The sequence below is a fragment of the Epinephelus moara genome, chromosome 19 (genome assembly GCF_006386435.1).
Source record: "Epinephelus moara isolate mb chromosome 19, YSFRI_EMoa_1.0, whole genome shotgun sequence".
Classification (NCBI taxonomy): Eukaryota; Metazoa; Chordata; class Actinopteri; order Perciformes; family Serranidae; genus Epinephelus; species Epinephelus moara.
In genome coordinates, this window is record NC_065524.1 from 17,838,023 (window position 1) to 17,910,111 (window position 72,089).

The window sequence follows — 72,089 nt, forward strand, 5'->3', positions numbered from 1 at the left end:
TTTTTGTTTTAACATGCAATGTATAAAAAAAAAAATCATAAAACAAAAACAAGTAAGTGCCTCAAAGGATGAATTCAAAGTAAAACACAAAGAGAAGTATTGTCCTTACCACCTCTGAACCAATTTTAGCATTACGAGTTTAGAGGATGAACGAGGCCGTGGAGAACTGAATGTGAAAGGAGACAAAGGCATAAAGAACACATTCAGCACAAGACAAAGTGCCAATCACTCAAAAGTATGAAAATACTATGCATTACCTTACACAATTTATCAAGTAATCAAGAGTATCATGTTTTGTGTGCATTAGTATAGTTTGGAAAGAGGTGAGCAGGCAATCAGCCAAAGCAGCTTGCTGTCATCAGCTGTCATGTCAAAGTGATGCGCTTGCAAGGCATTTCAGTGATTACTACACAATGTTCCCATAGCACCATAAAAGAGCACCTCGCACTGCTTGCTACTTCATAGGGAATTTCTAAGGGTGTTGCACAAGGATAAACCAACAAATAAAGTTCCCTCCAAAACTGTGTACAAACGTCATAGTGGACATTGCTCCTTGTTTAAAAAAAAAAAAAGAAAAAAAGTACAGTTATGAAAGTTATGTGGCACACAAAATGCTCCTCTTGTTCCTCAAACAACTGGTCCATTTACACAAACGCTGTACGATGTTATTCAAACTACTGAGACGAATAATAGTAACAAAGGTTGGCTCAAGGTACTATTTCCCCTTAACTTACAAATATATCTATAGTATGTATCTAGAGTGACTGGAGAATTCTGTGTGTACATTTCATTACAGCTGAGTTGTCAAAGGACAGAATTAACACAACGAACAATGTACTACCTTGTTATTACATTAACTAGAGTCTCAAAATGTTATAGCAGCTATTCATTTCAATATTGTATCATTGGTGGTGGATATATTATCGGAAAACTTCATCATTTGAATTAAAAAGGCAGCAAAAATGATGTGCCTTTGTGTAATACTCTAAAAGCAATCTGGACAATTAGGAAATGGTCAGCAATGTATTGTTTAATAATGTTAACCCCTACAAGGAAGTAACTTCCTGTTTATGGTCTGTGCCAATACTAAAGGTCCAGTGTGTGGGACTTAGGGGGATATATTGGCAGAAATGGAATATAATGAATATGTTTTCTTTGGTGTATTATCACCTAATCGCCTTCAAAATAAGAACCCTTCTGTTTTTGTTACCTTAGAATAAGCCATTTATATCTACATAGGGAACGGGTCCTTGTCCATGTAGATCGCTATGTTACACAGCCATGTTTCTACGGTAGCCCAGAACGGACATACCAAACACTGGCTCTAGGTAGGACCATTCACATTTTTGCGTCAGCCCCTCCATCACAGGAGTGTCGGAAAGACCCTTTTTTTAAAAACATGAAACTACTTTATTCTGTGTTTTCACCGGGTTAAATCACAGGGTCGCTTTGTTTTTGAGAGGAAGAGACCTCTGTTGATAATTTGGCTTCTGGTAAAAAAAAACCTGAACAAAAAAAAAAAAAAAAAATCCCCTTAAATCTTACACACTGTTCCCTTAAATAAAACTTACCAACTAAGACATTTCAATTCAAGGGATTTCCTTCTTGCTTATATCAACATTAGCTTTTCTAGTCCACAGGAAGTCAGTCCCTTGATATGTTCTGTTTTCCACATAGGAAGGTATAGACATGCCAAAAGGATTGTTCGGTTATTACTACTTTGCTATCATCAAAATCCGAGTAATTTAATTTGCAGGACAAAAAAAGCACTGCAGAGGTTCTGCTGGAGCTCAATGACTGCTGACTACTCACATGGAGGTGAAGAAAATAAAAATTAAAATACTTCATTTTCAAGTGTGGCTTATAAACATTATCTGATGCACTACACAACCATCGAATGTGTACAATATGAATGGAGTGAACGTGCCTTCCTCACTGGATATGTCAATAGCGTTTCCACAATTCTATGATTAAGCAAGCTTCTAAAAAACTATTAATCTCAACTCCAGCCGTAAAGAACAGAGGCATACTTGGGAAACCAGTTGAGGCCCAGATGCTCCGTCTTGGAGAAAAGAATCCTGTCATGCAGCTCATACAGTGGTCTCCACCTCAACTCAAGGTCCTCCCTCGACAGTAGTTCTCTTTTCCTGTAAGATAAATCAGACATGCAGACAGGTGAGAATAAACATATAGAAATTAGCTCATCGCACAGCTTTACCCTATGAAAAAAATCTATAAGATCAGAAGTTATTATCAGTGGTGAAGTTGCAGCATTTGTTAAGCCTCTAATTTAACTCCTGGAGAAAACGAAAAACAATGTGTACAATTTTAAGTGTCACATAACTGCATGCTGAACATGTGTACAAGTTGTTGAGGAGAACCGATAGGGCCACTCTTACTTGAGGAGGTTGATAAGAAGCCGTGCAAGGCCCTGCATCATGCTGATCTCCAGTTTGGGGATCGTCACTAGCTCATAGAGCAACTTGATGAACAGCACATGGTCTTCTTTACTGAACTTCCGGCCGTACAGTCTCATGTACCTAGATAGGAAGTACAGATTTAGGGATAACTGCTCCAGTTTCAACCTGCATAACAAGTGGTCAGCGCCCCATTGAGCAGCACAAATATAAGCTGCTAATGTTCACTCATGGGAAAAAAGGGAACATTGTTATAAACTCAGACATCCAAATGTTAAAGCAAATGCAGGTTCATTTTTTAAAATAACATGACTAAAGCTGAATAAGCATTGTTGAGACCTTTAAAATTGACCATTACAAAATGTTTGCATCATTGTTAAAATGCCAAAATACCAGAATCTGGGTCAACCCCACAGCAGGCTAAACTTTCCATCTCTCTGAGCCGGCAGTGACTCACTCTTGGACAGAGCAGCGCGCCAACATTGGGGACTGAAACGGATTAAAGACAGCCCAGCAACCAAGTACAACAAAATGAAACAGCACTCTCAGTAAGCCGCTGTCATGTTGACAATATTTTCCCTGGCACAATGTGACACATAACCAAGTAGATAAAAGATAAATGCAAAGGGGGGGTAACATATGATTGTGTGATTTACTGTCTCCAATAAAGTTATTATAAACAAGTTTGCCTGGACTTCTTTGATGAGCAGGAAACATTCAACAGATGACCCATGATACTACTCTCAACAGAAATGACACTGCATATCAGCTGGGTGTTATCAGCTTCACAGGAAACTCATGAGTCCATTAAATCAGAATTTGTTATTGCTATTTTGAGATATTTGTTGTTGTCACCTGACTGGCTTATTCAAAGAGAAAACATCAGGTGGTGTTGTGGCCAGCTTTGACATTTTCAACTGCATATGTAATGGCTTATTATTGTGCTGGACTGCCTGGGTCAGGTTGTGTATTTGACTTCTATTGCCCCGATTATGAAACCCTGCCCGTCTCTAATCAGAAACACTGGGTAGTTTGTAGTTTCAAAGCATAAACAGCGAACACTTAGGTAACACTTCACCCATAAAAGATAACAAACCGACGTTAGGTAATAAAACAATACAGGCTTTTAGAGGAGTTTCCGAGTCTGCCATTGACTAGAGTGTAAAACATTACAGTTGTGACTACTTAGACTTGCAAACATCACACCTTCAATGGTGCCCTTCAGTCAAATACATAAAGTACACAGAGAAATGTTGCACAAGAAGTTATGTTACGCAAAAGTTTGGTTACTTCAAGAGACTAGGGATTGAAAACGTCACGAGGTTATCAACAACTGCTAACATCAATTTTACGTGAGGGTCCCAAAGATAAGCTAGTTACTTACGTGGAAAGTTTCCTTGTCCAAAAGAGCACGCCGGGCCATATTTCTCTGAGCTGAACAGCTCGGCACAAGTTTCCCTTTATTTTGCTCAAAATATCATTGGACTCATCATCTAGCCTATCTGCGTACGGCAGAAGTTTGTTGTATACGATGTCTTTTTGAGGAACAAACCCCAATTTGTCAGACTGCGCCTTTTTCATATTACAAAATCCAACCGGCTAGCCTCACTATGCTAGCAAATTTAAACGTTACTTTGTTTAACTTCTTTCTGTTTCACGCTGTTTCGCTACTTGGCTAATATATCGGCTAGCTATTCCCCAGCTAGCTACCCGCTCCGATCAATCGTTAAGGTTGTTATGGCCCACACAGTGACTAAGTTATGGGATTCACAAGTTGATGACACGCTAGCTAGCCATCTAGCTTAAGTTAAGTTAGCTTCCTTTACCAGAAAACATTAACGTTACCGGTGCCATCTTTTAAAAATATTAAGGCTAACGAAAAACGCGAGTTTGTCCCGAGAACGCGTTGGCACTCGAATTCGTCTCTTTCGGCTAACGTAATCCTACAAACCTGACGACCAGCTAACGGTCTAGCTAAAGTTAGCTCTCTACTACAAAAGCACAGTCATATCCCAAGGACTGTCAACGTCGACTGATTCATCCAACTACGGCAAAGCAGACGGCAGACGACACCCAGCTACAAGCTACACAACACCGCCGTCATATCCGCTAGCTGCAGGGAGAACTGCATTTCCCAGCATCCCCCTCTCCATTCATGCGTTTTATAACTGTTTATCCTTTAAACAGGATAACTTGAAATCCACTTAAGACGCAGGACCCCGTGTCCTCTGAAGCCCTTTATACTACTGTAACGTTCATTTGCTGTTTGTTTCGGCTGGAATAGCTGCTCAGGAAGTATTAATTATTTAAGAAAAACAATATTTCACCGGGCATTTTACTGGAGTTAGTTATTCTTGACTAACTGTTACTATGAACTGTGACTGCAAACAATAAGTTAATCACAAAACACATACATGCACACAAGCATGTAATGTAATTTAATCAGAATCAGACATGCTTTATTGACCCTGGGGGACATAACTCTCATGTAAAGCTTAGAGAATTTGAGAAGTAGAAATAAGAAGTATAAGCAAGAAGTATGTAAAAAATATAAAATAAGATATATGCAATGTACTGCAATATCAACACTGGTATGTAAAATAGATAAAATATAAAATATGTACAATGTGCTGATTATGTAAAGTGTGTAATATATATATATATATATATATATATATTACACACTTTACATAATCAGCACATTGTACATATTTTATATTGTACAATGTACAAAATATGTGCCTTATGCTACAATACACTGTATAAAACTAGTATGTAGAGTTTGAAATATAAATTATCTGTACAACACTACAAAATACAACTCAATATATCCATCAGTAGGAATAAGAATATATACAATATACAATGTATGCAATAAATGTTACATATACATTCAGGAGTGGTTAAACAGTCATGAGTGGGAAGAATATAGTACAGTTGAATAATTGCAGAGACAAGACAAGTACAAAAAACAAAATGGAAAGCTCCTCACATCTTGTCTTTTCAAAAATGGGTATCCTCAATATAGTGGACTTGGCTAGTATGGAGATGTCAGTGGCCCGTATGCATGGTGCATGCATGTGTGTGTATGCTTATATAAGTTTTTGTGGTTCTTGTGTTTTTTTTGTCATTGGTGTATCCTTATTGTTTTTGTGTCTTGTATTAATGTTCGTTTTCTTGTGTTTTTGTGTTTAAAAAAAAAAGAAAAAGGAAAACATGGCCAATAAAAAATTGATCACAAAAAGAATAATTGCAGAGTATTGCTGTATTGTCATTACTTATAAAGATGATAATAATACAATTAACACACTCCCCCACTCATCAGAGAGAAAGACATATTTTGCAGTACTTTCTTTTTTGTTCCATATATATTATGATTTTAATTTAATTACTGTAGTCTTTTTAATAAACCTTCTTTCGGTAACGAATTTTGACCTTTATAACACTGATAACAAAGTACAATCGGCACAAATTACAGTCTGATGATGGATCTCTAATGGAAAATAAACAGAAAATACATTCTCATTAGGCTACTGTAGTGATGTATGGTATAGAAGATAAAATGCCACTTTACAGGTACTACAGGTGAGCAGTGGGCGCCATCTTGTGGTCAAATGCAGAGATACAAGAAGCAAGAACACATTGATCTGATACAGAGTCTCACTCTGACCGTACTTCCAAGTACCAGTGAGGTCAAATAATTCACCGCTACTCAAAACAAATAAATGTACCCCCAGGCCTAGTAAAGTGTAATGCTGAAAACACTCAAAATAACTGAAGTGTTGATGATGCTTATCTTATCAAAGAAACAAGTTGAGAGGTAGCGCACATTTACCTTTACAAGGTTAGTTTTTTAACTTGTGTGTGAAATGTCGCTTTGTTATAGACGATCTGAGGTAACGGAAATTGATGTAGACGTCGGTGTCCTAGCAACCGGCGTCTGTCCATGTCCACCTGAAACTTGGGCGAAGAAGAAACTACCTCTCCTCGTAACTTTAGCCCTACTTATCTCTTATAAAACAGAAGTAAATGAAATACAGCATGTATTTAAAGATGACTCCGCGTTTTCGAAGTTAATTAACGCTATATTCGTTGGCGGCAACGCACTACACCGACGTTTTTTCTGGCAGGAGAAAAGATGGTGATTGAGAAGCTCAGTTTGACTTGTGATAGACTCCTGTCACACTGTCAGCTAGCATGTTGTCACTCTTATTGTGCTATACCAATGCATGGCAAGGAAATATTGATTTACAGTATCATGGACGTAGAGCAGCAGGTTTGTTTTTGTTACTTGTTTGCATAAAACCCTCTCTAAGTTTTATTTTTTTATTAGGAATGTCATTAGCTAACGTTAGCTAGCTATGGTAGCTACACTGCACTTGTAGTGAGGGATAACTAGGTTAGTATTAGTCCTCATGTGTATTGTGTATCTGAATATGCCTTTTTACATTATTTTTAACATTAGCTACAGCCTATTTGTTTTGTAAATATAGGCTGAATGTTATATGTCATATGACACATTATTTTAAAATTCTGACAAAAATAATACTTAATATTTACAAAATAGGCCACAATCTGGGAAAACAATAAAGTGTTTATCAATGTAGGCCTGGTGATTAAATTTATATTTCTTTTTTTTTTAAGATGGAGAAAATGACTTTCTTAATGACTTCAATCATCAATCATCTTGGAGCCACAGATACAATGAACTCATCATAATGTATTGTTAATGAGTCTGTTTTTCCCCAGCCTCTGCTGCTAACTGGCCACCATGGTGAGATCACTGCCATGACCTTTGGGAAACGAAGTGGACCTGTTCTCTGCTCTGCCTCTGCTGACTATATCATTGCCTGGGATATTGAACTGTGCCAGAAGAAAACACAGGCGGGTGAGGAAATAATTCTGTATGTCTGCAGTGCATTGAAATAAAGAGTCCAAATGTGGTCAGTTGTCTTCTCCGCTTAATTATGGAGCAACCATGTGGCACATGTCATATCATGTATGCTGCACCAAGCATGATTATTTCCCTGAGTGAAAATCTTAACAACCCTGCCATCTAGTGAAATATTACCAGATAGGTCACTTATGTTTACTGTGGTCATGAACTTCATCTGCTTTGAATATAAACAGACTAATTGATTTGTTTGCAGGTAAAGTTGCAGCGGGAAGAGTTATCGGGACTTTACTGGGTGAAGTCGTCCACCTTTCATTCTGCTTCTCTGATCAACGAGTGGCAGCATGCTCAGGAACAACTGTATATATTCTCAGCTCAAAGGTACAAGATATTGCACATTTTCACAGTTTTCCTTGGTGCACATAAACATTCACAGAATACATTTGGGCTCATGTGTTGGCTCAGTATGTTACTATCGATTACTTTCATGGATTGCAAATACTGTACCTAAATAACGTACTTTGTTGCATTTTCCTATGAGTTATTGGAAATGTGTCACAATGCATCCTTATTAAAAGATATGTGATATTGTGTGGTCATAATGGTTTTATAGCGATTACAGGCCACTCCACCTTATCCAGGTTTTATTGTTGTTTTCCACAATAGGAGCATGATGTGATCTCTACCTTGACCAGCCATCTTGGACCTTTAACATCCGCAGAGTTCTGTCCCTGGAATAAAGACATTCTTGTTACCACATCAGAGGACCGCACTTTTAAGGTACTGAATTATAATTCCTAAATGATACACTCAAAAATATTCACACTTATGATTTATACCAAATGCCAAATACTGCACGCCCTGTAACTGAGTTTAAATAACTAGAAAGTATTTTTCCATGTCTCTTTTCAGGTGTGGGATTTAAAAACCGAAGCTGTTTGCTACCAGTCTTTTGTGCTTTCCGGTATGGTATCACTGTTACAAATCTTGTTGGAGGAAATTAATTTCCCTGTCTACAACATTAATCATTCATTTGACATTCATGCACATAAAGGCATGAGTTCATTGACTTTGTATAGCAGAGATAGCAGAATTAGTGTGATCTCTTTGAAATTGGGATCTGTTAGTGTGTGATATAACTACAAGCATACATATTTATATCTTTAAGTAATGGTGCGGCCTGACTACAATCTGTTCAAACTTTAGGAGTAATAAATAAAATAATTTAGTGTCATGTTTTATATGGTGGCTGCTGCCTTGCAAAATGATTGAAAATATCCTATTCTCTCTCTCTTCAATTCTTTAGCCTTTCCACTGCTCAGTGTGTTGTTTTTGGAGGAGAACAAGCACCTTATCACTGGCTCAGTTGATGGACAGGTTAGTCACTGAGGCACACAGACCGATAGCTCATAATCACTATCAGAGAAGAAATTCCACACGCTGTGTAACACAACTCTACCTGTTTGGTTTAGCTGTGGTGCTTTTCTCTCCCTGATGACCACAAGTGTGACCTGGTGACCAAAATGGACCTCCAGAAGATGGAAAAAAGACATCAAATGCACAAAGGGACTGTGAGCCATCAAGCAGGTGACGTCACTGGTCTATTAAACAAACAGTGAGGCTCTGTGCGTTCCAGTTTTCCATACTGCCATACTGTTTACTACACTGCCCTACTATTTAATATGACAGAAAAGAATTCAGTATGTTCCAAAACATAGTATGTCAAATGCAGTATGCCAAAAATACAGAATGTCTTACTACATCCTGTTGCATTTTGCAGTGTGCAAGCCAGCATGCTCTTTTGGCTATTCTGACCCACAGTCCTTTGTGCAGTGGAAGAAACATCACATCGACTGAGCTGCAAATAGATCACAGCTTATTGACAGCTGACAGTAGCTACAATGACAGATGACAGCACATTCAAGTGACTAATGACCAGTTGAATAGACAGTAATATTAGGCATAGGAATTGTTTATATATGATGGGGTTTTTTTTGTGTGTGAATATAATACTGCATGCTAGAATTTACAAGGTATGCCGTTATTACTTAAAAGTTAAACTCAACTTGAACACTTTTGTATCTCCAAGGTAATGTTAAGTAATAATGTTAAGCAAGAGGGTCAAAGTTCGGAGGGTCAGTGTTAGGATGAAGTTGTATATCTCAATTGTAAAAGAAAAAGTATGCCATTGGGAATGCAGAGAGAGTATATCTACCATAGGCTTTGTGATTGATTTTGGTCAAATTCGATTTCATAAATCCTTTATCTCTTTTCAGCAACATGACTGAAGGAAAATATCAGTTAGAATTAATTATTTTTACACTTCTATTTTGATATTTTCTTCCAGAGTTGGCAGAACGATCAGCTGTAGATAACGTAGAGACTTCAAAACCTGTCCTCAGAATGGCTCTTTGTTGCTCATTCACTGGCACCAGTAGTGATCGTGAAAAGTAAGTGAATAATCTTTGTAGAATTCATAAATACTGAGAAACTTGTTTTTGTTTTCTGGGCCTGGTTACCACAGGATACTCCTCACCCAGCGATGGGCAATACCACATAGATTGTGTTTAGCTGTAGTAATTACAGAAGTGATAACCTGATGCTATTTGTTAATGTTGTCTGACGTCCAGGAACATTTCCTTTGAATTGGCAAGCCTAAAAAAGCAGTTACACAATGGATGGATGGATGGATTGATGGATGGATGCATGGATGGATGGATGGATGGATGGATGGATGGATGGATGGATGCATGGATGGATGCATGCATGCATGCATAGGGAAAAGTCACATGGTCCAAGGTGGACTTCAAAGTATCAGCATAGAGACCTCACTCTCAAGTGCTCAAATATGATTAATGGACCCTATCATGTGACTTAACCACGAGGAAGAACTGTTTTACCTCATTTGTGACAAGGAATCTTAATGTTGAAGCAAGACATGATACTGTCAACACTCTGGCCATTCTCAGGGGCTCAATTTTGTTCCTATTTCCACAAGGTAAAAAATTGTACGTGATCCAGGAAAGTATTACAAAAGCAATTCAAACACAGTTGTCATGAAAAAGCAATACATAGCTGCACATTTCTGCCATTAAAACTACATGTCATACTGTCACACAAGTCTGGAAATCATTCGTGAACTAAACGCCACATCTTTTATGGGCTACTCGCTGCACGTGTCCACACAGTGACAGAAAACGTCAGAGGAAACTTCACACATCACAGGAAACTTTGCAGGCTTGTAGGATAAACTGTTTCAGGCTGTTAAAACATTTGATGTTATGACAGGAAGCAGGCACTTAAAAAGCACAGACATAACTGTCTGTGTGTTTTGTGAACCACTGGAATGAAATGGACGTTGATTCCTTCTTGTTCTAAGGAAAGCATATGATCTCCGAGCAGTATTTACATCATCTACATCTTTACTTTGACCCAAACAAATATGTTATCCAGTCTAATTTATGAAATACATTTTCCTGGATTCTATTTGATTGGCTTTAACAATTAAAACAATTTTGCTCAGGTACATTAATGTAATAAATATGCAGCTGGAAGAGTTGGGTACACACCTCACAGAAGTCTGTTTACTGTTAAAATAAAGTACAAAAGATTACCAGTGTATGATATGCACAAGGACAAAAAATGGCCCTCCTGATACTTCAAATTGTTTTTAAAACAATAATTTCTTTGTAGACTAAAACTACACTTCACCATCAAATAACATGACTTTTTCACCTGAGTATGCAACATGCCATCTACTTTTGTGTGGGTCTTTGTCATCTGAAATTTCCAGTACATTTATTCAAAATACTAACAGCTTCATTGCTAATGTTAATGTTCCTACTTTGGCGCCCCCTAGTTGTAAAATGAAGAAAGACATTGTGGCTTACGGCAATGAATGCATAAGCACAACCAACAATTTCAACAGTGCAATAATCACATAAATTTCCACACACAATGGCTGTAATTGTCTCCATCCTGTACAGAAACACACGCTCAGCATGAAAATAATGATGCACTAAAGAGTAAAATTTGTGTAACAATATTATAGCCCCAGCATGCAGCTCAGTGCAGGAAGTGGATGAAAAGGATCCTTCAGACTCAGCTTTCTGCTCTGCCTGGCAGTAGTTTCCATCTTGCTGCGTGTTCATAGTTTAGACTACATGAAGTCAGAGGAAACTTGAATAAAAACCTATAGTCCTATGGTGACTGCGTGCCTCGCCACTCCATCACATCAGTATGTTTTTCTTTAGTATGTGATTACATTGTCTTTCCCCAAATGATCTGAAAAATCTGCTTTTAAGGGAAATCCTGTAACACTGTTTTTCCATACTTTTCTGTGCGGGCCTCTGCAGGGACAACAGCTGGTTATGTATTGGAAGCTCAGATGGCCTGTATGTGGTGGATCTGGCTTCCTCAGAGCTCCTAACAGCACTATATTTCAAAGGTAGGCTGCTGGTAGTGTGACTTCTCCGGTTGCTACTGTACTGCTGTAGTATGTTTAAGCATTTATGTGCACCATTACTCCGTTTTAGCAGAAATTCTATAAGAAACACTGATGTCTTATGGGAATTTACTGACACCAAACTCATGCCTGATGTTCATTCTTCTAGATTACCCCGGCTTGAGTATCGCAATGGCTGGGTCATGGTCAATTTCTCCAGGGTGGGATAACTCTGTGAGTAACTCCAATTATATTTTGATAAGTCACAAGAAGACAATGCACTGAATTGTCCTTTCAGCTTGACCTCTATCATTGAATTGGCCTGTGATATAGTTGTTGTGTGGACTAAGGATGCTTGTGATCGATCCCTAATTAGATTTGTTTCATGTTGGCGTGTTCCTTTGAGTCAGACCACTTGCTGACGATTGTCTAGGCCTGGCTGCTTTTGCCATTTGTGGTAAAACTTGCCAGTTTACAGTTACAAGAAAAGTTTACTGAATTTATTTAAAAAATAGTCATTTTTATATTAATAAGAACCACTGAACTCAATTCATGTTACAGTACATAACCCGATAACTGTGTAATTTTCATTTTGTTTCCTATACTAATTGTGAATGTCTGAAGGTGCTCCTCTACTTAACCTTTGGTATTTTTATAGTGCTGCTATTACTATTTTATTTTTTCACCATCCACTCTGTGGGATATATGTTTTTACTAGATTTGAATGTGGTGTGCCTCCTGAAGGAAAATTATGTTTTTCTGTTCCAACAAAGGAGCAATTATGTGGTTTAGCACAGCGTAAACACCCTGACTTACCATTGTCTCTATTTTCCTCAACATTATTCATGAACATATATTTTTAATTTCTGTTTTGAAAGTTATGGATCAAAATAGTTTAAATAATAATTAACCGTCGAATTCCCTGTCACACAGATGGTGTTTTTAGTGAGCTCCTTGCTCACTCCATGTGTGGTCCTGTTGGAGTTACGTCTGTGTGACCTCGAGAGGGCCTGGGCATGCGGTGAAGGTTTTTCAGTGTTCCCGAGGTAAACCAGGAGTTAAAGGCAAATATTCTGGGATGCAACATTGGTATATTCTCAGCCACTTGTATTGTAAATTATATTCAGTTATTCTGTTTGTTTATTCAGTGGCAGTAGCTCACTTCATATCAGGAAACAGTCCACAAAAGACACAAGAGAAAAACAACTGCTTTTCTGTAGCTCACGTAATCATTTGGTTCCAGCCAGGAACTGCTCTGCTCCGTGAATGACTAAATTCTGTGAACATTTTTTATACGTCTAAGCTTTTAAATCCACATTAGTTTAATAAAGCTGTCCGAACTGGATGTACTCCCTAATCCAGAGAATCATACTTATTACTCTCACAATAACATCGCTTTATAAATGCCAACATTTTAAAATTGTCCTCGGGGAAGGAATGAAATTCATTCAGGTATTACCTGTACCTCCATAAACGATTATTTAGCAAAATCCAGCAGCACCAATAAATACTGATAATTTCATCAGCGTTATGTGTTTTTCTACTTTAACAAATGTGCGATTTATGAGCCGAGGCACAATCATGTCAGCTTGTTAAAATGTGCAAAAACAGTGCAGCTGTAGACTTAAGTTGCTTTCTCTTAGACACTGGTCACCTGACCTCACCAGCAATAGGACATATACAGTAAGTGTGGTCTGTTCTCCAGTTGTCCTCCTGCCTGTAACTCCCTCTGACTCTGACATTTCCACATTAACTTAGCATATTATAACTATTCTTGCCATCTGGCTTTTCACGAGTCAACTGTATCATAGTACTGAGAATTAGAAGAACTAACAATCCACTACACTGGAAAATGCTTTGCTCCTTCATTTCCAGTAACTCTTTTCCCCCATTTCACCCCTCCCTTGTTTTCAGTTCTCCTCCGCTGCTTGAATCTCCCCTGAATGCTCAGTTAAAGAAGAAGGAGCCCGAGCATCCTAAAAAGAAAGGTCAGCAACTGAACACACACTCCCCTCTCACTTAGGCTCATGCACATAAAATATAAAGGGAGCTACTGCTGTTTGGTTTTAAAAGTATGACCCATTTTATAGTTCACTCCATGTCTGGCTCGATGTCTGTTTTGCTTGGACAAAGATGATTCTCTTAAGTTGTGCTTAATGTAGGTTTATAGAAAGTCTATTTGGCTAACACAAGAAGTAACAGCAGAACCTGCTCATTATCTGTAAATGTTGAGGATGGAAAAGATTCCGTGCTTTGCATTGCGGGGGTTGTTGATGTGGCCATGGATTGATTACTGAACGGGCCTGTCGGGCATAAGGCCAGGGTTCCAAAGTGTCAGGGAATGCCTTGGCCCCCATCTGCAAAATGTTACTCAAATTAACATGTACCAACCAGGAAGAGACACAAAATAACTACAAAGAGAGGCAACACAACCACAAAGAGACACACAATAATTACAAAGACACAAAACAATAACTACAAAGTCTGTGCGTCTTGTTCCTATAGAAGAGGTGGTAGGGCATTTTGTATATCTGTGCCCAGGGGCCCACTGTCTTATAATCCATCCATGGATGTGACATTTATAATGAAATTCCCTTCACATCTCATTTGCAACTTAGACAGGTACCTCAAATTATGCAGCAGTCAGATTTAGACTGATAAATTGTCATTGATTAGCTCAGTGTGTTGCACGGTTTCTTCTTGCACTCGTGGATTCCTTGGTAAAGTGAGCCTATTTGTGGTTCTTTGGTGTATCATTAGGACCTGGCAGCAAGAAACTATTCTGCTGGAGACTACAGTACAGTATACTGTGGTTTACATGTTGCTCTTGCAGAGAGCTACTGCTGAGAAAGCTGGCATTAGATAGGCTCTCACAGCTGGAGTGAAGGGAGCTGCCAGTGCCAGACTATGTAGGGGGGCTTCAGGGGAGTCCAGAGGTGCTGCGTGACTGCAGTGTCAGACCAAAAACCACAAACATTTACGGACTAGGGCAACCCGCTATGCTGCCCCCATGCATCTCTATATTCTTAAGGATATCTGCAGAATTATATACAAATTACACCATAAACCTCTGCGATTTCTGGAAAGGTTAATGTTCTTCCATTGTAAGTCTGGCACAAGTCAGATGCAGCTCTTTTAAAAAGAACTGTGAGGGCAGATTAGATATCTGTTGTCATGTCACACTGCCACGTTACATAATCATGAAGTCAACCTGGACTCTTGGCTTCTTGAGATGATGATAATCAGCTGCCATTACTTTATGCATGATGTCACTTGTCTGAAGTGCTGTTGCCTGAATTAAGCTGTTTTATAGTGAGGATACCAGGGGACTACTAAAGTAGCAATTGGCGATGAATGGCCTCAATTGCATGTTCAAAACTCGCTTTGTATGTGAGTTCAAGTCAGTTTTATTATTTTTATTTATTTATCTTTATTTAAATAAATCAGTAATATAAGGAGCATAAAAATACAGATGGAACTAACACACTAACATTTTCTGCAAGTTTTTCTGTAACCATAGACAAGGGGCACCTTCATTTGTCCGAAGATGTCGCTAATGTCTAAAATTTCAAAAGGAGAGATAGGTTTTGATTTATGTAAAAATACTTGCTGCTCATCTACAGTATCATCTTTATGACTGCTGCAAGACATCAACCCATTTCGACATTTCATAGCACATTAAGCATTAATGTCAGTCTTATCTGCTTTGCTAGTTTCTGTGAGACACTGGGGACTGTGAGGCCTTGACCAATCCAATTTTCCAATTTGATTTCCAAAGAACAATCACTTTCGTGGCACTATCCTAAAAGGTAGCGATATCTTATTGGTCTTGAACGCTGGTCTGCAGCCTGATATGATAGGCTGATAGATAAATTAAGTAAAGTTAATTGTTTAATAGAGAAAATAGGTGTACAGATTAATGGACAGTATGTGATGATTAAGATTTGACAGGCAGACTCAGGCATTTAGACTCTACAGGGAGATTTTTGTAATCAAGTGGCGTTTGCCCTGTGCAGCAGCAAGAGTCTAGACACTGGAGATGGTGGTGGTGGCTGATGAGACTAATAGGCTGATGAGGCGATGATGGAGAGTTGGAGGGTGCAAAGAACTGCAACATAAACGCACTAAAGGCAGATAGATATTTAAAAAGACAGCCATAAGATGATAGGCTAACAATGAATGTGTGTCGCTGTGTTATTGGTTAAATGTGATCACCTGATAAAACGGCAGATATCTCAATTGACAGCCCCAGACACTGACAGCAAGACATTGCGAGTGAGCATGTGTGTGAGGAGCGAATGCCAGATGGTATGGGAAATAAATTACAGGCCTAAGCATTTGAAAATTTTGGTCTTGACTGAACTTTGGCTAGAGCTTCATTTGAATGAAAGAGGAAAGTTTTTCATGCTTCTAACAATTATTCTATCAGTCACTGCTTTACAGCAACTACTGTACAGAGTACCTTTTTGTTCAGGGGATCTAGCTCCCTATTAAAGCTTTATATTGTGGTTAGTATTTTATTCACATAGCTACATTTCCACCCTGTATGTTACGCACATGTTCCACATGGCCAGCATATTCTTCAGGTGCTACATGATTTCTATTGCTGTCAGACCCTTAGTTTGGCTCCATATCCGTAAATTCTGTCAGTCTTCAGTTACCGTGCCTCCAATACCTTTTTATTTCTACTCTCGCTCCTTTCTCCTACTGTGTGACCCACTTTTCACAGGTCAGTAAGGCAATAACTCATACCAGAGACTCTGGTTACAGTCAAAATAATATCTTAAAGACATATATACCTGCTATGGTTTACACATTTTTAGAAGCTTGGATTATTTCTTTTTCTTGGGCCGCATTCAATAGCTAACTCAGAGGGAGGTCTGACTATTCCCATCTTCTCTTCTCTGAGAACTGCTAAGAAGAGTTGGTGGTTTATTTTAGAATAAACTCCGGGCCTAGCCTGAGCCTTGTCCCTTTTAATGCATTCAACTCAAACTGTCTAACTAAGCACTGTCACTTCTTAAAAATAAGAGAAACCAAAAATGTGATGTGATATTTGAAGTCGTCTTTGCATGTTAATCCCTAACATCTAAACAGCCACTTATAGTTTTTAGTCCTACAGGTACAGGCCTGAATACAAATCATTTATTGCGTCTTTAGTCATTTCATCAGAAGGTAAACATCCTAATGTTTTGAGCTAGACTGATAAATTTCAATATTATGAAACGTTTTTCCTGTAATGGTTACAGTTTAGGCTAAGGCTTACATAATAAGAGCTGTAAAAGGAACCTCTGTGATTTTATGCAGAAATGACTCCACTTGGAAATTTGTCTGAAACTCTCACTTTGCTTCAAATAGCATCTAGTGTAAAGTCAGCGTAAATTATGAGATTTTTACTGCCCCATAAAACTAAATGACCAATATATATCAGCAGGGGGCTAATAGGGCTTTTGAGCAATGCCAAGTGATTGTGTTGCCAGGTAATTAGATTTCTGGCCTAAAACGCTTAGTTTCCTGCATGTAATCTGTTGTGGATCAAAAGCTACCTCCAGTACACCACCTCATACACAACACAGTGACAGCACACTGCTACATGTGAGTGACCAGTGTCACAAGACCTTTTAGTCTCAAGATGAAAAAGCAAAAGTACATTTATTATGTACTTTTTTATACTGTCTTGCTGATTGATGTCATACAATGCCAGTTGAACCAGATCTATGAAAGCTTTTACCATTGCCTGGACAGGAACACTTCACAAAATCAGATTAGACAGTCAATACATAAAAGAATCATCAGTAATGATGATGAAAAAGAACAACAGAAACAGTAACGAAGTATAAATACAGATAAAAGAAAGAACAGAACATGATATATTCATAATAAACACATTAGGAAGCACCAGGAGAGGCTTAATCTATCAATGAAGGCCTCTTCTTGGAAAAAATCTTAAATTGAACTAAGGAAAGACGAGACTTGCCGTCACAGCAGCACAGCATGAACAGTATCAACAGCACTATCCTTCTGAACAGATAAGGAAACAACATGTATCTAGACAAACTCACGTTTCGCTTCAAACTCCACGAAAAGGGAAAAGATTAATCGTTCAGAGGTTGTCAAATGTACTTAACAAGAAAATACCCTTCAGGCCAAAACTGGAGGGAATACTGGCACTGCTGATCAAAGATGAAAAGCATTTCCAGATAAGAGACGATTGAAAGGAGATCCAGATGTGCTTCTTTTTTTATTTTATTTTGACTGGTTGGTTTCACGTGTACTAAATTCATTGTTGTGTTGGGAAAACATGTCGACACTGAGGTGAGCTTGTTTAGCTGTTCGGGGTTTTTAATTTTAATGATGTATTAGCAAATTAAACTACCGACATGTGAAATGTGTAACTCGATATAAAGTTATTAACTGTAGGTTTGCTTGTGGTTATGGACTGTCATCAGAGATTCTCCCATCAGGGGTTTCGTTTCAAAAAGCTATGCAGAGTAGTTTAAATGCCATCTGTCGTTTTGACATAAGCTACTGGCTCTGTGTGACCGGATTGCACTACATTACCAATCAGTCTGTGTTTTTCAAGTTCATGTTCAGTAACAACGGAAAGAAATTTAGGAGCTGTATCTTAAGAGCTCAAAGACACAGTTGACTCGTCCACGTTTACCTGTAGTTTTTTTGGTCAATTAGATTTATTGATGAGTTAATGGGAGAAAAGTCCTAGGGACATTTCTGCTAAGGTGATCGAGTTGGAGTCAACTCCTGTAAACCAAATCAGTATATTTTTTTTCTGATGCAATTTAAGTCCTAAATTGCCGCTCAGATATCATGTGATTTTTTTTTTTTTTTTTTTGCTTTGCCTGCATTTGACAGGAGAACAGCTTTTGGAAAGCCTCACACATTTTAATGGTTGTGGAAAAAGTGAGCTCATTGTAATATAGTAAAGGCACTGACAGCGAACAGGGAGCAGAGTGAACCATCCCAGTTTGTGGCTTTTGCACTTCATGCTCACAGGACAAAGTGGTCACCCAATAATATTTTATCTTCCATTCCCAGTATAATCCATGAAAAGCCACCACAGTATAATGAGTAGCTGTGTCCTAAATATGCAAAAAAAAAATGAACTGGAGTCTTTTCCTGTTTCGACCTTTGACTCGTATCATAACATCTACTCATTCGTAAATAGGACTCTTTCTTTATGGTATATTTTATTTTCTTGTAGATGATTTATTGCGAGTACTTGTGTTTGTCAGTTTGTGTCTAATGGACCTTATCTGTTTTATAAAGGAGGAATAAAGGAGCAGCCGCTGGTTTTCCACTCGAAAGTGAAGTCATCTGGATATAGCAGTGCCCCGAGGTAGGTTCACGGAGTAAAAATCTATTTACAGTATATTACATTGTCCAAATATTGGATCAGGGTAAAGAGCAACAACTTTGATGGAAAAGTAAGAGTAGAAATGTGACTTCATCTTCCTTACATTTTTCTTTTTTTTCCAAGAAAGATAAAGTTTAATGAACCTGATCCAAAAACAAAAGGTGATGAAATGAGGTCTAATGTTTGGTTTTTGCTTTTCAGAAGAACTATGTTTTCGCCTAAAACAAATATCCAGAAGAATCCTTCCTCCAAGAAGTCCAACAAAAATACGTAAGCAGTCCCATCATTTATAATAAAATGCTGAGAAGGTTTTAAAATGGTATTGTTGATATAAAAACTGTATTTTTCTTTGTCATTTAGAGGTTCACTCCTCAGAGATTATCCAGCAGACAGTGCAGCACCTACAATTCCACACATTCATCTCAGCATTGTCAACAAACCAGTCCACTGCCTTCAGTATTCAGGTGAGACAATTTTGCCACTGCAATATTGACCATAATATTTAAAACACAACATATTAACATATCAAAACAAGTCCTACCCCCTGCTAACGTCTGCGTAAAGACTTACTTGAAATTCGGAGCGCCCCGTGGTCATATCATGTGTCAGGATCATAGGATAGTCCTCCATGATACTACTATAGAACTGGAGGGCATTGAATGAAGGCATTTTATATTCATCTGGATTTCAATGTCCTGTTAGAGCCTGAATTTGAATATTTCATCAGCAGTAACAGAGTTTGAAGCATTGTATAGCAAACAGAAAAGAGTTAGGTATTTACTGCATCCAGTTTTGTCAATCCTGGGGAGAAAACTTTTTAGGGATGTATGGTTTGCAATGAATTAATATCAGTTAATTGTTGTTGTTAGAGAATTATATTTTAGGATACATTAGCATACGTTTCTGCTTCAGACAAAACACCCCCCTTCTGTCACCCCTATTTGTGTAATAATAAAATGGCTGTGGATGAGAAAAATCCTGATAAAACGATTCTGTGTGTCCTTGTCTCTCCCAGGTGACGGAAAAAAAATCCTGTGTGGTCTTGGCGACAGCTCGGTGTTATTGTACAAGTCCTCCCTTAATGGCAATCCAGCTGTCTACACAGGTGCATGAAGTATTCATGAATATCCATAACTTAAAAACCTCGTGGTTATAAAGTATTTTCCTCCTCAGTGTTTTTGTCTGCAGTGCATTTGAATGTTTGTGTTCTTGTATGAAAGGAATGACTCATTGTAAGCATTATTCATGATATTTTTAATAATAGGGCTTTATTAATTGACTCCTCACATTTTGGAGCCATCCAAGGTGAAGTTCTTACCCCCGATGTTTATAAGAGACAAAGGGATGATAATACTAAGAAGTTCGTTCTCATATTGGATTTAGTTCAGCCTTATCTGGGATTATTATCTGATTAACATACTTTGAAATGGATCCATGGCTTGAGATGAAAGACTTCAGGGAAATCCAAGTATTCACTTGCTCAGCTATCACTGTCAAAACTGTTGATTAAGAGTTCTCTTCTACCAGAAAAAGGGTGGTTTGACTATATTCCAACGCAAGAATTTGGTACATGCGGTCTTGTTTTTGTCAGACAGTAAAACCTAGGTGATGACAGAAAAAGAAAGATGAAAAGGGCACATTGTGTTTTTAGACCAAGTAGGTTTGAACAAATATAATTTCTCGCTATTTTACACAGTATTGAAAACTTAAGTATTACTAGGAGCAGTCAATTCTGCCTGCAACCCAGCGTCCCTGACAGGCAAAGAAAAGATATCCATCCACGTCAAGCTTCTGTGTCAGCGAAAACACAGTCTCCACAAGGGGGCAGCAGAGATAAGAGGACAGAAGTTGAGGTGACCAGTGGGTCACCGTGTGCCTCTTCTCTTAACTCTGTCTGACTCTCTGAACAGTACCATAAAAGTAAATGTTTCAGCCACACGCTGATTCCAGGTTAATTTTAAACTTCTCTTTTATAAGCAGGGCATGACAAGCCAGTGAGCAGTGTGAGCTGGAGTCTCAACAGACAGTGGTGGCTGAGTGCGTCAGAGGACGAGTCACTACGAATCTGGACCCATGGCAGCCCAGAGCCTGCCATTATCATGGTAAATGTCCCATGCATTCACTAACACACACTTGTAGCTATTTCTTTTTTCTCTGTGGATTTCATTCAGTCTCTATCACCCCAATCTGAACCACTAAGTCCAACCAAACCTTTACTCACTCATTATTTTAAGTCCTCACCATAAAAAAATGGTGAAATGAGGCCCAGCCAGAGTGACCTCATATTGCAAAAATGTCTTCACTCTGAAGGTCTAAAACTCAAATTGGTTTAGAGGTATAACAAAATAACTACAGACACATGCAGTACACATTTTTCACTCCCACTCCTGTCTTCACAGACAGCTATGACCTCTGGAAGGATTTTGCACCTAATAGCAGTGTTGGAAATGAGGCAACAATGCCACACTTGAATGGAGGTGAAACAGTGGCTACTATATACGCAATATGTTGTTCTTAAGAACCTGCTTTCAAAGTATAATGCCTCAAGTTTGGATTCTGTGACTAAGTTACAGTATAGATGTGTGGTGTATTAAGGCTGATGGAAAGGGGGCCCTATATTACATAGTGGTGTAATGCAGGTAAGATATGCTGTGATGAAAATTCTCTGATTTGTTTTGTTTGTAATGCATTAGAAACTGATGTACCTTTGTAACGGAGCTTCTGCAGGGGGATATCTGTGTAATGTTCAAAGTTTATCTTTGACATATTGATATAAAACTTGCTTAATTCACTTTTTCCTTTCCTAATAGTTATATCCTCATGGAATTAAAAAAGAGAAAGCAAAATTAATTGGGATGATGAAACGTTGTGTTTCTTGGCTCAAAGATGGGGACTTTGTCATTCAAAGCATCTGCTGGACTCAGAGCATCCAAAACTCTGATCATATGCAGACCCTCCTTACTTCACTGGGTATCACATTTAACGGGACAGTCAGAAGTGTGTCTGCTTTTCCATGCCAAGTGCAAACAAAATCTGGGGTCTCCCCATACTTGATGCTAACCACCCCTGCTTTGCTCCACTCAGTGAGATTGTTTTGAGCTTGGCCGGGTCTGCAGCCTTTGACTGCTTGGTGTTCTTGTGAAACAACCTGGCAACAAATGCAAGTCTTTTCAGGGACAAGAGTTTTGTCGGGGTGAGCCAGAATTACAAATAGCTTTGCATGGCTATACTTGAAAACTCTAGAAAGAAAGAAAAATGACCACATCGTATTCTTAAAATGTATTCTCATTGGAAGTCTGAAGAGGTCAGATAGTTGGTAGATAAGTACATCCAGAACCTCGACAGAGAAGAAAAGTCAGGACAGCCCATCTGTTAGTGTCTTTTGCCTCGATGCAGTCTAACGTTGCAGTTTAAGGGTTAAGGGCAACGATGATACTGCGCTATAGGATGCTTTTTTTGTGAGTTCACTCCCTCCTTTTGTGGCACAGATTTTCTTGAGTCTCTTTTTCCACATGGTGTAGAAGAATTTCAGTATGACCTATAAAGAGACAAAAATGTGGAGATGTTGGTTGTTGTTACAGCAAACATTCAAGACATACATGGTCAACCTTTCAATGGTTTACCTTTTAATGCCATTTTAATGACAGACAGTATGTTCAGATTATCTCTCCAAAATTGAGGGTGTTGCATGTATCATTTTCAGCAATTAAAAAGCTATAGAGATGCACAGCACTTAGAATTACAGTACAGCTTTTTATTGCTTTGAGAATTCAGCCGTGACTTTACTTTGAATCACTTCAGGCAACATGAGGTACAGTGATGTTTTCAATAAGAAAAAAGTTTTAAATAGTTATTCTTATTATTAAATTAACTATATTATTAATATATTTTCTTGCATCACAAATGTCTCAATAATTTCAAGAGATCGTCTTTATTTTTGTCTCTCTTTTTTTCCTTCAGGGTGACAGTATGTTCTCCAAACCCATAAGAAGTGCTCAGTTTTATTACCTGGACAAATTTCTGCTTCTGGCATCGGGGCCATCTCTATACTTGTACCTGTACAATGTGGACGTCACACATGATGACATCAAAAGGTAATTACAAGGGACTTTTATACGCAGCAGTTCAGCATGTGAACTTGATAGTTATGTGTGAATTAAGGGTTTTAAAATGATTTTTACTTATGCATGTCATTTATTATTCCAAAATGTACTACACTATTTAATGCAAAGAAAGGCAAAGATTTCTCTTTCTGTTTTGGTGGTCAAGCTTAATATCAACTGAACACCCTGGTCACAGCTGGGTAGTTATATGAAACTGTTGGTCTAATGCACTTGACAGCAGAAATGCAAGTTTATTTAGTGTTTAAGACAGTGCAGCAATGAGGAATCAATAATCTTTACTGGCAAACTTATTCATTAACCTTATTATGCTATAGCAGGCTGCTATTTTCAGTGAAACACCTCTAAAATCCCACTGTACACTACTTGCTCATTACCAAACAGCAGACAGACAAAATTAACACCTTGCTTGTGAACATAGTGCAGCATTTAGCTGCTGAAAACACAGTTATTTCCTTCAGGAGTTAATACAGAGAAGCACCATAATCACAATGGCATACATGTAAACCTCAAAGCTGCACAGTAGGACCACACTCTTGTTGGCCTCTAAATAGGAACACTGAGGCATTGGGAGTTAAAGTGAGAGTGCACCCAAAAATGAAAATTTAGCCATTATCTATCTTACGGCGCCCCAGATTCAAACGTCCAAAAACACATAATTGAAACCACAAAATATCTCCATACTGCTCGTCCATAGTGATCCAAGTGTCTTGAAGCCCCGACATAAAAAGTTGTTTGAAAAACGTCACTTGAACTCTGTTTTTAGCCTCATTGTAGCCTGTAGCTCTAACTGCTTCCCTGTACACTGTGTTCATTGTGATTGGCTAAAGCGCAGCATCATTCAAACTCAAAGCCTCAAAGCCTCAAAGCCTCAAAGCCTCAAAGCGTCTTTCACACAGGGCTGCTGACAGATTCTACAATGTAAATTGCAGAATCTGTCTTGAGAGATTAGATTGCAACCAACTGAACATTTCTATGTGCCAGACATGTAGGGCAGGCATGTCCAAAGTCCTGTCTGGGTGCTTATCATGGCCTGCGAACTGATTATAAGCAGCTTGTTGTTCAAAATATACTTTATGTGGCCTGACACAGATATTGGTTAATCATGCAAGATCACTTTGCTTTATTTCCATTTACCATACAATGGCAGGACTATTAAACAGTTTGTAGCCCTACACCAAGTAGGAACTTTACATAAACAAACACACAGTAACAGCAGACATTTTCTGCTAGGCAGCAGACAAGGCCACAGCAAAGAAGTGTAAAGTCAACAGCAAGTAGAGTGAAGTAGAGTTTAAGCGCTAGGGCCCGCCCCATATAGCAACAATTTCAACCTCCTGAGTGTCAAGAGTGTCAATAGGCTCGTTGGAGATGAACTGCGCCTCGCCTGCAAAGTAGACGAGAGCAGGCGGCCGCAGCGGGGGGCGGTGACAAAAAGCTGCGGTGAAGTCGGACACTTTCCCGACAGTTTCCAGCAGCCTTCAGTCCGTACAGGAAGTCACAGACACACTCACATCCTGTCTGGAATGATGTCAATTCATTAAAAAAGTGATCAGACCCATATATCAGTTTGTTCTCAGTCTCCAATTATTTTATTTATGATAGATTAATTTATTAAAATGCTTTACAGGAGATCTGTAGTTTATGTTCATGGTTTATCCTCCATTTTACATGAATTCTCCTGTAAATCAGCATCATATCAGTTTGACCTGTCCCCTCAACTACACAGGCTAAATAAACAGTGTTTGACTATAAGGTTAATATTTTCAGAGGAAAAAAAATACAAGACAACAGCTTTCATTAAAGATCAGTCAGATACAGTCAGGGCTTCACATCTGTAGGCTAGAGATGTTATTTTAAGAATCCTCAAATCCCACTGACCACAAGTCTCTGTGTTGCTAAATACTTAAGTAATTAAAACAGTCCAGTGTCGATATACAGTAGACTACGTATAGTTTATGATGAATGTATTTAGTCTCTGATGATTAAACTTAGCGCTGGGGGGCGGGTGTCCCAGATTGTCCCTCACAAACCTACTCCTTGTCCCACATTTGGTTTATTGGGACCTGGTCACCCTAACAGCAAGGCCCCCACTTTCAGGAGCAGTGGAAAGTTGAATACTTTTTCACTGAAAGATGAAATGGTTAAATTTGTATGCGATTCTTTTTTTAAGAACCTGTATGATGCAAAAAGCAGCTGGCCCCAGGTATTTTCACATTATCTAATCTGGCACCCATTCCAAAAAGCCTGGGCACCCGTGGTAGGAGAACTACAGGGGCCGACACAAAAAAAGCAAACAAATAAACAACAAAAAACCCCACAAAAGTACAATGGCTGCTTTGTCCATTCTGGGCTACCGTAGAAAGAACATGGTGGACTCAGTAAAAGAGGACCCACTCTGTGTAAAGATATGACCGGCTCCTTCCAAGGTAACAAAAACACAATGATTCTTCGTTTCAGTAGAATATTTACTAATGAAAACATAGTTATGAATATAATATTCCATCTCTGTCAATATAATCCCCTGAAACCTACACACTGCACCTTTAAGACTCGTGTCATCTATGTAGAAAGTGGGCTTTTTTTGTTTCAGCTAGCTCAGTTACTGATTTGATGAGGGTCTGGCTTTATTTAGCTGCTACCACACACTGCACACTGCTGACACTCATTACCACCCAAACTGCTTGACTGTGTACTGTAAGCTGTCAGGGCTTTTTCTGGAGGCCAGGGAAATGACAATAAAGGGCCTCCATATCCTCTTTTAGCAGTGCATGTTGCTATTCCTGTGATTTGGGCTCATAAAGGGTTGTGAATCCTCACCTACAGCTGTATATGTAGCTCTGACAGAGATGAGGTGACAGGTGTGCAATGTGATTATGTTAAATTTTTACCTTTATTGGTTTAGAAAATGATGCAGTTTCTTCCATTTCTTTTCAGATATCAGCAACGGAGTGTTGTCAAATTAGCCAGATGCTTTACGACAACACCAGCAACAGACATCACTGCCTTGTCTGCAATTAATGACTTCTTCTCTCGTATCCTTTTTATTATTATTGCTCTTGCAACAGGGAAGTGAGACTACACCGATGCTGTGGAAGGCAAACTGAACAACGTGTTACCTCAGGGCTTCCACTGCAGACTTTACCTGTAAATCATTTTAGTGTCTTTAATTTTTCAGGAATGTCTGCATTCCAGCCCCTTGTTAGGGTTTACAACACATTTACTTTGCAATAAATCCGCTGCAGTGAGCTGCGTCGGGATAAGTGAGATCCTGTCAGGAGTTATTTTACACCACTATACTTGACAGTGGAAAATAGATATAAAGTGATTACAGTAAAAGTTTTTATGCTTTGAGTCTGGATTTCTGTTTAAATTAAGGGTGTATCGTTAAAAACCCCACTGCGATTTTTTTTATAGAGAAGTAAGCAAAGATTGTAAATGGACACCATGCAAAGGAGACACTCTCGCGTGTTTATACATATACTAAAATCTACAGCATTAAACAGAAATTACTGTGTTTCTTTATCATTTGAAATATCTGTTCTCCATGTGGAGTCAGATATTGTTTTAAACCTGAGCATTAAGGAGTATTTAGAAGGCTAAATACAACAGTTTGCAAACTTGCCAGACAAACACTGACATTTAAAAGCGACATACTTTTTGCATCACAGCATGAGTGATAGAAGCTGTCTGCAAGAAAGCAGTCTGATGTATTTTGCTATGTACCAAGCTCAGCACTAACTCTTAGTGCTGGTCCATGAAGAATAACGGAAAGTTGGCATTCTTTACGCAGGTATATGTTTATGTCTTACCTTGGAATGCTGACCCCATTGATAATTGTCATAGAAAACTGATTTTGAACACTTAACATCATAAATACTTAGATAACTCACAGCTCATCCACAGCAGGTGAAAAATAAATGTCATAACTTTTCTTAAAAGTGGTCTCAGACATCGTTCTGGCGTGTGGCTCAGATCGGTCCATTCAAGTATTTGACATGAACAAAGGTACAGTTGCCTCAGTGCTGCCTGATGCCCACAGCAGAGCCGTCCACTGCATTACACAGAACAAGGTGAGGACATTTATGTTCTGACTGTCCAAATGGGTATTTAAAAGTTCCATCTTTTATTTATTATTTTATCTTCATTATATTTGTAAAAGGATGTAAAATCAATAATTTGTTCACCCTTTATTTAAATCTCAAGGATTTATTGAGGGCATGCCCTCATTTACAATGAGAGTACAGTTTAACTTCCATTTCCGGCGCCGTGTCGGGTGGCAGCCTGCTAGAGTTGCTATTGATTATCAAGAGCAGTCTGTTTTATCCCACCATTTTAGTTCATTTTTAGTTACTCGTGCTTATCTTACTCCTAATGTTACTCTGTTAGGCACTGGTTTTTGCTTCTGCTCCTTGAAAACACTTCTATCTTGGGGCGTTGGTAGCGTAGTGGATAGTGCCGGTGCTCCATGTATAGAGCCAAAGCCTTACTGCAGTGGTAGCAGGCTTGACTCCAGCTTGCAACCCTTTGCTGCATGTCACCCCCCACTCTCTCTCTCACCCCACTTCACTCTGTCCTGTTCATTAAAGGCAAAAAGCCCAAAAAATAATCTTAAAAAGAAAACACTTCCATCTTGTATATTTACTTTGCCAGATATTTGATACTACTGTAGTTAGTGTTACTGTAATTTGAAGCATTCCCTGGCACAATAATTTCCTTCAGAACAAATAAAGTTTTATTGAATTACAGAAAGTAAGTAAAGAGAAAACAAACAAACAATAATAGAGCACAGTTAGAAACATTTACATTCAAGAGCAGAGTAGTTTGTAATCATGGTTTTAAATTGACCTATAGTGTAAGGTTTTATTGTGTTTTGTAAATTGTTAGAAGTGTTTGCCGCACAAAAACTAAAAGCAGATTTCTCAAATTCACTGCTTGCACACAGGACTTCAAGCATTAGCCAGTCGAACAGGTTAAAAAATGACTATGAGACCAGTTAAATATTTAATTAATAAAGAAGTGATGTATGAAGGTGTGTCGAACGTGTCGAAAATGGGGTCTCTATGTGTAGATTCTTCAGAGATAAGAAATTGTTACGTACACTGTAAATTGGAAACCATAGAGGAAGTTTTACTCCTACTGTGACCACTGTGAAAAAATAACCTGTTAAAAGTCAAAATATCAGTGTTATTTGAACAGTTTGAAGCTTACATAAGCGATTTCAGTGAGTGTGATTCCTAAAATGCAAAATTATTTCATATTAATTTCATTACAACATATATTCCCCTGTTCCTCGTTCTAATCTTAGATAATCTGCCTTAAACTGGTGACACTGGTAGCCTGAAAACAGCCCTGAAAATGATTTTAATGACTGAAAGACAGACACTTTTTGTCAAATCTGCTTTACAGACTTCTACTACTTGCAACTTGACTAAAATGATGATAACCTCTAACCTTTGTGAATGGATGGAGGCAAAGACGTCTCATCACTCCACAGGCAGACTGAGTGACGTTCAGACCCGACCCACACGGCAAAGAATTTGCTTGGCTTGGCATCACTTGGTAGATCTTCCATCTTACTTTTGAAGGGTCTACTATTTGGCCGATGTTATCATCTTACATAAGACATCTATGTGTGTTGCGCGAGTTACGTAAGGCACAGATCTTCTTTGAGGGAATAAAAGTGTTAGTTTGTGGTGTGAAAGAAGAAGGTCATGGTTAAAAAAAATTGTCATGGTTACCCAAAAGTTTCCATGACAGGCAGACAGGACATGCCATCATCGGTATCATTCATCTTGCTGAGTGCTTGAATGTAAATCCTTGGTGCATCAGGATTAAGACTGCCATAGGAGATGGCAGGAGGAGATTCCATGCTGGATGGCGGCCTTGGAGTAAAGCTGTTCCATGATGCAGTTTGGGTTTATGTGGCCTTACTCCCACATCACTGTCTTGGACCAATGTGGGCCCAATTTGCTGGTGTCTAACAAGTAGACAGCTTGGGCCTGTATCCACATCCATTATAGTGCTATGAAGAATGTAATACTGCATCACTCAAAATGAAACTCTAAATATCAGTAATAAATTCATGCATTCACGTCTGGGTTTTTCTGCATATTATTTACATTTCTGTGCAGCTATCCCATTACATTTCACAGTTGACTAAAAGTCCTGGTTTCGCTCCATATATAGTCATATATTTGCCAGCTTCATAATGGCAACAAAGCCATTAATTTTGATCATAAAAAATATGGAAATCATACAGATGCTTATATAAGTTTTTTGGAATACAGAGGAGTTTGTATTTGTGTAGGGGAGAGGGCTTCGTACCCAGTGACCCTGGCGTATTGACTTTCTTTGTGTTGACCTGTGCGAAGTTGACACTCAGGCCAGCCTGGATTAGCTGGACACACTGCAGCTAGTGGCATGGATTAAATGCATCAACCCGTTCGACTGCAACACACTCTTACACACAGCTGACTATACTCCTTCGACCCAGAGGTGCCTGGTCTTTGTCACGCCAGCTATTGTGTGCTATACACTGTGGAAAGCCCACTGTGTGTTGTTTCAGCCTGGCTATTGCGTCAATGTGGGGTCCTCCGTCTGGGTGCCCGAGGGCCTTTGGATGCTGTGGGGTTAATACCTGCGGATCAGAGGGATTGCCCCTGCCTAGAGACTGCACACATAACATCGCTCTTCTCTCCCCTCTTGCTTTCTCGTCCCGAGGCGGACCAAACATCAGGAACTGCAGCATGTGAAGCAGCTTTTCCCACTTCAAATTTCCATCGCCTCTTCTGCAAAATTCACCTGGAACTCATCAGAGCAGAGGAGTTCTCGGAAAATGGAACTGGAAATGCCCTCTCAGACTCCTGTTCTCACACTCTTAATGGAAATCTAAACAAAAAACACCCCCACCGCTGCTCTCGCTTTCCCTTTCACACACACACACACACACACACATGCTCCACTATGTATCATCTGATAACTTAGTGTGAAAGTCATATATGGAACGTATGTATAGACGAGCAATGGAAACTATATATTTATAGCTGAATCATATCTCAGCATGGTGTATTTAAGATGGAAAGTGACACACCATGCTTCCATACCACTTTTCTTTCCAACCCCAATGTGATCGTCTTTAATGTCACGTTGTACTTTTAGGCAGTGAAAATGTTACCTGGAATAATAATATGAAAAGTTGGCTGTTTGGCAATAGAGGATTTGCAGCAACAAACTTTTCCAGGACTGGACAATAAGAGAAGCTGATTTACAACCTGTTTCAGTCAAGCATGTGCTGACTAGTCATTTTTGGGTTTTTTGTGTATAATTCACAGGGCACCATGTTCAGCACACAAACACCAGACTCATACAACCTCTTCCTCACCAGTGCAGTCACGGATGGTGTGAAGATTTGGGATCTTCGTACACTGAGGTTGGTTTTGATGTAGTCTAGTTCGTTGGATTTGTAATGAGTTCACTGTTAATGTGAAAATCAGGCAAGAAAAGAGCAATTAAATAGCTGTGTCTGTGTTTTCATTTTTACAAAATACTCCTCTACTGCTTCAGTTTCTTCTGACTTTTTAGAAGGAAAATTATGTTCATTACAGTAGTTTATGGCAACTTAATCAAAATAAAAATTGATACCTAATATATTCTCTCTTTTCAAGACATTGGGACACTTGGTTAATAGTGCTATCTGAAACGACTGGCATAATAGTGTTTTGCCATGAATGCAACCTCTGTAACGGGTTAGCATCTATGTGTTTGTGTAATATCTGTATTCTTTTTCCTGTGTCTGACAGAGACACAAACCTATTACATTTACTGTGATGTCTAACTTTGAAGCCATAGCTTCAACTTTAACTTTTATAAAAATAACTCTGAACTGCTGAATTGTAACTATATCCACAGAGCAGTACACGAGACAACCAATAGTGCTTGTACACAGGTTTTTTTTGAAAGGGAAAAGCCCTTAAAAGTAGGCCACAGACTGCTTTTCCACTGCCAGTAGACCAGAGCCATGTAGGGTTCTCTGCAACAGAAAGGTATGCCTCTCTGGTTTTGTTTTTTTTTTCTGGTGTGTCACATTTGATGTCATGGATGTGATGGAAAACAGGTTAGTAACGAGTAGAAAGCAGTATGGAGGTTATGGTAGATACTATCTGTTACTTATTCAAACTCTGTGCTGACTAATTTTGAATTATGTTCAGGCACTGTTTGGATTGAGATGGATGGTATGTTGTGGTGGTGCGTCATTGTATGGCACCAGAAAAGGTGCTAAAATTAGCGGGTCCATGCGGATGTCATGTTTTGATCACTGCTGATCAAAGCCGATTGGAGCTGGATCTGATAAATACCCGTGACTACTGCAGAGTCAATTGTGCCAGGAGTGAATGTGGATTGTAATCTTTTTAAATACAAAAGCCAGCTGTTAGTGGGTGTTAGTGGGTTTTTTTCCAGTGGGAAAGGGGCTTTAGTGCCTCTAATGGCATTTGCAAGAATCTACAGGAACGAAAACAACCAATCAGAGCTGTGGAGTCTCTAATGCTGCTGTCAGTCATGTCAATCACTTCCTGTCAACTGTGGTCAAACAACAAAGCGCTGATTAAAATGAATCAAGATTCTGTAACTGTTTTTCCTACTTATCGCCTCAAATGTTTTCAGAAGCATATTTTAGTGCACTTTTTAGCTGTAAAATGAGAAAGTTTGCTCCCTCTGTCTTCAACATAGTGTCCAGGTCACAAAAGTTTCATTTTACAGACAAGAAATACGCAATGCTTTAACAGAGTCTTGAGTCATATTTGATCAGTACTGCCTAGTTTGACAGTTTGACCACAGTTCAGGAGCAGTGATTGACAGATCACTCTCTCATGTGCTTTTGTTGGATGTAGTGACAATTACGGCCAGTGGGACAAAAAGTTGTTTTCATTGAAGGTAACAACTGTAGCCTTAATGAAACTGTTACATAATGAGTACCCCTTTCTCTTTTTTGTGCTTTGAAATCTGAAGCTCTATTTTGGAGTCACAGTGGCTGAAGGATTGCTTCATCAAATCTGTTGAAATAACCCCAGAGCAATAAATGTTCAAGCACATTCAAGAAAACCAATATTGCTTTCCTTCCCTCTTCTTTTCCCGGGAGTGCAAAATTACCTTAAATTCCGATTACATCAATATTTTTTTTTAACACTAACATTCCTCAATAGATGATTGAATCTGCAATTGTTCAATATCCAAAGTACGTAGCTGAGAATATTTTTCTTTGGCCCTTAGTAGCAGATCCATATAAGGTGGATAATTCAAATAGGCTCTTGGATATCAAAATGTTCTTTCTGGCCCGGTGCAAGGCATTTTTGAATATTTCATTCTTTCATGTCTGAGACTGCTCCCATGTTTAACTCCTCATCCCAGGCTCAATCAAAACCTTATTGTTATCTGATAAATATTTGTGCCTGGTTTCCAGGTCAACTTGTGGTTCTTGGAGCTGTCGTCAGGCATCTCTCAGCAGAAGCAGTTCATTTGAGGTGAAACATACACATGTATGAAAACAATAACGTAGAGGCATTTTATCAATTTGTGGGCCCTTTTAATTTGATTTCCATCTTTGATAAACTGTATGCGTCTGTTTCTGTAGCTAGCCTTAACCACAAGAAAAATTACAGCTCTCCTAAAAATAATTAGTTACTTAAAATTACTTTTATGTGAGGCTTATAGCTAATGGAAATAGAAAAGTCAGTTCAAGGTTTTATGTTCATCAGAATCTCTTCATGATATATTAAGGCAAATAAAAATTCTTGGAACAATTTGTCTCATGAATAAGGCTAACAGAAGGTGCTCATGTGACTGCTCCTCATGATAAATAGATTATTTTATTTGGTATAGCTTTTTCTTTTGAATGGAACATCCCAGGCGGAAATGTTAGTCTGTATTATTCATAGAGCTAACAGTAAACAAAGAAGAGATGAGGCGAGGGAAGGGGAAAGGTTTCATTTCAAGAGATCCAGTGACTTTGGTGTTCATCAAACAGAAATGGATTCAAATGAAAGATAAGAAGTTTATCTTTCTGACTATACCTAAGCATGCTTATTTGACATTTCTAGAGATCCCTAAATCACTGGCTAAAACTGGTTTAGATGTCATTGCCTATTATTTTAAGTGTAGTGGTGTTTTTCATGGACAAATGTCGGCAACGATGCACAAATTGCGAATTCGAGGGCACGGTTTAAGAAACCATGCATGTGGATTATGAATCCAAGGGCACAGTTCACAAATCCGTTCACACAGATTCACAGCTCAAGGTTTTTTTGTCCACCATGTAACCTCAGAGGGGCTTCGTGGAAATCTGTTAATAGCAAAATCTCTCAACTAGCAGAGGAGTTACCATAGAAACAAATCTTGCCATTATATATTTTTTTAGATGTCAGTTTTTGATGCTTTGAATATCACAAAGAAAATTTCACTTTCCAGATTTTATGTGACTGGTGGCAGAAGTTTCAGGAGATAATATCTCTAAACGTCAGCATGTAAGACCAAAACTATTTGAATAGCGAGATATCCTTAGATATCCCTAATGAACTTCCAGGAAATACTTAGATATATAAAGATAACATTGGTTATCCATGAGCTTTTGTATTGAATGTAATCCAACCAAGAGCAAAGTTAATTGAAATGTAACCTAATTCCTTTTCATCAGTTAAAGTAAATAGGAATGTTGCTGGCAGGCAGACAGTAACATCAAATGAGACCAGACATTCCCTCACAAAACCTTAAAGATTAAACAAACAATCATGTTTAATTTGACGACCCCAAATTAGTCGGGTCATTGCCATTTTATCAAGAGAAATTAAACAAATTGTTTTGCAGTCATTAACAGAGTTATTTTATGACTTTATCATGCCTGTCTATAAACACTGTTGATGAATGGCTGTCTGGTTTAAAGCTTAAGGTTTGTTTGTTTTTTAGTCGTGGTGACTAAACTGTGTATGGCCATGGCCAGTTTTATTGAACTGCGTTCTATTAGACACAACTCTATTGACAGAAACTGCAAGTAGGGAATAAATTGGGGTTAATACTGTTGTCCGTCTTCAATCAAACTAGAGAACTTCCAGAAAAACCACAATGGGAAACGTACATTTCACTCAGTGGAAACTTCTGAAACTTAATCTTAATTTTATTTTGCTCTGTCACATGAGAATCCCCAGCACTTCTTGCTCCTTCCTTCCTTTTCAGACAGAAGCACAAACATGCACGATACCCATGTGTATCCATTAAAGACTGAATAAGGGTAATGATTTCTGAAAGTTTGCAAGACTTTAAGAGTTTTAAAATCAATATAAGCCACTGGATTGATTAGTTTTTTTTAAAGCCTGCACTCACCCCTTGTGTTTCCAAATGATGTGTTTAAGGGTGCAAAACTCCATTTGAGGGGTCTACACTGCAGTATTTAACATAGTTTAAAATCAGCCCCACTCAGATAGCGATTCTAAAGATAGAAAGAACAGATGTGTCTTTTTAGTCCAGTGATGTATTCTCCTTAAATCTGCTGGAATCATCTGATGAATTAATGCTGTGACTAAATGGATCAATAATCCATTTATGTTAAAAATATCAAATAGTACAAGAAAAAGCTTTCGCCTGATTTGCACTGACACACTTAAACTGGGTAAAATATGTTGGCTGCAAATACAGAGCTATGATTAGCCTGCTGATTACCTTGATGACTGACACTGAATACCCAGGTGGATTCAGTAACCGTATAGGCTCCCACTTAAGAAGATCGGACCCTCCAGTGCAGTCTGTGTTAGTCATCAGGCAAATGCCGGATAGTCATCACTCACACAACACAGCAAATGTGTGTGTGTGTGTGTGTGTGTGTGTGTGTGTGTGTGTGTGTGTCTGCTCCTTCAGTCAAAACATTAAATCCACATTCTGACCTAGAAAACCAGATGAGGGTTTTTTTTTAACTTGTTAATCTGCTTCTTATCAGTGTGATATTGACAGCTTTTGTCAGCTCTGCTGAGGACCTGAAAGTCCACATGTACTGATGGGGATCTCGAAACTAGATACTTCTCATTCATTTTACTCTACAACGAAATAACCAGAGATTTTTACTGTTTTTATCCTGAGTAGCTCTCACACAGGAGGTAATGTAACACTATTAGGTATATTTTTATTCTTCAGTTCAAACTAAGCTGGACAGATTTAAAAGTATTTACAAGTTTAAATTGTTTCAAACATTAAAACCCTTTTTCTTTTCAGTTTTTAGTATCTTTTTGCAAAGGGCTTAAAGGGACAGTTCACTCTAAAATTGAAAATATATAGTTTCCCTCTTACCTGTAGTGCTATTTAGAAATCTTGACTGTTTTGATGTGAGTTGCCAAGTGTTGAAAATATCGGCCGTAGAAGATGTCTGCCTTCTCTCCAAAATGATGTGACTAGACGGCACTCAGCTTGTGTTCCAAAGCGTTAAAAAACTTAACAGCAATATCTCTTTCCAGGAATCATGACATGCTTACTCAAGATAATCTACAGACCTTGTTGTGAGCAGTTATATGTAGCTGATTACACCCAGGAACAACATCACCACACAGAGTGAAGTGTGCATCTACTCATGGATGAGAGGCTCACGCTTGTGAAGGCGCCAGATGTAAACATTAATGGCGTCTTCCTTGGATGAGCTGTAACACTAGTTAGCTCTGTGGTGCTAGTTGAGCTAGTAGCAGATGTATGCTTCCTTCTATGTGATGATATGATTGGCTGGTGTAGATTAGTAGACAGAAAATAGTTCCTACATTTAACTGCTCACAACAAGGTCTGTGGATTATCGTGAGTAACTGGGTTGTAATTTTTGGAAAGAGACATTGCTGTTGACGTGTTTTTTGTTGTTTTTTTTGTTGGTTTTTTTTTTTGGTTTTTCTTTTTTTGGTGCTTTGAGCGCCACAAGCAAAGTGCCATCCAGTTAAATTATTTTCCACAGCATGCAGGTATTCTTCAACCGATATCTCCAACACTCTGCAACGCACACCAAAACAATCTAGATTGCTTAATGGCGCTAAAGGTAAGAGGAAAAATATCAAGTTTTGATTTTGTGGTGAACTGTCCCTTTAACACTAGTCAATCATCTCCACAGCCAAGGCTATGGTTTGTCATGCATCCAGACCCCTCAAGCAATATTTTTCCCCCATTTCAGTCAGGTGGCCCTTTTTGCAGCATTGTCAAGTTACTCTAGGATTTTGGCTGAAACAACGCAGTCTCATGAGGTGTTTAGTTGCAGCCAAGCAAGACTTTGTGACTTAGTCTTCTGTGGGCTGTATGGGCAGATAGTGTAGTCAGCTGACAGTGGCAATATACTGGAAAAAATGAGAGGAACACCTTACAAAATACAGTAATGCCAGTGAATACAACATCACATTTGCCACTGAGTTGAATCAACACCTCTTTGACACAGTCTTAACAGAAATCAACATTAGACGCTTCATAAAGTTTGTTTTTATTGCTTGCTTTTATTGAACTTGCTCACTGTACTGGGTATATCCAGTGTCTTTATGATCACCAGTGAATATGACCTACTTTTAGTCCAGCTTAATGACATTAGCACGTGAATGTCAAAGACATGCTCTCACCATATCCTGTCAGAGGCCTGCCAACATGCCAGCCCATATAGAGACCCTGGCTCAGTTAGCTGTTAGTGGCATTGTAAAGACATTACATGCTGTTGCAAACCATAAGAAACAGCACAGGAGTTGCACGAGGGGGCCATTCGTCATCTGCTACCTTCTCTCGCCTGTGTTTTGCTTGAGTCATGCTCAATTCCTCGTGCTCGGCTGGTTGATATGTTTGTCTGTAGGGTGGCATTCTGCTCCTTAGTTATTCCTGCCAGAGTTCAGTAAACTAATAGACTTTGCATTTGCAACATAACATCACAACAAATCGAAAAAAGAAATGTCTGCACTCATGTGGAATGCTGTTCATATCCATATTTCACTTGTCAAGCATTGTTTTTAGATTATAATACTGTTTTTATTAACAATGCCAGTTCTATCTCACAGTTCTTGACAAAGTGGATTAAATGATGTTATTTTATACGAAGTAAACAAATTATGTGCTTTTAATATGACTGTTGCAATGAGATAAGATAGAAATTCTGCATATTGATTTAATCCCGCGGAAAATTTGATTGTATTGTAACATCACCAGACAAATACTCAGTCTTTACATCAGCTTAATTTGAGTTAGTTTATGGCTTTGTTCACATTACAAGCAAATGTGGCTCAAATCGCTCATGTGACAAAGATCTGATTTTGTCAGAATAGTGTGGTCACAGAAATCCAGTTATTTTCCAATCAAATCTCAGCCACTTTCATGTGGTCCCAAAACCAATACATATCTGATCATTGGCTATGAGACCACTGTGAGAACCATTAATAATTGAGCTAGCTTGTAATTGAGCTAGTGGACTGAAAGCTCATTTGTATGACAGCCCATTATCTCTAAAAACAAATGTCCAAGGGCCATTTCTCCAAAAATGTGCTACACACTCTCAAAGACAGAAGCCCATGGCTAATTATGACACAGAATGACATCATCGGACCTTCCTGCTATGGCAGTCATTCAGAAGATGAAGCTTGCACTGTTATATAATTCCTTTTTTCTCCAAGTTCCTGTGTCACAAATTTGACGTTTTAATTGTTGTTCCAACGTTCATGTTTGTGACAGCACTGGTTGCATCTGAGGCTTTAAGGGCAGAGATTTGATCACACTGATGTCTGATATAAGTCACTTCAAACATGAATGTAAACAGTCTAGGCAGAAAGATCAGATCTGGGGGGAAATAATCCGAATTGAGCATTAAGCCCTTTAATGTCAACACAGCCTTTGAACCTCATTTATTTCTCACCACTGTGTGCATTTCCTCCTCAGGTGCGTACGGCGTTATGAGAACCACATAAATCGCTGCCATCCGTGCTCTTCAGCCATCTCACCCTGCGGACGCTTCATTGCCTCAGGCTCTGAGGATAACTGTGTAAGCTACAATACTCTCTATGTACTATATATAGTGTATCTCTTTTTTCTATCTCTATCACTATCTCTTTAATCTTTGATAATATTTTGAGCATAATTCGACAGGATTACTATAATAATAGGTCATTTTTTCATTTCTGTAAAACTTAATGGGGTGATAAAGCAGTTAAGGGGTCTGCCCATCAAAGCCACCTAAAAACGCTTTGGTTTTATTGATTTCAGAGCAGTGATGCAGGTATTAACGTTAAAGTATTCTGACTTACAACAATAAGTTATTTATATATGCTGCATATCATTTATATCTAACTTTTCGTTGTAAAGGGGTAGAGCACCAGGAAATAAGCAGCATATCTTTATCAGTTTCACCTCCATTTAAGGTTAGGAGTGTTTGTGCTTGACTCAGAGATTCTTATTTGGACTCAGGCCTTTTTCCATAGAAGTCAAATTCAACATTCATGTAGAGGCATCACTGTTTAATTGCTTTTCCAGACTGCGCCTTATACTTGCTTTCAAAAACGTTTTCAGAAGACTGCCTCCCTTTTCCTTATCCATCTCTCTTTTCTCCTGGTGTATGTGCTTGTTGAAAGCAGTGGAATAATATATGCATGCCGCTGGTTATTATTAATTATGGGGACTCACCACGGCACGGACATTTGAGAGCATCTCTGTCGAGATCGGACATTTCCAACGCTTCTTGGAAATTGGGAGAGTGTATGGTAGTGAGCTGCAGCGTATTTATTTGTAGCTGCCCTGAGACTTCCATAAGCCAGACACATTTGTACTTGTCTTAATATATCAAAAAGCAATCATGGAAAAAAAGAGCCTGAATACTTTAAAAAGACTCCCTAGATCATATTACACATTTTCCAAAAAACAGGAGGCCAAAAACAATCTTTGGAATATGATTTCAGTGTGGTCAATATTAACCTGTTGTATGTTCAGTTGAAATATGTGTTATTTTTACACGTTTTGATTTCCCCTCTTATCATCTGACATGAGATTGATTATTCAGAGGATAACAGTGCTCGTTTTTAAATGGCTAATCAAGATGTATGCTCAGCGTTTAGAGTCAGTTTTCAAACCCCAGACGCTTTTGCTCCTGCTCTCCGCTTCAGTTACAGTTGATATAAACTGATACATCTGCAGATCTGCGTGATATTTAACCATTCCTGAAAAAACCTCTTTCTTCCAAGTATCTAATGCCCTGTTAGGCACCACACACGTCATGTGCCTTAGACAGGAGACACTCTACCCGTGGACCATTTGACAGAGCTTATTTGAAGCGTTTTTCAGGGAAACATAATTCAGAACAGCTGCAGGAATCTGATGAGTCGTCGTCTGGTAACAAACATCTCCACATCTGTTTTATCTGTGCTCATGGCACTGAAGCAAACGAATGGGCCTTAAAACTCACTGATTGTACTTAAAAAAAAAGACTGTGCTAACAAGCTGATAACACATTAAGTATCTAGTGAAAGAGTTTTGTTTTAAGTGTTGATTTAAAGATCTTTCGATTAGCAGTACGCAAATGTCGTTTTGTGCACCCAAGACCGAGTGTGAAATCCATACCCACAAGTTAAGGGATGATAAGTGATGCTTTTATTACCTCAAAGCAGAAAATAACTATTAAATCCCCAAGTCGTCATTTGGATTGTTAATCTGTCTCAATGGCAACTTAATCTTGTAGTGCTCAGTATTTGAGTTACTGACTGTGTTTTGATGTCTTAGTTTTTAACTTGTACAATCTGTTTAATAGTTTTTAGCATTTTTTCTCCATTTAACGAGCAACTTGATATGAGCTGTAACGTTTTGCTGTCCAGTTTAACTTCTGGCCCAGATGGAGGGATGAAGTGTCCTTCAGAGTGTATCATTGCATTGTGGCATCACTCTTGGGCATGGTTACAGGTGCAACAGAGCAGACTTCTGACTGCACCAATCAGTGATTCTAGGTGCTGGATACAACCTGAGACTTTAGACAACATGCAGCAAAGGGCCACGGGCTGAAATCAAACCCGCGGCTCCTGCAGCAAGGACACTACCTTTGTACATGGGGCACCTGCTCTCTCCACTGAGCTACTGAGCGCCCCAAAAATGGAGAAAATTCTTGATGAAATGAAGTGATAAGCGACCGTGTTAAACAGCAGCAAAATTATATCAAAGCATTGTTTACAAACTCTCACACAACTCATGCAATATAATCCAAGTCTCTTTTGTCTAGTCGTATGCTCAGTACTTCCCAAACAGACGGCCCTTTCGGACAGGGAACTGCACGGAAAGTGCTCTACGCCCTCATTAAGGCCAGACTCTATTGACAAAAACAGTAATTTAACGTTACTGAACAAGGGAGCTGCTGGTTTACCACTGCTTCAATTAGTTTGTTTGTGTTATTGTGTGACTTTGGTGTTTTAAAGAGTTTGTTCAGATTCACCAAAGTCACACATGCGAGATGCAAGAAAATCAAAGTTCTCTTCACATATTTAACATAACATGGGGTGAGTGCTTCATATACTTTGGGGGTTGAAGTATTCCTTTATCAAAATATCTCCAACTGCTTTGTTCATCCATGTTTAGGTGGCCTTAACACAATCAGTTTAGAAAGAATATTTGATGTCAACTTCCAATACTTCACAGTTATTAATTTTCTGTTACACATATTTTATTTATCATACTTGTCAGCATCACTAGTTGGATCAACCAAACTAATTTTATGTAAGTTCTACATCAGTGCATCACTACATGGTTACAGTTCATGCTGGCTTATGTTCATGTAGTCCATCTCATTCATTTCAGGCCTACGTGTATGATATCCGTAGCAGCAGGTACCTCCACAAACTTCAAAAACACTCGGACACTGTCCTGAGTGTGACTTTCAACCCTGCCACACCAGAGGTAAGAACCTGTTTTAACATTTTGTCATTGTACTTCTATTATTTCCCTTCTCTTGTTACTCGTCTACCATGCATTCAATGCCCCAACTCCTAAAACTAAAAGACCCCATCATCTTAGGTAAAGTCATATTTCTCTACAATCCAGTAAGCTGTTGACCAGAGTAAATATTTTGTACAAATTCAGTAAATCTCTTACTTTCACTTTCACTTGCACTTAGTGACATCAGGTATCAGACAGCTGAAGGAAAACCAAAGGCTGTTTTTACTTTTGAGATGTTGACCTATGTTAACTCTGCATAAACACCCAAGGGAACATGCATACAGGCAACAGTGTTAATGTGTGTTTACCCTACACTCCTCTCCTCATTGTGTATGCACATCAGTTTAATTTTTATCTTGAGCATCTTGAACTGGGGTGAAAGACAACTGTCTAAAAGCAAAGATAAGAGGTCAGAGTGAAAAGCATTGTCAGTCAGAGGTCACGTCAACTCCTGTCCAAGACTTGCTCCATTTCTCAAGTCTTATTCTAGGAGTTTTTGCGAAGATGTGTATTTTATGTAAATTATATTTGGAAATGTTGTAAAATACACATTTACAAAATGAATATAGGTATTTAGGATACAGCAAATACTGAAAGCACTTTGTGATAACAAGTAGAATACTGATGTAGTGTTTTGTGTGATGTGATTAAAATGGCATTGCATGGTTTGAAAGTCATACATAGATAATTTTGACTAATATTTCATAGAGTCAGTTCGTTGCACAGGTCTGCACCATCTCTATATGCTCTGCACTCCAAGTGTTCGTAATGAAGGAATGGTATCCTCAGGCTGAGGTCACATAGCAGTGCTTACTGAGCCCATCCCAAAGTTCAGGGAGGGTGAATTTGTACGTCAGTAACGAGTAGCCAGAAAAGAATTCAATGTAATGACTGAGCTTGAAATAATGAGAAGCTTAACTTTTTGTAGCTGTGATATGGGAAGGTGATTTGTATGTAATTATGTGTGCGTTTTTCAGGGTGTGTTACCCTTGTTTCTTTGACTATAAGTGCTGCACAGAATACTAAAATTGCTCACAAAACACCCTGAGATGTCAGTGTATATAAACCTGAACTAAAAATGCTGCTGGCATCTACAAACACCACTGAGACAACAAACGTTTTTTCTAAATGTTAGCCTCCTGGACCAGTACCATTTTCATTTAAACGAATATCCCCCAAATCGCTCTGTGGGTTTAACCAGTGGTGGCCAGTTTATAGTCCAATCAGATAATGACTACCGCTCTATCGTGCCATAACCCTGTGGGATCTAGTGACTCGCTTTGTGCACTGTGCTGATCCATGTCTTTGACCGGCAGCCTGCAGGGTTGTTCCAGCCTCTGATTGGCTGCACAGTTTAACAGTCAACAAAAGATGTATACAAGGCTGTGTGGGTTCACTCCAGGAACTGCTTTCCAGTCCTGTTGACTGATTACACAGTTTCTAACTGGATCCATTGTAGTTTATTGGTATGCTATTTTTGTTGCACTTTATTGAAAGGGACAACATTTTAGTGATGGTACTGTGTGAGCACCAAATGTGGAAATATTTTAACGCTTCAGTTTCTGATCTCTTTATTTCAGGTTGTATCCAGTTGTATCTAAAGCTGTTTTCTTTGCATTACCTACTGTCAGTCTAAGGGACATTTCATAGTTTCTGCATCTGCATATCTGTGGGGGTCCGCTTTGGTTCACGTGACACAAGTGTCATCGTCCACCTATGTCCGCATAGACCCCTTCGTGGATGTCCACGTTCAGCCCATTTTTTGAATCGCCTGGACCGTACCCTTAGCAAGTGAGCCAGCTACATAATCCAATCTCTTGATCCACACTCCAGTCCAGTCTAAAACATTGCAGTCAAGCCAGCCACAACCGCCACACCACGGTAAAGGTGGTTTCAAGTTGAATATTCTACAGCCATTTACTCTGGACCCAGCAACAGTTTCACCTGATGTTGTGAGTAGGAGGGCGGTAAGTTTACCCGCCAGCCCTCCCGTGTGCTGCTGGCAGCTAAAGCACACCCTGACTATGAATGGAACCAAGTGCACGTGCATGTCTACATCCACGTGACCGCAGCTGTCCACGGATGTTTATGTCCCTGTGTATGTTTTGGATGTGAAAGTTTGTCCAAGTCGTAAACTGTTAGATATTCATAGAAATTCAGGGACTGTAGGAGTCTCGCCAAAGAATCCATAAAGTAAAGCTTAACTCAAAAGAAAGACATTCGTCTATCTTGAATTGCCATTACAGGAAAATAAGAAATCAAAGTTTACAGCTCTACTTTATACCAGCATCCTCTCACAATCTCCAGAGCGTTTCTTGCAGCGCAACATTCCCATTGGAAATGTTTTATTGTCCACTTAATGATTTTCCTTTGGAACTGTTCAAAGCAAGTGGATTTGCAAACTAAGCCTTTTAAAATATAATATCACAACCTCTGCTGGACGTCTCATGAGACTTCTCGCTGACTGTCTTTTGGATTTGAGGCACATGTTTTAAATCTGCATGTCCATCTGTGTAACTCCATTCAGTTAAACTTTGCAGCACAATGATACATTCAGATTTCCAGGTTTGAAAGTGGAAAGTTTGATCCACGGCCATTCACTGGCTGAATCACAGTAATCTGCAGAGTTTGAAGACACACTTCATCAGTCAGAGCATGCTCGCTCCCCATCAGTACTTTTGCACATTATGTTTTGTTTGATAGGACATGCAGTCAAAGCAGAAAGGTTGGCACTACTGACTGACCGTTTATTGTTTGTCCACCACAGGTACCAGGTGATAGCTGAAGATAGTGCTCCATCAAACTGAGATTTATATGATAAATTAGGACACAAATGGGAACACCTATTATAGTTCCAGTATAATACCATGACAAATTATTTCCACATGGAAATCTATTCATATTTATTTAAAAAATGCTCAAATTTCAAAACCTTTTGCCTTTAGTGCAGTAGCTTTTCTCTTCAGAATATCATGTGTCAATGAGATCTTTTTCACGTGGTCATCCCCCCATCGACTGTCTGTTTCTGTTCTGTTTAAAATAGCATCTCATACTATGTGAACCTGCCGAGATCTGACCAGATTGAAGTCGTAAAATTCACAAACGTATGAAAAAATTGGAGGGCTCCAGAGGGTCTGCAGCTAAAGAAAGAGCTGTGAGAAGTCTTCTTGAAAATCAAAGCATGCTAAAAGTTACATGTTCCTAAGAAGGGATTTATGTTGTGTTGACATATAATGACTGAGTGAGAGCCATTGGATTAAAAAAGAAAAAAATATTGGAACTTTTGGACCTTATGCTTTCAATTTACTTTTAGTATTTATTCAGGATTCGTGTTTAATTTGTTCCTGTCGTTGTCCTTCTTAGGACAAATAGTTGCACATGAAAATAACTTGCCTAGTCACACCAATCAATAACCAGCAATGCTGTCATTTACTGAATTAACTGTCTGCTCCAGTGTTAGGCAATTTTCTGAATGCAGTTAGCACACAGCTGCACAGTCATGTGCTGCCACCACTGCATAGCTACATTTTTGTCTGTCCACCCGAAGGGAAAAGGCTGTTCTCGATCAGTGACTGAAAACAACATTCACTGTGGCCTATTTTTCTCAGGACCTCTTAGAGGGAGGAAGACCTCTGAAAATCTCAGCACATTGAGATAAAACTGCATGAAATTTAAAAGAGGATTTTGCATTTTTGATGCAGAAGCACCCTGATTGGTGAATTGTCACGCAGCTGCCTGTCAGCAGTCGCCTCGCCGTTCAAACCAGACGCGCATTTCTCTGCACCAGTCAGCAAGCAATTCTGCTCTCTGCTCTTTTAAATCACATGTAGAGCTCTGTCTCTGTCTGCTTGTGTGTGTGTGAGAGGGAGAGTGAGTGCGTGGTGCTGCTCGTCCCCTGCTCTGTGTTTAGACACAAATGACAAATATGTGGAAGCATATGCATATTCTATCATTTATCAAAGTCAGATCATTTATATCATATCTAATATTATATTGTTTAAAATAGATTAGCAGTGTGTTTTCTTGCCAGATTTGCTTGTAGGTTGCGGAAAAAATATACCAGACGCCGAAACTATTGCTACAGATCATGAGCCGGCCAGGCCGCTCAGCGCTCTGTCTAATCACGCCCCCAGTGTAAACAGCCCAATTGGTTAACATGGGCACCAAAAGCAAAAGGGCAGCACTCCACGAAGAATTGGTGTGCTTCGCGACGCTTCAGCATCTAGTGTGAACCCAGCGTTATACAGCTCTCAGATGAAGCACACTGATGGCTCATTGATAGATGAAGAGTTGCAGAAAGCTCTTCTTCACATTAGCTGAAAAGTGTTTCTATCGTATTCCTCAGACTGTTGATCATCTGCTGATATACTGAGTGCCTGGCTCGGCTTTGTGAGGCTGTTTCTAGTTACACTTGATCCGGTTGATCTAATGTCTAACTGGAATGGATGCATATCAATCTTTTTTTGTTCAGTTTCTGGCCAAAAGAGAGACGTGTAAATAAAAAATGATCTGAAGTTCAAGAAGCCCTGGGAAATGGCTGGTTATTCTTACGGTGAAGTGAGACCCCAGCCAAGAGACATCATAATAGTGACATCGCTGCATTTCCTTAGCCTGCGCTTTCTCCTCACCAAGACATAAAAAAAATTCCAGAAAAAGTGTCCCCAACCTGTGCTCACCTTTCTTTTTAGCCGCCGTTGAGGGCCAGATGTTCTCCATATTTACTGCTTTAAGAAACCTCCGATGCAAGGCACAGACAGATAATGCAATGCATATTTTCCACTCATTTTTCACTCATGTTTTCCACCCTAATACTTAAAAGACCATCATGCAGGCAGATCTACCTCCAGGGTTCATTCCCTCAGGTTTATTCCCCTACTTTAGTCTGTTATGAAAGATCCCAACTTTTACTGTCACTTCACTTTGTTGTCTTGTAAAATCTTGAGGGATTTCACATGGCATACCTCTGTAAAGTTTTGTAAGCTCCCCTGTGTTGGACCTACATGTGCTACCATAAAAGCAGACCTGCAAATTTTACTTGCCAAGTCTTTTCACTGTTGTAACAGGAGTGATTTTGTCTCTGCTGGTTCAACACATGAGGATGTCCTCTTTTTTATTTATTTTCACATTAGACTTGTGGGGGCTAAACTAAGCTTTGTCCTCTTTGAGTAGCACCTAAAAACAAGGCAGTGGTCCTCCTGTATCTGAAGCTACTTCCTCCAGTGATTCAAAAGCTTTAGGATCATAAGTAAAGGCAAAGAAAAATGCTGTAGCCAGAGGCGAATCAACAGTAACTTCAGAGAAACAGGTTACTGGGTCAGACTAGAGAAACAGACTTCATGGGGCTGTGCTCTATTTGGGTTACTCAGATGTCTGTACTGTATCATCCCAGGTTGCAGATAGCTCCAATTACATTGTTCCACATCAGCAGTGGAAACATCTTTATAGTATTTCCCATAGGTAAGCTTATTAGTGAAGTGGGTTTCTTTTAAGGGGCAGTGAGTGTCCTCTCTTATTCCTTAGTTTATTTTCAGTGGACTGTTTGGAATGCTGACAAAACTAGTCTGACATATTTTTTTAATAAATACAATTTATAAGTCATCACAATATTAGCCCGATTATAGCCCGACCCAGTGTCGTACGGTGTCGGCTCGGATCGTGAATGACAGTGAGTGTTCTACGCGATAATACATTGTTTTATCTTGTGTAGGCGCCTCACGACGTTCCAACAGAAAGTCTTGCAAGTTTGATTTTCTTTTGTCATTCATGACTGCTCTCGTCACAGCCGTCACTTTGACCAATAGGAACACAGAGCGATCTGCTGCGGTGGACAACTGTACGCCAAGAACACCCCAACCTTTTTGATATTTCCTTAATGGATATTGCCATGACACAGTAAAAAAGTAAAAATTATGGTGTGAAACAGCAGAGACACTTTAGCAACCCAGTGAGTGTTTCCATTAGCATAAGGCTAGAAAAGAATGTTATTTATTCATATTGGAGGATATAAAGTATTAAAATTTAAAAAATATTAGCGTGGCTTTTACTTGCCACAACTGCAGAGGGTACCAGCTTCATCTGAAACAGACTACATTATAAACGGGACATTATTTATTATTCCCTCTGTATTTTTATATTTTTACTTGTTATCCACTCCCGTTTGCCTTGATAAAGTTACTGCGTAGTGCCGTCATTTCAAACTCAACACTTCCTGTATCTGTTTCAAATTAAAAGCCCCTTATAATTTCGGTTGAGAGAATCCCTTCATTTCCTAAATAGGCTTTTATTGTGAATTTGCAGGCGCTTGTGGAGGATTCAGTGACTTGCTTAGTTTGCGTGTGGTACTTCAAATGTAGCTACTGCCATCTGGTAGTGCTTGTTACGTAGACTCACAAGTCAGTCTTTAGACACTTTGCTTAACTAAAGACTGATGACTTTCTCCCTGATTTTGTGTTTAGATGGGCAGATACAATTTCAGAGTTTAAAAAAACTCCCTGCGTTGCAGAACCAATAGTAAATCCGCAGGGCGGTCCTTCGGTGGCTCGCTGAACTCTTGTGCTCGTAAACATAGTCCGACTAGAAACACGTGCAGCGGTACAAAATGGCTCAAGTCGCTGTAAGTCCTTCATTTCCACAATCTTGTGGACTGAGCACACGTTTGATAAAACGGAGTTAAATCTGTCGGCATCCATTTTCAAGCTCTCTGTGTGTTTGTTGCCTTGTGGACGAGAAAAGGGGGAGCGCACATTTCCGGGAGGGCGTGTCCTTTCAAAAATGCAAGAGGCGTTGCTTTGTTGCCGGCCGTTTTCGCCGGTGTGTTAAACACACTTTAGAAAGGAGTGTCCCCAGACTATCAGAAGACGGAAATCTCTGATTGTCTGGTGGTGAGACTATTGTTACGCAACTACAGTAACACCATACGAACTGCCCATTGGTCCGACAGCCCATTGTTCCGACATCCCATTGTTCTGACCATATTAAACCCATTGTTCCGAAGTCCGTTCCGAAATCATTATGATGTCCTGTGGTTAAGGTCTGGTTAGGTTTAGGCACAAAAACCACTTGGTTAGGGTTAGGAAAAGATCATGGTGTGGATTAAAATGAAAAAGAAAGTGACAAACACATAAGCTGTGAGCCTGCTTCGCCTCAAGCCTTTCCCAGCTGACCCAGAGCCGGTCGCGGCGCACCATCAAGGTAGAAATACGCCCGCCGGGAGCCGTTCAGCACCGCGGACCGTCGGACTAATGGGATGTCGGACCAATGGACTGTCGGACCAATGACATGGACCCAAGTCACAGCACGATTTTATGACTCCACATTCACCTAATCTGACATAGTGACTGTCAGAAAAGGCAAAAATGTTGTGTAGTGTGAACCCCGGCATAAGACTCATAGACTAAGATTTTAAATCTAGGAGGCCACAAGGAATAGACATCTACAAGCTGGACTTTAAACACACAAATATCAATAAAAACGATACAGGAGGATAAATATACACTTTTGGTAATGAAAATTTAGGGGAAAAAATCAAGAGAAAGATCCTTACATTGGTGTAAAAGTCTGTATGTTCAGCCTTTATCAGACGTGACTCACACTATACAAATTTTTTACTTTCAGCAGTGGGGGACTGGCTCGATGTGAACAGAATGGTGCAATAAGAGACATTTACAAGCCAGAGCCATGAAATGAAAATGGGGGTTTCGCTCTGGGTAATCCTAAACCAGGTGTGCTTGTTTCAGGCAGAGTTTTAAACATACTTGAGCTCCAGTGTTTGCTGAACCAGCTAATGGTCAAGGCTTTGCCATGTGTCATTATCTTTATTGTAATTCCTGCTGACCAGATGCTGGCTAAAATGACAAAAAGATCAAATTAAACAACAAAGAATGTTCTTTTTTGTTTGTTTTAAAGAGACTAAAGAGAGGTTCAAGAACTATTAAACAAGAAGAAGTTTTGGACATAAAAAATATCCAATTAAACAGTGTGTTTGTGGTTGAAAACATCCAAACTTAAATTATAGTGAGCAAGGTTTCCTGTTGTTTAACAAGTGTGTTTGTTTCTGTGAAAGTATCCTTGAGCGAGACTGTAAACCCCCCCCCCCCTGTCCCAGAGACAACGCTGCACCCTAACATATCTGGTCAATTTTTAAATGAATACATGTGCGTTTGTTGGATGGAGACATGAAAAGAAACAACATCCAGTACGCTCCAGTATTTTTATTTCAACAATAGGATCAGAATGAAATAAGAACTATTAAACAATGTTTTCAGTTTCAGTCTTTTGATTAACTGAAAAGTTTCTGAACTCGTTCCCTCAAATACTTTAGACCTCATTTGCACTTCATGTCTTGGAGTTAGCAGAGGATTGTGACCGCTTACTGACACAAGCAGCTGTCTCCAAAAATTAACATGTTCTATCATCCCAACTAGGAAGATGAACAATGAGTGAATCATCTCACTGGCTTTCAAGCTCAGTGCTACTCTTGTCTCCATATGTCAGCATGTATCATCTTTGCTTTTTACAGGCGGGCAAAAAATGCAGCTGGCGTCCCACTAGACCTTTTTACTGTATCTTTTCATTTGTGGCCATTTGGCATATAAAAAAGCTATCCACGCTCTTTAGTCTTTGTTTCAATATTTTATCTCTTCGTTTCCTCTTCGTCTGACCCCAGAGAGCAAAAAAATCTCCTCTTACTGTAGTGGCCAGACAGCAAATACAGAAGTGGACTCTGCTGTCTGCTCCAGAATGTCACATTATAGTGAGACACAGACTGAGCCGAGACAGCCTTTCTGAAACCAACTGGCCTGTGTTCAACACAGCTGGAAGGCAATGAGCAGGAAGTTCATTCACAAGAAGTTTTTTTATTTAACCTTTCTTTAACCAGACAAAAACTCTTGAGAATAAAAGTCATAATGGAGTGGAGTGGAGTGAAATGGAGTGTCTGAATAGGAAGTGAGGAAATAAATAGTTTGGGTTCAGTTTCAAAGTTGGAAGAGGCTTTTTCAAAGTCCCCCACCACTCACATTTGTATTTTCTTATGTTTAGGTCCTTAAAATGTCTGACCTTGACTGTACTAACTTGTATCTGTGCAAAGTTTGTCATTAGAGAAGTGTTTTTAAATTTCTCTACTGAAGGATGTTATGTCCGTTCACCTCCCTAAAATCTGAGAGTCAAACATGCACCAAGCAAGCTAGATAGGTACGTCACGAATATGAAAGCCAATCGCTGTCTTATTTTGGAAACACATATTGACAGGGGAACAGACTTTGACACAACACAGGCAAAGATATCTGAAACCTCCAGCGCAGAGCAAACTTAGCAGTACAGCAGAGCAGAGTTAGCATTAGCATTGTTAAAGTTTTCACAGCAAACGTGCAGTTTTAAATGTAAACCAGACCCTGGATTTTCCATTCGCTATCAACCAAAAAGCCCATCGTAGCAGATATTATAGTATGTTTCTCAACCATTAACCCTGTTTCAGCCATTGCCAGTTAGCCAACATGCTAATAAACAACATGACTAAGTTTTGACGACAGTTTTGGTGCACTACAGACTCCTCATCTGAGTCTGGTTTCTCATCAAACTTTGTGTAAGACAGTAAACAAGCATACTGTGTTTCCCGATTCGGCCATCGGTTTGATGACAAAAAGCCTCTTGGGGCAACAATATTTTGGGAGGTCTGGTGCAGCCAGCAGTAGTTAGGCCAAAGATTTCCTCTTTCATGTGCTGGTCGTTTCACCTAAACTCTATAAAAAGCTATCTGCATATGAATGCAAAAACTTAAAATATAAAGCTACATCGTCGTCAGACAATAGCCTCAGGTTCTGAGATGGCATTTTAGGCAGTGCATTCATCCTCTTTTGCTCTCCACACAGACCTACCGCTTAAATGTGATCGGTTTATACTACTTGAACTACAAACGGAAACCAGCACGCTACTAATACCAAACTACCGTACCGTTGCCTACAGATTCTTGCAGATAGTATTTCCCAAAATGCTAGAGTGCTTGTCTTTTTTGAAAAAAGGTATGATTTAGGATTAAACAGCTGGGATGTAACATGTTCATAACCTTTTGTTACCTTTGGACAGTACCAGGCTAGCTGTTCCCCCCTTGATCCAGAAACTGACTGCTTGACAAATGATTGATTGATTGATTCTTTTTTATAAATTAAAATACAATACACAAGTGGGCATACAGAACTAAAATTCATCAGTGTATCACAATCTTTTTCCTTTCAATTCCATTTTGGTCCTGAAGTGAAGGCAAGGAGGTGGGCAGGAACAGGGAATGACCCCATTTTTTCACACTAATACACCTAATTAACCTGCTGTAACTACATAGCTATCATAACAGTGTTATTAATCTTTTCATTTAACTCTTGTGGTGGCAAAACTACTATTTAATGAACAGTTTAAAGAAAAAGTCAAGATGTCAAGAAAGCAAAGAAGCATATTGCCCAAAATGTGAAACTTTTTTTTTTAGATAAGCAACATATTCATGATGAAATAAATAAATACACTAATGCAGGATACAGAAATACAGAGAACACCGTTTTTTGTCACTTGAAGCTACAAGAGGAAAGTTTCAAGGGGAAAACCTGTGTTCAAGAGATTACTAAGTCAGTTTTGATGTGCAGTATTTCACACTTATTATGCAACCAGCACTAAACTTGCTTTTCAAATAGCTGAGATATTGACAGAACTAGGGCTCCAACACTGTCACATTGAAATAATAATGTGTTCTGTGATTGTGTCAGCCTTAATAAACATTCCCCATTCCTTTATTCCTTTTATTTTCGGGTGTTCCCTGCACATTTCCTTCAAGACAGAATTTCCACACGCAGCTTCTGAAGCAAATACATGGAACGCTGTGAGTCTGATTGTATCTGTGTTTCTCTGCCCACTGTAACATGCACCCAGATGCGCCCGTCCAGGGCCTTATAAATCAGATCTACCTACACTGTCAGAGGCAGATGGATGAACAGGCAGGGAGTCTGAGCTTGATAGATATACATTTACTGTTGCTTCCATTATTGGGATCATTTTAATTGCCATCAATAATAATGGATCGGAAGAGCTAAGGTTATACTGATGCCAACTTCCCTAGTTGTTAATAGAGAAATAGGAGATATTCAGAATAAACGGGAGTGAGACTTAGCTTCAACAAAAATAAAACTTGAATACTTTCTATATTAATACTATGAATGCATAAGATCTCCATGGGATCATATACATAATTCACTAGCAATAGCATCACCACTAGCAACAAACGACACATTTCTTTCACCAAGAGTTCATGTACTTGTAAGCTCAACAAACAGGTGGCCCTGGTGACCGGGTGCTCCTTTTCCCACATCTCCTGTGGACGTTCATTCTCCTCTCAGTATGTACAGTACAGAACATCCTGGTGTGTTGGCATTTGTGAAGTCTGCACTCTACAACTGATGAATGATATCCTCTGGGAAGGAAAACACATCGCTCCTCATATCTTCAAAGCCTCAGCTATTGTTCATACCACTTTCTGTAGACGGATACTGTCTATCATCCAGAATGCCTATATTCGACACACAGTGCTCACCACTGAAAATCCAACCCACATTGCCTTCTTGATCACGATCTTTTATTCCTGCTTTGAACTATTAATTTGTGGTCTTTTTTTCCGTGGTTTCGAGCCAGCCCGCCTGACAATAACTTATATTACATAAGATGCGTGACACGCCATGCAAATTCTCAGTCTGATTTATGATCCCAGAGTTCCTAAAAGGTTTTGAATGAGATTTTAATATAGTAAAGAGGAACAACAAATAAACAAAAACACCATAAAAGATGATGCAGCCCACATTTTCAACACTGTTTACCATGCGTGACCTGTCTTTGAAACTATTAAAGGTCAAATGTTTTTATTCTTTTCATAAAATGTGAAAACCATATGCTTGTAAATGACTTCAGTACCTATTTATCAGTGGTGACAGGATTTCATAAGGACATCTGACATTGCAAATAAATCTTTAAATAGAGAAACCTATGAAAACTGTTTCCTAGAAGGGACTTTGAGGAAAGCTAAATAACTCACTTGTGAAGGCCCGGTATGACCCCGTGCTACATGTCTACAGCGAATCAGCTTGCAAGAACATCTGATTTCTGACCCTGAGGGTAGTCCAAACCCCTCAGTCCACGTCAGTTTAGTTTGCTTGAGCCTCACTGACAAAGGTTGAAGGTTGCAGAGATGGAATGTGTTGGATTACAGATGTTTGCTGCAAGCGTATAAAGTCAAAAATGTTATCACCTTTTTGAAAAATGTGTGATTTAGCTTCAACTCTACTCTGCATGCTTACATGAGGAGTGTAATGCCTGGGAGATTACACAGTCTAATGGTTTTGGATGGCAGTTGATGAAGAGAGCTGTGGTTACTAATGGAGCTGCTCTCTGACCCTCTTAAGTTTTAAGTAGCTATTTTAGCAGCCCAGGGGCAGGACCCAGACAGCTTGGCTATTGTTGATTAAGGTCATTGAGCAGGAGGTCATGGAGAAAGGAGACTTCTTGAAAATAGAGGAGCTAGTGAAATGAGCTGTCAAACGGTTTTGTGGCAGAGTCTCAAACATTTTTATATGCTAAAAAAACACCAGTGCAGCACATGCTTTTGTCGCTGTTATGTGTTTGTGCTTACTTGGCTGCCTTTTCACAGAAACCCATTTGTCTTTAGGCTCCACACACACACACCTGCAAATCCTCTGTGTGTCTAAAGGGCTGCAACGATCACCCGTCAAAAAAAGATTAAATCCACCCCAGTTTAGTCATTGTCTGTTTGAGTCATCCTCAGACCTCAGCTATTGTGACTCCCTTTCCCAGCACAGGCATCTGCTTGCTGGTAAAAGATGATTTCTCCTGCATAAAACAGCTTTTAGTACATGGGAAAAAAATGTTGGACTATTGTTGTACCAAATGTGGTTTTTATCACCGCTTGGCAAATGGTTGTTTTCTGAGATTCCCGCTGTTCGTATACTTTGAAAAGATACTCTGTCTTTACAACCACCTAAAAATCTCTGAAATCACCATAAAATGACATCGATGCTCCACAGCAGGTCTCGACATCCACCCAAGCATTCCCATTTAGTTTGCAACTTGTTGGGTTGTTTTCCCTTATTTATTCATCATGTAGGATTTGTGAAGCCCTTAAAGTGGGGTTAAGTGCAGCACAAATAACCTTGGCTTGAAGTAATATGAAATAGATTTGAAATGGTTTGTCACACGCCCTGAACCTACACACCACATCCTTGTAAATAAAGTGAAAATAGAGCCGTCTGTCTTGAATTACGATTGTTCCACCATATCATACATTCGACTTTGAGCAGCTGCAGATATGAATATGTATCATGAGCCTTATTCTGAATCCCAAATGAAGGGTTTCCTATTGCTAGTGCTGCTGATTGGCTGTCATAGCGTTGAGGTAATGCTCCCTCACCCTCATCTGCTCTGCTGGCTGATAGAAAAAGATGAGATAATCCTCCCTTCTTGCTGAGAAATATAAAGAAGAAGTGATTGTGTACATGTGGGCTTGTCTGTGTACTGCATCCACATGTTGGTTAGAATTCTGTGTGTGTGTGTGTGTGTGTGTGTGTGTGTGTGTGTGTGTGTGTGTGTGTGTGTGTTTGTGTGTGTTTGTTTAAATGGGTGTGCAGGGTGTGGGTTGATGTTAGTTTATTGATATGTGGTGCTGTATTAACGTGTAAACAGTTGACTCACCATGACTAGCTCTGGCAATCCCCACTTCTGATTAAACAAAGTTATATAACAAAGTTCAGGCCAGGAGGCTTCATGTTTTCTGTGAAACATGGCAGGTATGGAAAATCAAGAATTTCTATGACAAACACAATATGGATCTTGACCTCTGTGATGCTAGTCGTCTTTAGGGAAGCAGGTGTGCTGTTATGCAACTCGGTCTTCTAAACAGAGAGCTGTAAAAGGAGAGTGATGTGTGACACAGTTCTTGGTAATATCGTCCACAAGTGTAAAAGCTGAACGTGATGTCATGTTTTTTTCTCTCCTAGCTGCTGACTGGGACCCTGGATGGGAAACTGAGACTGTTTCAGTCCAGCAGTGGGGTCTGTCTGTCTCATGACACCAGTGCTGAGTACAGCATCCCCCACATGAGTGCTTAATTACAGCAGGCTGCAGCGTTGGCCATGCAGGTTTCATTAAAGCAGTTCCAACCCCCTGGCTAGGATTTTACTGGGAAAGGAGAAAGTAAAGGTTTTGTTTTTAGTTGTTGGTTAAATGAGGATCAAAAATAGCTACAAGTTTAAAGTTTTTGTTTCGTTGTTAAAAGTGTCCTTCTGCTTCTGTGCTTCAAACTGTAAAAAAGAGCCACACGTTTCAGCTCATATTAGTCAAACTTTCAATATGCACATCATTAGACCACTTTTCTTTTGACTGTGATTCAAAGGGATATCAGGGGTTTGATTGAATATCTTTCAACATGTTCATTTAACCACATTATTGTGATGCAATGTGTGCTCAATTACAGATAATTACGACTAAATTTTGCCAAAAACAATTTTATCAGCAGTTATTCCCATTCATCCTTCCACACTCTGGATGGTCAAGCATCAGATTTTGTTTGTTCAGTATGTGGAACAGATGTACTTCTATATCACTGGCTGTGATCGCTACTTAACAGATCATCACATGGAGCTATGACATCAACTGGGTGCAACCTCTTTGGCTGCCAGACACACAGATGCTACTACTGTTCAGACTGACACACCCATCCACATTGTTTGAGCTGTACATTTAGTCTTCTCTCCCACAGTTCCAACATGTCAGCTAACATAAACTATAGAATTTGTAATATGTAGGTCAGTTATAAGATAGACACTTTCGTCATGGTTACATGCCTGTGGAAAGTATTTAATGTAAAATATTTGTCTATTTTCTGTACAATATATGGCTGTGCTGCTGTTTTGTTTTGGAAGTGAAAAGGTGTTCCTCAAGGTTCTACTTTAGGACCACTTCTGTTTTTATTTATGATCTTCCATTTTACCTGAGTGTTATTAGTTATTCTTATACCATTATATACTATGATGTATACATTGAAACTATTATTTATTCATCACATATTTAGGAGACGTTGCAATGTGACTTTAATATTCTGCAAACTTTGTTGTCAGCTAACAAAATAAATAGAAGTCTTACACAGTGTTCTTTTGTATGAGACAGAACTTCACCTCATATCCAGGTCTCTGGTTTTAGTTTGTAACGATGGTACCTCTCTCCAGAAAGTTGATAAATTAAATAATTAGATATATGGGTTTATGGATTGACTCTTGGACTTACTTTTAAAACACACATTGATCATATTATATTTTTTAAAAAAAAAAGGAAAAAAAAGAAGAAGTTAATATTGGTGTTCGTGTCCTGTATCGTTCCAGACAGGCTTGCTTCACTGTTAGAGATATTGGACTGTGCTTGTTCCATTATTTTTTTTTTTAACCAGTCTACGTCCTCTCAATGTTCTCAATGTCATCTTTAATCATTTCTCTGTTGTTTTGTATTGCCGTGTATGTTCTTATGAGAGCATGTTTTGGTCCCTTCTTAAAAACAAGGTAATAAATTTCGAGGTGTTTATCCTAAATATAATACATTTGAATAATTGAATACAATAAATTGACACTTGTTTGTTTTGGGATCACGTCAACAACCAAACTGTTTATATGTACTGTTTATAGTACATCATGTGTGCTTTCAGGCTTTTCCCTCTCAAAAGTATAATTCTCCAGTTAAAAACAAATGTATATATCCTGAGGACATTTCACTGGCAACCACTTTTTTTTCTCAAATGTTTAGAGATCCAGACACCATTTCTACTTTTTCATGCCCAGAAAAAACCTTCTACTATTTCCTACTATGCTTCCATTATCACTGCCGACAAGTTTCACCCCACAGCTGTCTTAAGAAAGGCAGGCGGAAAACTCTACCTATCTGGAATGGAATGAAATTTCAAGCGTCACTCATCCCCCCCGTCCATTAGGAAAAGATATTGTATTTGACGCATTATCTGACGCTGACGCTGATGATAGAATGATAAATCCCCCGATAGGCTGCCTTGTCTTAACTCTCTCAGACGGAGGTGAGTTTTCAGAAGACGCATCCCTGCCTTGTCCCCCGTCCAATATTCTGCGTTTAATTTACTTGGTCTTCTTGGACTGTGTGCTTTAATTGATACCGAGGCAGACTGCCTGTAAAGATTGTTCTCTGTGCACCACCAGCCTCAACTCAGTCAGATGAAATATAGCCTTGAAGTTTCACAATATCAGCTGCCAGGTTTCCTATCACAAAAACTGATGTTAAACATTAAAGAAAACAGAGCTGAGGCTGCATAAGATTTATGGGGTGGTACCTATTCTTTGGTCTTACGCCACATTATGCATATATATGTGTGAGTGCATGTTTTTTATGCTAAAAAGATAGGTATGTACTGGCAGGGCTGAGTCTGCCCTGTCATGGTGAGCTTTAGTGTTCCTGCAAGCAGAAGAGACTTTTTACTGGAACAAAACATAATAAATTGTCTTGAGTAAATTTATGTAGCCATGTTCTTTCTCCATTTTAATGTGCTGGAATGTGTGTGTGTGTGTGTGTGTGTGTGTGTGTGTGTGTGTGTGTGTGTGTGTCTCCTCTTGAATGAATTAACCTGCTACTCTGAGATTCAGTGAGCACACGTTCACAAACCAAATTGATATATCGGTGTTCGCGCGCATTCCTTGTCTGTGTGAGGTCGATTCAGACGCACTCCCTGCATTGATCTCACCAGTAAAGAATGAAGTTTATACTTGCAAATAAAAGGATTTCAAGTATAGCCACACCCGTACATCCTAACACAAAATGGTCCAAAGTTTGATCTCTCACAATACTTTATCATTCATTTTATCAAAGAGAAGAACTTAGTCTGCGTCCAGCTTTGCAGAGTACGAGGACAGCACAGAACAGAGCAGAGTGTCACATTAGGAGAAGATACAGTGCACAACTCAGACATTCATTCTGAATCTCAGCATCATCTAAAACTCAAATACAGTCTGTTCATGCCTGCAACATGGCCTGTAAAGTGTTGGTTCACTGGCTCTCTGGCCTGTGGCCTGAGCACTGAATGCTTCAATCTCCCTCATGAGCACTTTACATAAAGAAAACCAAGATATACATCACGAGGCACGTGCATTTTAATGATCCCCCGAAGACTTCTGAGGATCTCTGCTCTTTTGTTTTCATGAACTCAGTGCAACTTATAGTCAAGGGAGAGGAATATTTGTGCACATGTCAAAACCTGCCGTCAAAAAGCTTTTGCACGTGTCACACAAAGCATATGTTCTGTGAGAAAAAGAAAAAAGTAACCAGACTGATGGATATTAAAAAGATAATCACTGACATGAGTGTGTTTGTTTTACGAGGTTTTATTGCTGACTGATAGGACATAACAGTGAATCAGCTTATAGGCGGCCTACTTGATGAAAGCTTTCACATGCTGCCTTTAACACCTGGTGTGAACTAACGCCAGAACCAGACTACATGACATCAGCCTTGCCATTAAAGTTGTGGAGCATCTGCAACTAAAATGAGCAACGGGTGCAACAGTTGCTCATTTTGCCGTATGTGATGTGTTATAGTGGAAGTCAACAGAGACAGCATCTAGGACACGTCACAGCATCCCAACTGTCCCAGAGACAAGCTAGGGACTTTTTTTTTGCCTCTTCTTTTGACAACTCTGACATGCTGATTTAATACTGTCTGTAGCCTTCTATTAGGCCTACTTAAATACATTTTTTCCACCACTCATTTTGTAGTTTCAACAGCAGCACCAGTAGTTTGCTTGGAAACCTGTAGTTTGGGCAGTAATAGCCACTAAAGCTAAACAAACAAGGCAATGCCACCTGCAGAAACTTTAGAAACAGAAACTATAAAGAGAGAGCTGTAGGGGAGAACCAGGATGGAAGTATTGGGGATGTTTGCAACACAGCCCTTTTGTCTTGTGATACAAAAGTCAGGAACTTGCCAGGAAGTCTGCAGGAGGCACAGCCCTCTATTGAGCCTGCAGCTGAATATCAGCTCGATCCCATCAGTTTTGCCAGTTAGTAGAAAAAAATGACAGAAAACAAACAGAAAACAGAAGTGTTTTCTGTTTTTAAGGTAATGTGTATTTGTTGAAGATTGTGAATGTATTTCATCTATTCATCTTTTGTGCTAATCACAAGTGATTATACACTAAGATGAGTCTGACAGAATAGACCATTAATTCATTCATTTTCTATAACCGCTCATCCTGTTGGGGGTCGCGGGGGGGCTGGAGCCTATCCCAGCTGACACTGTGTGAGAGGCAAGATACACCCAGACAGGTCGCCAGATTATCACAGGGCTGACACATAGAGACAGACAACCATTCACACTCACATTCACACCTACTCCCAATTCAGAGTCACCAATTAACCGGAGTACCCAGAGTAAAGCCACACTGACACATGGAGAACATGTATGCTTATCATGCTTCTCCACGCAGAGGGCTCCCCCACCCCTGGTTTGAACCAGGAACCTCTTGCTGTGAGTCGACAATCCTAACCACTGCAATTCCTCACCGCCCATCATACAATTATGACATTTAACATGATAAATTGATTTGTGAGGAACATGGCCATTTGCTTTGTGGACTAACTAAAACATTAATGAGCTTTTTATTCCAGAGATATAAAGTGCTCACTTGTTTTGTGTTCGATTTATCCAACCCGTAGTTTCTGTTTCGCGCCTGTGTTTCTTCCATCTTGGCAGAGAGGGGCAAAAGTAGCTACGCATAACATCAACCTGATTGCGTATGGCTCATTTATCCAAAATGCTGCTAAAATATGGTTACTCTAAATAAATGCATCCTCGTGCAAAGAGGGAAATATTAACAAAAATGTTATACTTTTGTCCCCGCCCTCCCCTTCTGTGCTATATTTGAAAAATATGAAAAAGAGCTTTGCAAAACACCAGTGATATACATCAGTGTATGCCGACATCAGTAACAGTGACATTAAAGAACCACTGAATATGAAAACACTTTCTCACTGGTCTGCATGTGGAACATTTTCTTACCATACACATGTTCATGTTACTATACATTTCTTTGTAAATGCTTTCATGTCTTGAAGACATGACTCAAGTGTTAGCCAGCCTGTGTTTCTCCTTATGTGGTGAATAAATTACACAGAGTCATATTTTTGGCTTGAATGGTGCACCACATGTCCCAGTAACTCTTACAGGGACTCTTTCTGACTACAGTATGCAAGGTAACTGTAAAGGATGAACTTGGATAGTAGGCTGTGAGAGCAACTAGTAAATATTGGTGAAATATCCAGATGGAGCCACACAGGAAGAGCCAGACAGAGAAATCAGTGTCTCTGTACTTGACTCTGTCCCGAGCTGTTCTGGGCTGCTGTGTGCAGACGACGACGGAAATACAGATTAGTAGCAGATGGTGTCATCCAGGGTACAAGGCATAAACATTCGAGTGCTTAACACTCAGATAAATCAACACAAGACCCTCGTGGAGTTAGCGGGAAAAATGGGGAAAACAGGAGCACGTAAGACGAGGTGCCAGATTGCTGAAAGAGACTGGGGGCCAGGAACCCTGTGGAGCTTTTGAAATCACCATAAATATTAACTCTTTCAATAACAATCCTGATCTTTAGAGAATTCAGTTTGCTCCATTAATTCCTGACTCTCTTTTAGTCTTCGTCAGCGGATAAGCCATATTTGAATCCAAACAAATGCTGCTTGATGACATTTTTGCTGCATGTGAGTCAGAACCTCTTTGCTAAGTGCACACTGTTCCGTCAGAGTCTTCGTAAGGGTTAAGATAAGTCGTCAGCTCCATTAAGCCAAGGTGCAAGGGTTAGATGAGATGATAGTTTGGCATCTGAATGTAAACCATCAAGTCTCTGCACATTTCTCAGGCCACATCAACCTAAACTCCAACCTCTCACTGACACAAAGATAGCATTTCGACATCAACCTCTACCATTAGCAAATTCCTTTGTTTTTATGACTGAATTTATTTCCACAAAGAGGCAATTTTATGTTTTCTTCTCTAATCGTGTTTAACCAAGCTGGAGAATTAACAGCACATGTGGTTTGAGCTTCACTTCAGTGTATGGATGTGTTTGGTACACATGTCTCTGTGTGTGTAGCGTGTTAATCTTTCTGCTATCAATTTGTGATATTACTGTTGTTATGTAAAACTTAGCTTTGGTCCTTAATCTTTCACTTCTGCAGTAAAATTGACTAACAAAAGAAGCTTTGAAGAGAATGATGTGATCAAAGTTTCTCCTCAGGTTTAAAATGTTGGCAGAGTTTGAAAATGCGTCAAAGTGAGCAATATAAAAGCCCAAATATATCATCTGTCTTTCTGTGCTCAAACTTAGTTTTCAGGTTGTGTGGTTGCCAACCAACCATGGCTATCACCTGTCTGACTAACTTAAATTTGAGGAATAACTTGTAACAGGTTGTGGCATTACTCTGTTTCATATTGTGCCAGGTTTTCATACCCTCGAATGAACTCCAACTCAGCAGCAAGATTTTTTGTCTCAAAATCTAGTTTGCCAGCACTGAATGCGCTGGCTATTGTCGGGATGTCGACAAATGTTATTTCTTCACCATGGCTGCATCGCACTCATTGTGCTTAAAACTCTTGTGTACAGACAGAAGCAGTATGCCAGCTACAAACCTGGAGTTAATAACGAGCAGGAAATTCTCCTCTGGAACATTTGGTATTCTTCAACATATCATTCCTGCTAACTGCACCTATCCTCAGTGTGTTTTCAATGATTGTGTTCTTGTATCAGAGTCCAAAGAGCAGTACATTCTCTTCTCAATTTGACAACCCAGGTGCCTCATTTAATAACATTGACAACAGCAAAATCATGTCCCATTTTACTGTTGAAATTATACAAATATGCTATATACATATGTGTTCTTTATTTAGCCTTTACTTATACAGTGTACATTGGCTACATGCCTTTTACAACACCCTATTATAAGTTAAACAGACACAGATCTAAAAACAGAAATCAGACGACATGCAATGTTAAGGCTCAGTGGAAGCAGTCACAAACAAGCAGTGAAAGGTTCATGAGATGTTCCTGGAGTTATAGAGAATACAAGCATTTTGTCATTGGGCTTCCACTGGAGAGTGCTAAGTATGGGCTGCAGTGCCAGTGCAGCAAATATGAGATTCAGGATGGCAATTTTCCAATGAGGACTTTGTAGATAAAAAACAGCACTAATGGTTGTTATGTCCCTCAGACAGGGCAGGTCAACCATCTTTAGTGTATATCATGCAGCAATGAGTGTTGTAATTATCTCCAGTATTAAACCTGAGGGCAGAATGATAAATGTAATCTAGTGGCCAAGGCAGCAGCATGCTGACATGAGATATGAGATCTGCTTCAAGAGTCTGATTTCTATATGTCAGGGGGAAACTGCACAAAAAGCCAGGCTTCTGTTGTAATTTACTGACATGCATTAAAATGTGATATTTCAATGCGAGTTTCCCATCAAGCCAGATAGTAAGATAGTTGCTTTCTGTGACACCTCTCAATATTAGAACCAGTCAGAGACTCCCCTGGTCTTAGTTTGCAATCAGCTGTACCTCTTTAATAGACTTTTTTTGAGAGCTCTAAATAAGTCCTCTAATTCATGATATATTCTTCAGATGACAGAACTTGTCTTAATATGGCTGTTGAAACCTATGTCTCTGTCCATAACCAAGATTTCTAGCCTCATTTGTTGTCTTTAACATTAGTAACTGAAGCTGAGTTCTGACTTAACTCTTTTCTTGGGCCCCAAAAACAGTTACTTCAGTTTTATCTTTGTTTAATTGAAGAAAATGTCGGCACATCCAACCACCGATTGATTTAATGCACCTACTCAGTGCTTGTATCAGACCATAGTCAACTGGTGCTACCATTATATCAGTGTGTCTGCTGAGGTGGCTCTCTCTGTTGAGGTTTCTGGCGTGTTGTGTTATGTCTTGTAATTGCTTAGAATACCCTTGTCTCTTGTACTTTGCAGTGGGAACAAATGGGTGGCACAGGAAGTAAAATGGATTAGACATGAACAGTTTTACTCCTGACTTGTTAAGGCAAAGTCCATTGGCCTTGAAAAGATGTCTGCGGTTGAAATTGTCAGTGAATTGCACTGAATGGAAGGCACATCCAGTTTAAAGACAGGTGCTCAAAGCCAACAATCTGCTCAATCTTTCAACTCCTATTGTAACTGGTGGTGGAAGGCGGCTGATAAACACAGCTGTATTTAAGGAGCTGGGTGTGTTCAATAGACCAGTAACGTCTTATTTCAGTGCTTCTGATTGTTGCTGCACAATGTCTTTGGTCCCTATGTGCACTACGATGTTTTTCACAGTTGGGTGTGCCAGAATATGTTGGATTCTGTCCGTCATGTCTTATGAGACCATATCCGTGGGAAAGCAGTATATTTGTGTTCTTTATGCTTCTGGGGGTTTTTTTTACATTGTTTATAACAAAATCAAGCACAATCAGAGTTTGAGGCACAGTCACTAGCTTTTCCTGTAGACCTTTGCTTTCAGAAATACTTTCAGCCCTTACCTTGCTGTGTGCAGATGAGAGGTTATCTAGGTCATCTGACGGAGATGCAAATCTGTTTTCAAGTTGAACGCTTGGTTGTAAGGGAGGCTCAGTTCTCCCTTTTGCAGCTGTCCACAGCTATGTCCTACTAAGCAAAGGCTCTCTGCCTGGATGATAGTGCGGGCCATCCAGGGTTGCAAATCTCAGGGCACTGAGCTCTGGCTATCCCTCATCCTCCCATTTGCAAGGGAAGTTATTTATCATTAAGCTTTGCACCAAGAGTGATCCAGAGAGGACTACTACTTACAGAATTATTGCTTGGCAGGCAGCCCTCCTGATTCTTTAGGAGTTATCCCTATGTCCACCAGTTGTTCTGTCTCTTAATATAAACTAAAATTATAAGAGATATGTAAGGGCTAGCTTTGCAATTTCAAAGAACGAAGGTATACGGACTATTCAATTGCAGTTTGAATGGTAAAAATCCATTCTTTGGGGAGATATCAATGTCTGAAGTCAAGAAAACTGTCTTGCCCACAAATTTGAGGATGTAGGATTCAAAGATTGTAACATCAGCAGGCTATAAGCTGTAAGTGGATGATTTCCACATTATGACCCTCCAGAACATAACCTGAAGATTTGACCTAGGGCAAAAACATTGCTGAGAACACAAAACCATTTAAAAGGGATCCTTAATGAGTCATCTTATGAGGACACTGAGTTTAGGAACATAGATTCGTTCCCAATTCTTCAAAGTCTTGTAGGTGCTAATCAGATGAGTGTTTGCATTTTCTTGTCCATTGTTTTGAGTCAAGCCAAGTGAGTTTTATTTACAGTTTTATTTGAGTCACAAATGTGCCTCAAGGAGCTTCACAATGTCTACAGCATGACACCTCTGTCGTTTGCCCTTTGTCCATGGCAAAGTGGTTTCATTCCCACATACAGTTGTTGATTTATGTCTACATTCACTTCTTACTGTTGGATTTGGTTTCAAGCACTGTCATTTTCAGTAGCAGTTTGAGGAAGTCGTCCATGAAGAGGAAGTGCATCTGGCAGCTAACTAGCAATCAGGCACAGCAGAAACCATTTCATTCATATAAATGGTAAACAAGAGGTCCCAAAATGGATCCCAGCGGCACACCCTTAGAGACCAGCAAGAATTCAGACTTGGCCATTCCGACCTTTACACACTGATGTCTGTTTGATTAGTTACAGCCGTCCCCTTCCAGGCAAACAGAGGATAATCTGTGAAAGCCTGGAATGATCGACTGTATTAAATGCTTTTGATAAATCTGTAAATATAGAGTTACAGAGTTTGTTGTTATCCAAACCAGTAATTAAACCATTCAGGATTAAAGTTAACAGCTGACATGATGCTATAATTTGCTGTAAGACCAGACTGATGTTGACTTAGAATACTCTGCCTTCAACTGGATGTTGATTAGTGATTCCACGACCTTTAACAGTCAGGACAACTTGGATATTGGACAATAGTTATTATGGTCATGTCTATCCCACTCTTTATTCAGGAGGATCACATGAGCCGATTTCCAGACTTCTTGGACTGTGCAAGATAAAATAAAGAGGTTAAAAATATATAGAATATATTCTGCAATAACAAGTGCAGATAGCTAAAGAAAGAAAGGTCCCAATTGGTCCGCACCCATCGACTTCCTAAAATCTATAGCCTTAAGAACAGAATGTGCACTAAAAAACTGAATAAAGAGCAAATAACTGGCGGTTGTCATGTGTGTATGGCTGTTGCTATGTGGAGGAGGGTCCCTGTAGTCTCAAACAAATGGCCAGCTGCAGACAAGTTAGTGAAAGCTGAGCCGATCTCATCTTGACTTAATGCTACAGTATATGACCATTAGAATAAATGCTTGGAAGTAAGAAGGAGTTGACTTTATTTTATATCATAATTGACTGTCTTCCAGAATTAAGGTGCGTCCGGAAGTATCCTCACTTGGTCCCTCTAGCTGCAGTTGTGCATTTATTCCTTGGGCGCCTCAAAGCTGGCCAGTGGGTTGGATACTGTGTATGTTTGACTTCTCTCCCAGCTCTCATGTCAGGAGTAAGCAAGACACTAAGTAGTCAAACATGTCGTTGGGGATATAAGGGGTTTTTCCATCCCCCTTGTTAGCAAAATGACCAGAATGTGTCCCCTTTGTTTTCTGCCATCCCAGATGCTTCCTATAAGGACCCAGACCTAAAACTGATTAATCAGTTATTATTAAATTAAATTATTTTATTTTATGTGAATCACATTATTTTATCATTTGTATAGAAGTATTCAATTTTGACTGAGGTGTTTTTTTTTTGGTAATCTCATGTGATGCTTCTCAGCCAATCAAATTTGTGCATTCAGATAAACATTGCAACTGAGTGAGTGAAATATGTATAAGAGAGAGAAGAGACAAGAAAAAACAGTCAGAGAAATAAGAGAGTCAAAGAAAAGTAATTTCACATGGCATTTTCCCTTAAGAGAGAAAGTAGATAGCTCAAACTGAGCTTTTTATTAAGAATAGACAGACTCTTAATTGGTCATTCTCCCTACAGGCAGTTTAAATCCAATATTTATCATCAAATGTTGTGAGACCATGGAGATTATCAAAAGTGGCAATGTGACGCACTACTATGAGACACTGCAGAGCATCTTTTGAACAAACAGCTTGAATGAGCTGAAGAGGATCTATAAATTCACACTGCGGTTTGGGTGTCATTTGTCCTGACATTTATCTCAAGAGCCAAAAATTCAAAGCATTTTGGACCAGAAGCAGCATGAAGTGTTGTGACTGGAAAGTGTGATTTTATATGAACTGCTACCACAACACCCCTGCCAGTTCACTGGTTGTTTTTTACTTTAACCGAGAAACCGTTGTTTCATTTCAAGAAGCCAGACCAATCAGTCAACTTAAACTTAGTGGAGTGGGCGGATTCAAAGGTCTGAACCCAGACAACCACTTCATAGTCCTTGTATCCTTTTTTAAGAATGTTTTAGAAAACACTGTGATATCAGAGCCAACTCGGACACCAACATATTTAGATTATCAAGCTTTTGATGAAAATATTCAGACACATGAGATTATCAGACCTGCGGCATGTCAAATGAGATTTAATATATGTTCTAAGATATATAATAATTTTTGGGAATAAAAGATTGTAAGAGATGAAGTGATTCTTAGAAGAGATTTTAAATGGTTGAAATGAGGGTGCTGGGTAATTGGGTGTAAAAAGTTCCTTACTTAAACTTTCATCAGTACAGTTTTTGGCCACTTGGTGGCAGCACAACAGGGTGTAAACACAACATTTACACCTTGGCAAACGCATTAGCAAACAGTTGCTTGTATACATAGGTAGGAGACACAGAGCAACGTTAGCACAACATTTATCAATGTTTTGGTGTCCACCAACACCTCAGAAAATATCTGGCTCTTTAGATGCCACATGCTCCAATATATTCACCAGCTGGTCATTAACTTTTTTTTTTTTTTTTTTTTTTGAGCTGAAAGATGTGAAAATGCTCTGTAGCACTGATAGGACTTGCATAGTAAGTCTGTGATTTTGTCATTCCTACAAAACTAGAATTATTTACACTGCACAAAGTTATTTGCTCCATTTTAATTTAGAAATATTGATTACTGCAGCTTTAAGTAAAAGTACTGAACAAGTAGCAGCAAAATGTACTCAGGCTGCAATCAAACTGCAGGTAAGTCAGATTTGTTTGTCGAATCAGATCTTTAAGAATCACATTTCAAACCACCTTCAAATGTGTTTGGATCTGATTCATAAAACTTATATTTCATGTGGTTTTTGCTGTCCAGACTTTCTTAAGGGACCAATGTGTAGGATATAGTTAGCAGCCCCTTCACAAATAGCATCGGAAGATTTTTTTTAATGTGAAGCTGCTTTGGTGTTTTTTACTGTTTTAAATCACTAGGTCCACTTGTTTTGGAGTGGTGGATAATGTATGTATTAAAAACTTCCTGAACGTCTGGATCTTAAGTTATAAGAAAAAAAAAGGTGAGCACTGAGCACACATAAGCAGTTGCTGGTCCAGTGGCCCATCTCTGACCAGCTGAACAGTGTCAGAGAAACACTCGTTTGTAATGTGAAGTTTCAGCTGGCTGTTATCTGAAATCCTCTCTGCTAGATGCCACGAGATGCCGTCAGTCTGAGCAAGGCCTTATAGTTTCAAAAGTACAAGTACTCATTATAAAGGCAAAGTGACTTTGTAAGTGTTAGTGTACACTGTATTATATTACTGGATAATTGTTACAAATTCATTCATGTGTAAGCAGCATTTTATTGGTGTAGCTGATTGAGGAGAAGCTTTTTTTAAATCTTAATTTGAAGGATAATTTGAAACTTTAACTGTCAAATAAAGGTATTGGAGTTAAATGTATAGTTTGTGCCTCTGAAATGGAGGAAGGTACAATAAAGCAGAATAAATATACGTAGCTATTTTAAACCACTGGTGCAGGGCTCTTTGGTGTGAAATGGATGTGGTACTTTAACATAGTTATTAACTTTTACATTAACATGTTTAGTTCAGAGTTTGTACTGGCAATGGAGCTCCAGTTATGCTGCAGCACCTTCTGTGCCCAGGGACCCAAGGCCAGAGCTCCTCCTCCTCCTCTCCGCTACAGTGAAGAGATCTCACTCTCACTTTGTTCTCCCTCTCACACAACGCCGTTCATGGTGCTTGCTTTCACTGTCCATACACATCAATCTTTCTCCAGGTCCCGTGTTGTTGTTCCCTCTAGATTTCTTAGTCATACTTGCACACGTTTTCTGTAAAATGAGCCCAGAATTCTTCCACTTCTTAAGCGCTTATAAATTTGCTCAATATATCTTACTGCTCTGCCATGACTCCACACATCTCATCAGCACGAGGAGGAAAATGGGAATCTGGAAGTCATTACCAAATGATTGCATCTCAGAAATGAAAATGCAATTGTGAGAAAAGAGGATGGAAGCGAAATGGTGATTGTTCTTATGTAATCCTGCACCCATTAACCTAAATGTAGGTACGTATGAGTCAAAGTAAAATAATGGAAATACTGTTATAACAGTACTTTCTTTTATTTTATACAGTATCTCACATTTATTTAAAGTTCAGAAGCCCGAACTTTGTATTTTTAGACATGCAATTTGGGAACATTTTGCTTGTGTTAAAGTCCAACGGTTCAAATACACAGCTGGGGATAGGTCGTAGCCCGTAGAGGCCTGATTACATCATTAAGACAAGCGACGTTGCATGAAGCTGGCAGTGTTTGACCCTCGCTAAACATGAGCAAGCAGCATGCAATTAATGGGGTTCTCACAGCCTGCTTTCCTCCAACAGTCCTGCAGAAAACAAAGGAAGTAAACAAGATTCCGTCTGTTCATCCTTCCGCTTAGTATACTGGCGAAGCACACAAACAAATGTTTGGCAGGTCTAAAATTCGAGCATTATCTCCTGATTTTGTATTGTTTATCACAGTAACATCGAAGTGTTCCCTTGATGATGTTATGATCTCAGGCATAATATCACCCAGGAAATATTCTGTTGTGTTGAATTTATAAATCGTGTATCAACAAACCCCACTCACATAGGTCACATATAAACCTTTGAGAGGAGAACAAGTCAAACACTGGTTATCTCACTTTGATGCAATGCCGGGTCGTAGCCAAGGTATGTGAGCCATTTTTATATGAAAACTGGAATTAGATGATTTGAAAGCAAACAGGTGGCTTCCTGGAAACAAGTGCTCTATTTCGGCCTCTACATACTGGACTCTGTAGACGATACGAATTATCGCATAATACCTACCAGGTAGTTTACTGTTATATAGCACACTTTGCTGATGCTAGTGCTCCACTGTAAAGTCCTTGATGGCTGCAAAAGTTCATGTAATCCCAGTTTGTTGAAAGTGTAGGATGACGAGTGGACAGCATTAGTGTGTCAATATCCAGTTAGAACTTCCTTTAAAGCCAGAAAGTCAAACTGGAAGTCCTGCAGGGTTGTGATTTTGTGATTAATGATGTGTACAGATCGGCTTCAATGTTTTCCACAGTTTTCGCGCTCCCTTGTCGACACCTCAATTTCCTCACAAAACCTATGAGAACAATTCATGAAGTTCTGTTCTGTAAAATGAAGCCTGTCGAGTGGCTCAAATCTTGTAATTTACTACCTGCAACAGTCCATCTCAGTTCAAAAGGAAATGTTCTGTACTGAATGTCCTGTTTTAGAAGTAAGATAAGGACTTTAGACAGGATTTTTAGGCAGGACATTCTGGTGATAAATTAAGAAGCAGAGGGTTATTGTATGATCACGATGACATATTATGCGTAATGCAAGAATGTCAGAGACTTAAGTGATCAAAAATGTCATAACATAAGCCAGTAAATACACACATTTGGTGTTTTTTTGCTATGTATGTGCAAATACTGACACTGGTTCACACAAAAAATCTATTTTGCGAGTGAAGATCTTTTTCTGCACGACTTTTCCATATCTTTCTGCATCTAGAAGCTTTGAATGATGGTTCATCTGGTGTGGCTCCATACATGCATGCTAGAGATACACATCTTGTCTCAAGTTTGCAGAAAGAAAATAAGCTAGCACACACGAGTGTTTAAATTGAGGGAAGAGACAAAAATAAATGAAGTCAGTGACTGTGAAACTGTTTGGCGAAGGAAACACTATAATATTTTGACAGTGAAAATTGCTATTGTGAGAAATCTTGAAGAAAACGCCTGAAAACTCCAATCTTTCTTTTTTAGGCAGCATCACTGAACAGTTGTCTTCAGCCATGCTAGCAGCTCTGTGTGGTTGTACTTAAAGGCACATGTGGTGCTTTTAGCTAAATACTACAGCATTTCTTTAGCTGGTTTAGCTGGTATAATGTTTACCATGTTGACCTTCTTAGTTTAGTTTTAGCATGCTAACATTTGCTAATTAGCACTACACACAAAGTGCAGCTCAGGCTGATGGGCATTAGTTATGCAGGTATTTGGTCATAAACCAAAGAAAGCTATTGGACAAATTGAAATTTTGACCTGACGATGGCACAAGATGGCATTTCAATGTATCCTGAATGTTTGAACCAAATTTCACAGAAATCAAATCAATAGTTGATGAGAATCTTCACTTGAAGGTCCAGTGTTTAGGATTTGAGGGGATATATTGGCAGAAATGGAATATAATATGACACATTTTCTTTCATGCAAAACCAAATACTGGCTCTAGGTAGGGCCCTTCACATTTTCGTTGGCCACCATAGTTAGCACCCCCTTTGCGATGATAATGTTGAAAAAACACATTTTTTTTAAACCTGTAACTGCTTTATTTATTGTTTTTACCAGTTTAAATCACCAGGTCTGTTAGTTTTGGAAAGGAAGAGAATTCTGTAGATAATTTGGCTTTTGGTAAAAAAAACCCCTGAACATCTGGATCTTAAGTTATCAGAGAAAAAAGGTGAGCACACATTTACCAGGTGCTAGGCTAGCAGCCTGTCTGCGACGAACAGTGTTGGAGAGACACTGTTTTGTTATGTGAAACTGCTTTGTTCAGTGTTTCTACCAGTTTTAATCACCTGGTCCGTTTGTGTTGGAGAGGAAGGGACCTCTGTGAATAATTCGGCTCCAGGTAAAAACCTCCTGAACAATGAACACTGAAGGAATACTAGCTGGGAGATGTTTGAGCTGTTTGCAATGCAGTCCTCATGGCCAGATGCCACTAAATCCTCCTAAATCTTACACACCGCTCCTTTAAGACCACACTTGTCAACCTCACGGTGGTGCAAGAGGTAAAGCTAGATACTTCAGTCTGGACCAGAGTGATGCACAGATTGACAGAGTGAACCACACTGCCATCCTTGAAGCCACGCAGTTGATTTTCCAAGAAGATTGCATGCTTGTCCCACCCATGTGCACCGAGCTAAGACTTTGCACATACGGTGCCATATGAATAAAGTTTGATTTATCTGTGAAGGAAAGAAAGAAACAAGAACAAACTGGAGTCTTCCAATGATAAATCTATCTCCAGAGTTGACTATATCAAAACAGGGAGGGGATCAGTTACAATGGCTTTTGATCAACAAAGATTCATCTGATGCCATTTCCATAACCACAAGCAAACTAACTTGTGGTTTTGAACGACTTTAGTCCTACTATAGTGTGAAGTGCACAGTAAATCAGTAATAAGGGCGGTAACTTCCAAAGAAAATGCTGCTTCCCGCCAGATATTTAAATGCATACTGTACATTATGGCGCAATTGTCACGCAAACAGAGTCGTCAT

The 72,089-nt window shown here is 39.2% G+C and overlaps 2 protein-coding genes across 3 annotated transcripts in view; one reads left to right on the forward strand and one right to left on the reverse strand.

Annotated features, from left to right (window-relative positions):
* Nucleotides 1-4,477, reverse strand: part of psme4a (proteasome activator subunit 4a) — a 30,304-nt gene extending 25,827 nt beyond the window's left edge. The window contains exons 1-4 of one of the 2 annotated variants that reach the window (XM_050070791.1): nt 3,802-4,477; nt 2,400-2,540; nt 2,031-2,147; nt 110-166 (exon numbers count right to left, since the gene is read on the reverse strand). In XM_050070791.1, coding sequence (XP_049926748.1) covers nt 110-166; nt 2,031-2,147; nt 2,400-2,540; nt 3,802-3,998 — 512 coding nt within the window. In that variant the 5' untranslated portion in view covers nt 3,999-4,477. The remainder of the gene's footprint in view (nt 1-109; nt 167-2,030; nt 2,148-2,399; nt 2,541-3,801) is intronic. The other variant, XM_050070792.1, reaches the window with a different exon arrangement.
* Nucleotides 4,478-6,555: 2,078 nt separating this feature from the next.
* On the forward strand, nt 6,556-55,353 carry wdr27 (WD repeat domain 27). Its single transcript, XM_050071467.1, has 24 exons — nt 6,556-6,693; nt 7,167-7,305; nt 7,568-7,692; nt 7,978-8,091; nt 8,224-8,275; nt 8,618-8,688; nt 8,784-8,898; nt 9,659-9,761; nt 11,667-11,758; nt 11,925-11,989; nt 12,689-12,801; nt 13,670-13,743; nt 19,040-19,109; nt 19,329-19,397; nt 19,488-19,591; nt 20,143-20,232; nt 21,108-21,229; nt 23,088-23,221; nt 26,186-26,283; nt 27,200-27,321; nt 30,583-30,680; nt 38,165-38,267; nt 41,057-41,155; nt 55,237-55,353. Exons 1-24 carry the CDS (start codon nt 6,556-6,558, stop codon nt 55,345-55,347), a joined length of 2,421 nt encoding a protein of 806 aa, XP_049927424.1. The 3' UTR covers nt 55,348-55,353.
* The last annotated feature ends 16,736 nt before the right edge of the window (nt 55,354-72,089 follow it).

Excerpts from the sequence above, each read along its gene's own strand:
- wdr27 (XM_050071467.1), top strand. The coding sequence starts at position 6,556 with ATGGTGATTGAGAAGCTCAGTTTGACTTGTGATAGACTCCTGTCACAC. Across the intron at positions 13,744-19,039 it reads CGAGCATCCTAAAAAGAAAG|GAGGAATAAAGGAGCAGCCG; the intron begins GTCAGCAACTGA and ends TGTTTTATAAAG. Across the intron at positions 20,233-21,107 it reads CAATCCAGCTGTCTACACAG|GGCATGACAAGCCAGTGAGC; the intron begins GTGCATGAAGTA and ends TTTTATAAGCAG.